At 31.8% G+C, this 72,089-nt stretch overlaps 1 protein-coding gene across 1 annotated transcript; it reads left to right on the top strand.

The window, feature by feature from the left end:
- Positions 1–14,029: 14,029 nt before the first annotated feature.
- LOC126886792 (putative glucosylceramidase 4) lies at positions 14,030–64,923 on the top strand. The gene is made up of 9 exons (XM_050653844.1): positions 14,030–14,213; positions 33,352–33,802; positions 38,756–38,927; positions 42,397–42,681; positions 47,315–47,425; positions 52,313–52,457; positions 57,681–57,754; positions 60,200–60,474; positions 64,744–64,923. The coding sequence occupies exons 1-9, from the start codon at positions 14,165–14,167 to the stop codon at positions 64,841–64,843; spliced, it is 1,662 nt and encodes a 553-aa protein (XP_050509801.1). The 5' UTR covers positions 14,030–14,164; the 3' UTR covers positions 64,844–64,923.
- The last annotated feature ends 7,166 nt before the right edge of the window (positions 64,924–72,089 follow it).

Below are 72,089 nucleotides of genomic sequence, written 5' to 3'. Positions count from 1 at the left end.
AAATATGAGATTTTATGTTCAATCATGATATTTTTTATTTTTTTTTGATGTTCGAAAAAAGGACAGTTTTTAGAGATCGATATATGCTTATCAGTTTTACAGTGTATGCAATACTTTTTTGTTTCATCACATGTATGTATGTCATTTTTAATTTGTCCACATTGTATACAGTATTCCTGTGTACCTTTACACTGTCTAGAAATATGTCCATATTTGAGGCATTTATAACATTGCGTCACTTTACCCAACAATTTTTCCACTTGGAAAAATACATAATTTATCACAACATAGTTTGGCAAACAATTGCCTTCAAAAGTAATTATAACATTACGTCTAGGGACGTATTCTGTATTTCCATCCTTTTCTACTTTTCTGTGCATTCTTTTAATATCAATAATTGGTGAACTAGAGCTCATATATTTTTTCAAATAGTCAATATTATATTTGGTATCAACATCGCGTATCAGTCCTTTGATTTCCAAGAGGTGATTTGGAATGTACGCTTTTAAATTATCGTCCTTTAAGTGACTATTATTGACTAAATTGTTTGCATCCAAAATAGATTTGAGGATTACTTTAACACGGTTTCTTCCTATACTTTTAATTTGCTTAATATTATTAATCTTTAATTTTTGATGTAAAATATCTGCAACAACCATTGGATGCAAACGGGAAATATTCTGATCATTGGTCTTCTCAACATAAACACAACAATTTTGAAAGTCGTAACTATTACAATTAATATTAAAAAGTTTTACCTCCCTTGTAGCAGAAGAATTTGTGGTGATAGTTCCTGTATCCATGTCTTGATTACTATCACTAATAACTTCAGCAGTATTTAGTTCGCACACTGGCGTCTTTTTTATATTCTCCCCCATCTGGGGAGAATATTTTCACTTTTGTATCACTATTCTACAATATGTAAATGTTTTTACCCACGATGAAATTTAAATGTTTTAATTGTCACAAAAACTGCGAGCTGAATGTCAATATTTAGGTACGTTTAACCATGGCCAAATTTTAAACTGTTCACACAAAAGTTAAACACCGTGAAAAGAAGCCTAGGCTGTTTAACCCATAGGACTGAAACTTCTTATCAATGATAATTAAAACCACTATAAAATTAATTTAAGTTAAACTACTAAAAAATTAATTTTTTCTGGAGCTATTTTAGATGCAACCGTATTTTGAAAAGGGTAGTTAAAATATGAAAAATGCGAAAATACGCATTTTCGAGGCTTAAAACTCACATTTAAATCAGTATTTTTGAGCTTGCCAGATACTTTGATTAAAGACTGAATATTCAGCTTCAAGATTCTGAAGAGTAGTCGCGTCTAACTTTAATTTATATCGTTGTTTTTGAATTGTTAAATATGCGTGTTTATCCGATTTTTTTGCCGGTGCGGCGCGCTCCAATACAAAAATCTCCGATTTTCCTCCGAAAAATATTTTTTCTACATTCTTTGTGATATTCTAAATAAAATAAGTTTCTTGCCATTTTTCTCAAAAGTTAATAGTTTTTAAGTTATAAGCGATTTAAAATCCGAAAAATGACAACAAAACGCATTTTCGGATTTTAAATCGTTTATAACTTTAAAACTATGAACTTTGAGAAAAATGCCAAGAAACTTATTTTATTTAGAATGTCACAAAGAATCTAGAAAAAATATTTTTTGGAGGAAAATAGGAGATTTTTGAAACGGAGCGCGCCGCACCGGCAAAAAAATCGGATAAACGCGCATATTTAACAATTAAAAAATAACGGTATAAATTAAAGTTAGACGCAATCACTCTTCAGAATCTGGAAGCTGAATATTTAGTCTTCAATTTAAGTATCTGGCAACCTCAAAAATACTAATCTGAATATGAGTTTTTAAGCCTCGAAAATGCTTATTTTCGCATTTTTCAGATTTTAAATCGCCTATAACTCGAAAACTATCCATTTCTGAGAAAATATACAAGATACCTTTCTTGTTCAGAATTACCCACAAAACTCAAAAATATATGTTCCGGAGCAAAAAAACGTGATCTTTTGTATTTGTTTAAAAAAATTGTTTAAACAATTTCTGCCCAAAAATTCCGCCCGGTACCCTTCAGATTTGTTTAAAGGGGACATTTTTGAATAGAAATCCACAAAGAAACCGAATCAGAAATTTTTCCAGACGGGAGCGGTCTCACTACATGGACTAAAACAAATTCAGTGATGCATAAAATTTAATAATTTTTTTTTATCAGTTTATGATAAAAGAATTGGCGTCTCGGGCCCGTTGGCATCTAAACATTCCGTATACGTATTTGGACCATAGGAGTTTTCTATTGGTTCGTTGCAGCACGCGGTAATATTTTAACCAATAGGCGGCGAGGTTCCAAATGCATATACGGAATGTTATTCTGTCCCAAATTCATATACGGAATGTTAAATATCGTACACCGAAAAAGATAAGTTTTTTTAGAGTCATTTAAAAGGAGATTGATTTTAAAATACTTGTTACTCTATTATTAAATAAAAATAAAACAATTATAGTATTTCGAATGTTATTTGGTGCGAAATTCATATGCAAAATGTTAATTATTCGTAGACCAAAAATGGGACTTTTTATTAATCAGTTAAAGGAGACTGATTTTAGAATACCTATTTTATTGATGTATTATTAAAGAAAAATAAAACAACGATTAGGTACCTATTTGGTGCGAAATTCATAAATGGGATGGTATAGATTTGATAGACATATTTCTTTATTTGACTAAGGTTTCGCTTTCTCAGAATTTTTAATGACTTGCACGTGTTGTTAATAGGTCTGGATCCCGCGTATGAAAAAAAAGTTGATTAATAGCAAGCTGAAAATTTGTTAATAGCGTAAGGGTGTCTAGTCGGATAAACTTTGATATATGGGAACACTGGAACTAGGGCAGTTTTAACTGTGGAACAGGTTAAAAATTTGGAACGGTCACACCACGAAAACGGCACATTTATTTTGTCCGACAGAACAGACTTAAACTCTCCGAACAGAGATTAAACTCTCATGAAAAAATCAGACTGCTATTTATCACCTGTCATAATTCCTGTCATTTGACATATTCTACATGTTCCACTCATTAAAACGCCCATTTGGTGATAAATAGCAGTCTGATTTTTGCATGAGAGTTTAATCTCGGTTTGAAGAGTTTTAAGTCTTTAAGTCAAAATTGGCCTAAGATGGTTGATTGAGGTTTTGGTAGGGTTTCACCATGTTCCCATAGGCTATATCCTTTAACATCGGCGTTTAGCCTGTTTAATATTATTTTTAAATAATGTAAATTGAATTTTAAATTCAACCATTGTTTGGTTCTGGGGCTATTTAGCAAGTATGCACATTCACTGATGATGGACCGATAGGTCTGAAAACGTTCTGAATTGGACATATTTTATTCAATCCATTGGGATTTTTTAAGTTTTAATAAATATACCAATTTACATAGAAGTGGTTTTACTTCGTGTTAGAGTTTTTTAACTATATGGTATACAGCCAACCTAGGGAACTTCCCTTTTAGTTTTAAGTCTATTCTGTCGGACAAAATAAATGTGCCGTTTTCGTGGTGTGACCGTTTCAAATTTTTAACCTGTTCCACAATTAAAACTGCCCCTGTTCCAGTGTTCCCATATATCAAAGTTTATCCGACTAGACACCCTTAAGCTATTAACAAATTTTCAGCTTGCTATTAATCAACTTTTTTTTCATACGCGGGATCCAGACCTATAAGTATGTTTAGATCTGTTTCAGCTATTCAATTCAATTCTGTTGAAGTTTAGGGCTGTGTGCTATCAGACGAAAATAAATGTTAACTTGGTTATAACGTTAGCGGTTGTGTTTTAAATATTATTTATTCTGGTTTGTATATTTATTTTGGTCTACGAATAATTAACATTCCGCATATGAATTTCGCACCAAATAATATTCGAAATACTATAATTGTTTTATTTTTATTTAATAATACAGTAACAAGTATTTTAAAATCAATCTCCTTTTAAAAGACTCTAAAAAAACTTATCTTTTTCGGTGTACGATATTTAACATTCCGTATATGAATTTGGGACCGACTAATATTCCGTATATGCATCTGGAACCTCGCCGCCTATTGGTTAAAATATTACCGCGTGCTGCAACGAACCAATAGAAAACTCCTATGGTACAAATACATATACGGAATGTTTAGATGCGGCCCGTTGGACCCACCTTGCCCGGATAAGGGTTAAAGAAGAACAAATTGGCAATATTAATATCACAAGAGAGTGAGAATAAATTGAAAGTAATTGTTGCAATTTTTCGGACACTTGTTGCCTAGAAATTGGAGCATTATTTTCTTATTTATTTCTACTATCGCATGATATTCGACAGATTATTTTTTAATACACCGATACAAAATTCAATTCTTTATAAATAAACATTTAGTGACATTTATCCCAATTAAGTGACACATTTTTCAACATGCCAAAGTGAACAACACAGTTTAGCAAATATTCGGAAGAGGATATCAATAAAATATTAGTTAAAATGATTTATAATTACAGTTTTATTCATGAAATAACCTTACCGAAGTACACTCGACCGCTTAAACTTGCCGATTTGTCTTGTCCTCGTGACAATTTGACATTAGGTGAAGAACTAAAAGTTTATTATGGTTCATTTTCTTTAATGTAGGTACAGTAGAGCGTCGATAATCCGAACCCTGGTAATCCGAACGATCGCTAATCCGAACGCAAAAAAAATTATAAAATATGATCACGGACCGAATTTTTGGATTTAATATGGCAATATGGGCAAATAGTCCATTCTTTCACGGTTTTTGCTCTAAATTTTGAAGAACCGCTTGGATTGACAAGAAATTTGGCATACGTATAGCTTACATGTCAAAGAAAAAAAGTGATATTGTGGCGATGTGTGCTTTTGCCCTGGGGGTGACTTTCACCCCCTCTTGAGGGTGAAAAAATATATGTCCAAGATAAGTCCGAAAATGGGTAAACTGACTAATTTTAAGTAACTTTTGTTCTATAGAGCTTTTTAGCCAAGTCAACACTTTTCGAGTTATTTGCGAGTGAATATGTTAATTTTTCAACAAAATAAACACATTTTTAGACGGTTTTTCGCAAATAACTCAAAAAGCAAGTATTTTGTGGAAAACTCGTTCTTAGCAAAAATATGGCTTATAAAAAAGTAAAAAAATGGTGTACGCGTTAGGTCTCTGGATCTCGTAGAACCAGAGTTATAGCCAATGAAAAATAGATTCATATTCACCAAATTTCAAATAGAACATTTCGACGTGAATTATCCAAAAAATTAAGCACTTTTTGGGGAAAACCCATTATAACTTTTTTAAAGTGCTTAAAAAAATCTTTATTTCTTTTTTTATAAAAAGTTTATAGTATTAAATTTAAGCCAGTTACGCTCAAAATAAAGTTGGTCCCTTTTGTTTTTGCAAAAAAAATCGGGAAGACCACCCCCTAATTAGCAACTTAAATGAAATTAATCGTTACTGCTCCACAAATTATTTTAATTATGTTGTGTTTATATGATCTGTAAGTTTCATCGATTCAAAGTGCTTATTTTAAAAAAAAATTGGTTTCAAAGTAAAATTTTTAAAAATTTAAATTTTGAAGAATATGCTATTTTTCAAAATAACTTAAAAATTGTTAGAGATACCAAAAATCTCTAAAAACAAAAAAAAGTCAGATTTGCTTTTTTGAATATCATGTACTTTTTGTTTTTCTGTTAGACAAAAACTGATTAAGATTTGGTGTTTCTAAATTTGCATACGTTCGTGATCAGTGACTCGTTTAACCCCTTTTAACTACAGCCCTTTCAATAATAAGGACTTTGAACCGATGAAACTTGCAGATTATATAAACAATATATATATACGAGTCAAGAAACTTGTGAAGTTGTAACGATTAAGTTCAGTTAATATACTAATTAGCAGGTGATTTTCTCGATTTTTTTACCAAAACCAAAAGGGACTAACTTTATTTTGAGCGTAACTTGTTTAATTTTGATGCTAGAAATTTTTTTTATAAAACAAAAATGAAACTTTTTTTAAACACTTTAAATAAGTTGTAATGAGTTTTCCCCGAAATGTGCTTCATTTTTGGTTATTTCACGTTAAAGTACTCCATTTGGAATTTGACGAATATGAACCTATTTTTCATTAGCTATAACTCTGCTTCTACTAGGTGTAGAGACGTGATATGTACACCATTTTTTAAAAATTTTTACAGGCTATCTTTTTGTTAAAAATGTTTTTTCGACAAAATACTTACTATTTGAGTTATTTGCGAAAAACCGTCTAAAACGTGGTTATTTTGTTGAAAAAATGAACATATTCACTGCCAAATAACTCTAAAAGTATTGACTTAGTGAAAAAACTCTATAGAACAAAAGTTACTTAAAAGTAACCAGTGTATCCATTTCCTGATTTTCTTTGGACGAACATTTTTTCACCCCCAAGAGGGGGTGAAAACCACCCCCAGGGCAAAAGCACATATCGGCACAATATCACTTTTTTTCTTTGACTTGTTAGCTATTGCCAAATTTCATGTCAATCCAAGAGGTTCTTTAAAATTTAGAGATTTTGTAATATTTTACCGTTGTGATACAGTAGCGCTCAACAGGTAGCCAAAACGCGTTCCAAGATTGCGGCTGTAATTTTGAATATTTTTCGAGATATTTGGCACACGTATTCGTAATATAATAAAGAATGGCGGTACAGAGCCCAATTTGAAAAATATATTAATATGTGGAAATTACTCTGTAATTAAATACAATATTAAAAAAACGAGCCTGTACCGCCTTTAAGAAGAACAAAAAAATACACTTTCTTCAAATAAACTTTTTTATCAGATGCCTAGATTTTGTGTCATTTTGGAACTACTAATGAAATAAAAAATTTTAGTAGTTCCAAAATGCCACAAAATCTAGGCATCGGATAAAAAAATTTATTTGAAGAAAGTGTATTTTTTTGTTCTTCTTAATGGCGGTACAAGCTCGTTTTTTTTGATATTGTATTTAATTACAGAGTAATTTCCACATATTAATATATTTTTCAAATTGGCTCTGTACCGCCATTCTTTATTATATTACGAATATGTGTGCCAAATATCTCTAAAAAATATTCAAAATTACAGCCGCAATCTTGGAACGCGTTTTCGCTACCTGTTGATCGCTACTGTTTCCTCTTAAAGGACGGACTAAAAATATGACCGCGGATTTTTGTTTTGTTTATGCAGAAATACATACAATATATTTGTTTATTATGCAGGTGTTTTATTCCTTGTAACTAAAACGTATGTACATAATATGTACTATATTTATGAGCTTTGTATGTATTTTGAACATATGTTCGATAATCCGAACAATTTGATAATCCGAACTACCCCTGTACCAATTAGTTCGGATTATCGACGCTCTACTGTAGAACGTTCCCAGTATAATAATAATCTGATTGTGTAGAATTAAACACGTGATAAAAAATCTTACTATACCTACGATTTAAATTAAAGTCATTAAAAAATAATCAAAAGAATAATTACAAAATTGTTATAAATTAATAATCAATGAAAAAAAAATGAAAAAAAATTATATTGTATGAGGAAAGCAAATAATTTTAAATCTTTCGATAAAATTTACAGAAACTAATATTGTTCGTTAAATAATTATTCAGGGTAAAACAAGACGAACTCATAATAAATCACTCTGTAGATACTTTATACTTATTGAAATACTTTCAAACAAATATAATTAGATCTAACTGTCACTTTCAGGTAATAAGACGATTAACTCCCCTTTGAAGAAAACTCATTTTTCAGACCCTTCTCTAAAGATTATCTCATTAAGAATCTTACACAGGACAAATGACTTGGTGATCACCAATTCTATTGCTCATTAATTTTCAAATTTATAATTTACGAGTATATTCCAGGAAGGAAAATTTGGAGATAAAGCCGGTAACGAATAAAACATGAAGTTTGTGCTTTTGGCATATTTTATATTAAGCAATTAGACTTCTTAAGGATTTCACCCAACGTGACTGAAAATAGAACCGGAAGTCGATATTTTGGTCTATTGATTATGTATTTTGGAAAGGAACTACAACGTTAACGGGGTTTTATTGTTTCATATAGTCAATGTCAAGTGCTACCATTTAACGGGGGGGGGGGTTCTGAGAAAGGGGTGAATTAGTCCCTAGGCACAGGGCGTATTAGGATGAGTTCTATGCACTTTTGGTACAAACACGTCTACAGGAAAATTGTTCAAGGTTAAATTTACTATCGAAACAGCACATTTTAAAGGCAAAAATATTTTTTTTACAAAAATATATTCAAAAGAAAAGCAAGAAAAAATCACGAAAGATGATATTTTTTTTTACCGCATAACTTTTTATACGGGGATATAGGTATAGGCATTGCTTCACAGAAAAAAAAACGTTGATCCTTCTTCTTTAAAATTACGTTCGGTATATCTCTCTATGAGTTACAGTTTCCAAATTATGATTTTTCAAAGTTCGCCACTCACTGCGATTTTGGCCCATTTTGCTTGTTACTTCTTAAACATTGTGCGGTAGCTTTTTTCTACTAGTCCAGGGCGCATCTATTTTGAGATGGACGTTGAGAGGTGACTCAAATTTTTTTGCAGAACTTGCTTGAAAATAAATCAAATAATAATATTTGAGTTATCCTCCCTCTCAAAAAGGTCCGGAACATTGGTTAAAAATTTTAAAAAATAGTCACCCTAGTTGCAAAATAGCAATAATTGCGAAAAAAACATACAAAAACAAGTATTCGCATTTTACGTTTTTCAACCAATCATGCTACACCTAGGACCTTCATATCTCACCCAGAAAAACTTTATGATACAGTAAAACAATACTGTAAATTTCTTTAAGATCGGTTTAATAGATTTTGCAAAATAAATTTTGCAATCCAGCTTTCGCAAAAAAAATTCATTTTTTCCAAATGTTGCAGGACTGAAAATAAAGCAGATACCAAGTTGAATTTTTTTTGCTTATAGAAGTGTACTGTACCTTTCATTTGAAATTTTCAAAATTAAAATCGATTAATTACTACGGCGTCAGAAAATTTTTGAAATAAACAATAATTTTAGATGCTACGCGCAGGACAGCAGTGTTCGATTCACACAAGTTGATTTCTAACAAAATTTCTTCCAATCTTTATATAATATATTATTTTCTTACTCTATATTTTGTTGTATTTTAATATTTTAATTCCACAAAAATCAAACTGATTTTATTGTTTGTGAAATATTGTTTAAACAATTGCATATGTTTAAAAATAATAAACTTTTTTAATAGTTAAAATATAGGAACAAAGAAAGTTTTTGCTAATTAAAGTGTTATTTCAAAGGATAGATTAGGTGTTTTTATTTTGCAATAAACAAATTTATTTATTTATATCGAAATGTAATAAAAATTAAAATGTATCAATCATTATCAAAGGTCATTGGAATGCCCAATCAGAGCAAACTATCCGCTGTCCTGCGCGTAGCACCAATAATTAATGTTTATTTAAAAAAATTCCTGACGCCGTGGTGTTAATCAATTTTAATTTTGCAAAATTGCAAATGAAAGGTACAGTACATTTCTATAAGCAAAACAATTTTCAACTTGATATCTGCTTTATTTTCAGTCCTGTAACATTTTGAAAAAATGAATTTTCTTTGCGAAAGCTGGATTGCAAAATTTATTTTGCAAAATCTATTGAACCGATCGTAATGAAATTTACAGTAATATTTTACTGTATCATAAAGTTTTTCTGGGTGAAATATGAAGGTCCTAAGTGTAGCATAAATGGTTGAAGAACGTAAAATACGAATACTTGTTTTTGTATGTTTTTTTCACAATTATTGCTATTTTGCAACAAATATGAAATTTTGTTAAATTTTTAACCAATTCTATATTGTAGGAAATTTAGTTACGCAACTTTTATGTTAGTACAACTTTTCTCGCAAATGAATACTTTTAAAGTTATAATCAAAAAACCAAGAAAAAAATCGAATTTTTTCTTAATTTTTTGACATTTTGATTATTTAAACAATGTTCCGGACATTTTTGAGAGGGAGGATAACTGAAATATTATTATTTGATTTATTTTCAAGCAATTTCTGCAAAAAAATTTGAGTCACCTCTCAACGTCCAAATGTACTAATATTTTTACAGATGGGCCCTGGTCTATACGTAGCTTTAGGTATATCCAATGTTACATTTAATAGGAAGAAACGCCAATTACCTTTAAAATGGTCAATCGTAGAAGTCCGTATGACTATTTTTAAGCAAAATATGATTGTTCAAAGTTTTATACTTTTAATGATTTTTAATATATTTTACGATTATTTTTAAATTTCTCATTAAAACTTTTTTTGTTGTATATTTAGGTATATATTATTGTGTTTCAATTTATCAATCAAAGATAGAATAAGAATTTTAATTTTTTTAATATAACGCGGGCACATAAATTTGATACACCCTGTATATTGATTTGTAAATATTTATTAGAAGTTAGCTATCACGCAAGGTGGTTTTTCCTTAATGAATCTCTCCATGAAGAATATTAAAAACATTTGTAAATAAAAGTGAAGTGAAAGTTATTTAGGAATATTATTTGAAACAGATTGTTTACGGGAAATGTAAAACTACAGATAGATGTAATTATTAGTTCTTAGAAAATTAAGGTAAAGAAAATTTGGAATTTTAATCTCTTTTTGTTTAACCCCGAGTAAATTTTGTAGAATTTCCCGAAAGTAATTTATTATGATGGTAGGAATATTTTTGGAAAGTATGAGTGGGTTTTCGAATGAAAAAAAGAATGGGAGAGAGAAATGTTTCTGATTGGCTTGGAAATTTGGAATGGGGAAAGTTTTGTTTTGAATATTGAGATAGTTTTGGAAAGAGGAATTCATTGTGTTACCGGCATCCAAAAGAGACAGTCAAAAGTTTTCGTGAGTAGTTCAGCAGCAAGTAATAGTGTTTTGTTTTGATAGTGAAGAAGTTTTGAAATCGAGAAGAAATATCTCTTTGATTATGTACAGTCCAAGAGAGTAAGTTACAAGAATTATCATTATAAAAATTACACCAAGTAAAAATGATACTTGGGTCTCAGGAGATTATTGTTGAGAGAAAGAGAGGAAAGAGTTTTGGAGTTTATTGAACGAGCACTGGCAGAAAAGAGGCCTGGCTTGTGTTTTGGAGAAATAGTTGCTGGTATCCTGCTGGATTGTTTGCTGAGAACGGAGAGCGCTTTGATTGGTAGCCTAACATAATCAACAAGGAGGAGCTGTTTGGGTCAAGAGGAGACATCATTGTGTGTGTATCAAAAAGGTCAGTCAATAACCTATGTGATAGATTTTCTTTATAATCAGAAGTTAAATTTTTTTACGTAAAAGCATATGCATTTAAGATTCCAACATTTCAAAAATTTAATAGGAAGTATAAGTAATTTTGAGAATACCAAATTTGTTTGTTTAGCTGGGTTTATTAATGGTATCAAGAACAAAGCGATAAATATTTGTTTGAATTAGATTAATTTACATGGTAAAAGTTTCTTTTGGACAGTTATGCCCACAGAATTTAATTGATAAATTTATAGAACATTGCTTTTGATAATAAAGGTAATTGTATGTTTTTATTTATGATTTTTCTATTTATTTCCTTTTCCTATTTTATCCCGATAAGGATCAACTAAGAGATACTGAAACCACGAGAGAAGATAAGTATAACATAAGATAATTTAGACATTTTTTTATTATAAAAAGGCACCCTGAGATTCTTTCTTAATTTTTATGTATGATTTGCGTTAATTAAATAATTGATCAAGTAAATAATAATTAATATAAAAGTAATAGAAAGCAGATCATAACAATACATTATACAACAAAAAAACTTGTTGTCTTTAATTTAAAATGGTGTATTGTAAAAAATTCTAGGACTATTTTTAAGATATGCTTTTTCAAAATGTGACATATACACATGCAATAGGTCCCACTAAGTTGGAACCATATTAGAAAACTTTTTTAATATTCACTTTATGAAAAAAAATATTCCTTATAAACTGCTCTGCATAGTCCAAAACCTAAGATGCAATTATTAGATATAAAATTTTATGAATAGTGTACGAGGTATGTTAAAAATATGAATTTCGCTTAAGAGAAAAGTATTGTCGAAGCGAAGATCGGTGGAATATGCGCATTTTATCAATGAAATTCGATATTTTTAAGATATTCCAGAAGCCGCTACAGATAAAATGTTGTAACGACCTATTAATCATTCATAAATACTCAACGGATATTAGTACAGTTAAAATAATTAAGACGATAACCGGACAACATTGATTTAATGAGTAAAATTTAGTTTTTTTTACTTTAATGACAAAAAAAGCAAGCCCATTAGCAGAACTCAATTAAAAATTATTTTGCACATCATATTTGAAACATTATTTGGTTGAAAAATCTCATTTTTGTTGGCAAAAAATATATTAATTTGTTTGGAATAAATTACAGTTGTGCTTATCTTAAAAAGGATATGTTACTATCAACATTCGCACAGTGTTGCCAAACTGAATTTTGTTATTTTGGGTGTAAATTTTTTCCACGGATCTCCGAGGGTACTATACATATTTCACAATAGCGAAACGTGTTATTATGAAAAGTTATCTGGAATTAAAAATTATGTTACAATATGCAATTATATTCTTCTAATTGAAAAAAAAAATAAAAAAAAATTTAAAATTTTTCTGAAATTACGGATACTTTTGTATATACTGGATATCTTGTTTAAAATACTTAGACCTAGAATATTTTGCAATACACCATTTTAAAGTAAAGAAAATAAGCTTTTTTATATTCTACAATGTATATACCTAAATGTACAAGAAAAAAGTCATGATAAGGAATTTAAAAAAAAATCATTAAAAATATCAAAAATCATTAAAAGTATAAAACCTGGAAAAAGCATAACTTGCTTAAAAAGTGCCGTATAACCTTAAACAATAGACCATTTTAAAGGTAATTTACTTCTCTTTGTACTAAATGTACCATTACATATACCCAGAAATGCTCAGAAAAAAGTTACAGAACAATGTTTGCGAAATAATGGGGAAAGTGGCCCAAAAATGCTGTGAGCAGCGAAATTTGAAAAATCGCATTTTGGAAACTATAAATCATCGAGACTTTTACTAAACTTCATATTAAAGAGGAAGGATGGAAGTTATTTTTCGTTTAAACGATGCTTATACCTATATCCCCGTGGAAAAAAGTTATGGGGCAAAAAACAAAATTGCTTTCTTTCGTGTTTCTTTCTTGCTTTTCTTTTGAATATATTTTGTTAAAAAAAATATTTTTGTCTTTAAAATTTGATATTTCGATAGCAAATTTAACCTGAAACAATTTTCCTGTAGACGTGTTTGTACCAAAAGTGCATAGAACTCCCCCTAATTCATCCTGTGCCTAGGGACTAATTCACCCCTTTCTCAAAAACGCACCCATTTAAATGGTAGCACTCTGCAGTTTTTTCAAATTTATTTATAGGCCCATTGACCATATGAGATAATAAAATACCGTTAACGTTGTAGTTCCTTTTAGCTCTCTTATTTTGAACATAATCAATAGCCTATTTGAACTATTCATGTACCTTTATGTCGATCGATATACGATTCGACTCATTTTGAGTCATTTTTGCGAAACTTCCGGTCATAACTTTTTAACCGGAAAAACCTCAAAACCGGAACTAAATATTCTAGCTCAACTGTTCAATACGTGTCGATTAATTTATCATTATCACTATTATCAGTAGTTAGACCAACCATCATGTAGAGCAGCGAGACATGGACATGCACGACTCATTTGGGTGTAATATTGTGTGTGAATGCTCTTATATGAATAAATACATACTTTTCAAAATAAATGGTGATAAGCAAATTTTTTATCAGAGAAAGTAAAAACTACTTTGCAAAACCCTACTTAATTTTAATGAAATTAGTCAGGTTTGACAAATTCATGGTTAAGGTCTTGAACAGATACGCAAAACTTTACAACTTAAATCACCTAAAACTGTTATCACGATATTTAACAAGCATATAAGTAAATTACCATGGTATGGTATAATAGATGTTAATAATATCCGTACCATGTACACCAGTGTGAAGGCTTTGTTATTGTTTCACGTGCTAATAAGGGGTATGAATAAATATTATTTTGGAGACCTTTACCGTGTATTAAGTATTTATTTTTAGCGGTTAAAAAATATGTTTTAGTACATTTCGATGATTTTCAATTATTTTTTATGTCAAGTATGTTACCGAAGCTTTTATGTTAATACTAATTAGTTTTTTTTTCTTTTTAATGTTTAGTTATATTAGGTGGGTTTTCTGTCTATCGTCTGCATCTTTTATATCTTATTTCCATTATTTTGAAGAGCTTCTTTTAACCTTCCGATGACAAACCTTTTTTTGTTACACAGATGACCAAAGGGGGTAAAACATGACCCCCAGTCAAAAATGACAATTGACAAAAAAATTAAGTTGTTTTAAGAAATAAAATAACGCATTCTTAATTTTAATGTTAGTATTGTATCATTAAATGATAAATAAACATTAGTCAAACATATTTTAATTACAACTGAACAATAACAGGAATCATCATTCTGAACATAGAACAAAAGAAATTTTAAAATATACACTAATTTGCGTCGCCACAGGTTTAACAAACAATTTTTTTTCAATATTGAAATGTTTCTTACAAACAGTTCAACATAATAGACGGTATTTACTTAAGGTACTATGTAGTATATAATAGTCTGGGCTGATTATCGGAGAATAGGCCATTTTTGGGAAAAGTTATTTACCAGCAATTTTATTTCTGGAATCGAATCTTATGATTGTATATATTAATAATATAGGTGTGCAAAGTCCGCAGATAGTGTGCTACTTTTTTTATAAACAAAATGGCGCCCGAAAATCGTGTTTTTTTCAATTTTTTCTCTATAACTCCAAAGATTTTAACTTTATACCAAAAACATTCAAATAAAAATTCACCGCAATTAAATTCTGCATCGAGACGTGTTTTTTACGATTTACTTTGACGAAAACTTTCCCCGGAAAAAGTGGGTTTTTTCCAACAAAATCTTTAATTTTCAACTAAACTTTTACATAAGTAATTGCTAATTAATAATTAAATAACTTGGTAATGTTAAAGCCCTTTTTGTATAGATTATAATTACAGAAGCCGATGGAAATTGAATGAACAGTTTAGCAACAATTAAATTGTTAATTAAAAATTTTCGGTCGCTATAATAACGACAATAATTATGATGCATAAGAATAACTATGATTTTTTCATAAAAAGACATCATACCTATTTAATGTATCTTACAGAATTGAAATTGGACTATTTAAGCGGCCTCGGGAATATTTTAAATTTATAAAGAATTTTTTGGCTTATAAACAAATAGAATATCTCGGGAAATATTAAACTAAATTAAATTGTAAAAACGGTATTCGAAAAACAGCGGCAGGACGCTTCTTTTAAAAGAAAAAATGTTTAATTATGATGAGCAGTTCCTGAGATACGATCGGTCAAAGTTGACTGGAATTTACGACAAAGATATAAATAATAGGATCATAATTTTTAAACCATCACCTTTTTATTTTTGTCCTCTTTCTCCACACCAATTTTCATATCCTTAAAGTACTTATAACATATATTATTATAATAAAAACTATCGATAATACGTGTGAAAATTGCCAAAAATAGCAAAATTCCAATCAAAAATTAGGTTGGAGAAAATGTAACCCTCAAAGTTCATAATCGGTATACGTTAAAAAAATGCATTTTCTCGGCTTTCCATGGAGCAATTTCCTTCATTCTTTTTTTGTTCCAAAGTAACTCGAGTAGAGCCATCGAACTAACGCATTATTAAATGTCAAACTTGCTTTTGTTTTGTTATAATAAATTAATTTATTTATTATGACACAAAATTTTAATTTGTTTAAATAAAAATTGTTTAAAGAATTATACAGCTTTCCAATGAGAATATTTATGTTTTTAACTTTAAAAGGTACACTTGTAGTAAGTTTATCTAAAAAAAAGCCTACAACTGGAAAGAATATGTAGTTTTCTGTTCTTATAAATAAATTAATCTATTATAACAAAACAAAAGAAGGTTTGACATTTACTAATGCGTTAGTTTGATGGCTCTACTCGAGTTATTAGGGAATAAAAAAAGAATGAAGGAAATTTCTCCATGGGAAGCCGAGAAAATGCATTTTTTTAACGTATACCGATTTTGAACTTTGAGGGTTTCATTTTCTCCAACCTAATTTTTGATTGGAATTTTGCTATTTTTGGCAATTTTCACACGTATTATCGATAGTTTTTATTATAATAACATATGTTATGAGCATTTTAAAGATATGAAAATTGGTGGGGAGAAAGAGAACAAAAATAAAAAGGTGATGGTTTGAAAATTATGATCCTATTGTTTATATCTTTGCCGTAAATTCCGGTCAACTTTGACCGGTTGTATCTCAGGAACCACTTAGCATAATTAAACGTTTTTCTTTTAAAAGAAGCACCCTACCGTTCTTTTTTGAATACCATTTTCATAATTTCATTTAGTTTAATATTTCCCGAGATATTCTATTTGTTTATAAGCCAAAAAATTGTTTACAATTTTAAAATATTCCTGAGGGCGCTTAAATACTCCAATTTTAATTCTGTAAAGTAGATTATATAGGTATAGTATCCTGTTATGAAAAAATCATAGTTATTCTTATGCACCATAATTATTGTCGATATTATAGCGACCGTAAATTTTTAATTAACAATTCAATTGTTGCTAAACTGTTCATTCAATTTCCATCGGCTTCTGGAATTGAAATCTATACGAAAAGGGCTTTTACATTACCAAGTTATTTAATTATTTATTAACAATTACTTATCTAAAATTTTAGTTGAAAATTAAAGATTTTGTTGGAAAAACCCGCTTTTTCCGGGGAAAGTTTTCTTCGAAGTGAATCGGGAAAAGCACGTCTCTATGCAGAATTTAATTTCGGTGAATTTTTATTTGAGTGTTTTTGGTGTAGATTTAAAATCTTTGGAGTTATAGAGCAAAAATTGAAAAAAACACGATTTTCGGGCGCCATTTTGTTTATAAAAAAAGTAGCACACTATCTGCGGACTTTGCATACCTATATTATTAATACATACAATATTAAGATTCGATTCCAGCAATAAGATTGCTGGTAAATAACTTTTCCTTGTATTTTGCTAATTAGCCCAGAGTATAAGTACACTTTAAGAAGACCAAAAATATGCATTTTTTCAAGATTTTTTTTCTCAGAACCTTTATTAAAAATGCACATAAAACTTTTTAAATATTAATATCTAACTCTAAAAGACTACAAAAAAATATATCTTTTTTCATTTATGCACGTACACTAATATTGAACAGGGCGCCAAAGTCGAGGCATCGAAAAAAAAATGGTTCTGATGGCGGACAGTTAATCTCAGGATTGGGATCTTTGAAACAAAAAAATCGTACGGCATTTGAAAAAGAAAGGTTTCTTACGTGACAATTTATCACCGTTAGTGAAAAATTTAAAAAAAAATATTTTACCGAAATTCGAAAAAATTTTGTAAAGAAATCGTCCGTTTTTCTTCAGTTTTTCATGGTTAAAAAATATTTATTTTTTATCTTTTGGTCAAATTGTGGTAAATTGCCACGTAAGGAACCTTTTTTTTTAGTACGATTTTTTTGTTTCAGATATCCCAATCCTGAGATTAACTGTCCGCCTCATGTGTTTTTCGAGACCTCGACTTTTGCGCTCTCTACAATATTAGAGTACGTGCATAAATGAACAAAGATATATTTTTTTGTACTCTCTAAGAGTTAAATATTAATATGTAAAAAGTTTTATGTTAATTTTTAATAAAGGTCCTGAAAAAAAAATCCTTGAAAAAATGATTATTTTTGGTCTTCCAAAGTGTACTAGTACCTTAATACAAAATTGGAACGTGGACGGCCAAGGGAGTTCATTTTTTACCCCGAATTTAAAATATATTTTTTTTCCGTAAAATATAGGGAATTTATTTTATTACAAAATATGAGGGTATCTAGAATAATATTAAAGTCAAATAAAAAAAATAGTCAGTTTAAAATTGAAAATATTTCTGAATTTATTAAATAAAAGCATACGTTGGGGTCAAAATTTACCCCCCTTGGTCATCCGAATGTTAATTCCACTTTTACCAATTTCTATAGTGTGATCATCTTTATCTGTGCACTATTGTGCTTCTTCCAGTTTTTTTTTAACGTAAGGGATCCGTTAATATGATTACGGATTAAGTCTTTAGATAATAGTTAAACATGTCCATTAGGGTGGGCCGAAAAAAATTTTTATTTTTTTTTTTAAGTTGTAATACCGCGGAAAACTTGCGAATTATAATTAGAAACAAAATAAAAAAAAAATTCAAAATCGGTTAATATCTTCCGGTCCCGCATTAGCCTTAAAGTTTGACTATTTTTAAAAAAAAAACTTCATTTTTCTTATTTTGTGAATTTTTTTTTTATATTTATTTTTTAACGTAATAGTTATTTATGCGTTGAGATAGACCCTAAGAACATTGTGTTTTAATTTGATTGTGATTACTGGATATCTTCCGGTCCCGCATAAGCTCCAAAATATGCCAAAATATTGGAAATTTACAGTTTTTACGAATTTTTTTTTTCTTATGTTTAATTAGTTTTAAATCGTTCCAGTTACGATATTTTTTTAAAAAACATTTCTGTTTGCTAAATAAGCCTAATTATAAAAGCAGAATTTTTTTAGTTATGACTGAGTGACATAATAGGGATTATAAATAACAACGAGCATAGAACCTTTCAACTTATATCTGTATTATTATAAAAAAAGTACAATATACAATTATTAGTTAATTGTCTGCATTATTGCCTCTATTTTGTAGCTGAAGAAGGTACTTTGAAATCTGATTTACTGGCGAAGTCTGGCATGGCTGATCGCGACAATAGAGTACTTCTGATAAATTCGTCTCTAGCTTTAGCGCCACAAACTCTGCCCGAAGCTTCCGTCACTAGTTTCACACAACGCTCAACTGCCTGTGTGTGAACTGGGAATTTCTTGTAATTAATGTTCCAGTTAAGGATGGAGTCACTGTTGATGTACGATTTTATCTCTTCATCACTGACCTTGGCCAACAGTGGGGGAGAAGATAAGTCGCAGTTCATCCAGTTGACAATATCTGAGTACTCTTGAGTATCAAAGTTGATTTTCGGCGGTGTGAATGTCCTTACTTTCTTCCTTTTTGAATCTATTTGCCTTGCCTTTAGAATTCGACGAAGTCCGAGCTGTCTTATCAGTTTATTGTCGTCCTCAATAATTGCCAACATCAAAATTTTCGGGGTGGGAAAAATAACCATTTCGCTCAATCACTCGGTTTATAACAGCAAGCAAAGGCTCGGGCAAATATCTAGTTGATTCAATTGCTTGGTAAACAAGCTTTGGACCATCTGTAAAGTTTTTGCTTTTTGGATAGCAAACCACATTGGCATATACGATTTCAAGATAAACAAAACTAGCTCTTGAAGTTCAGGTGAGGGGTTTCTTTACTTATGTAAAGTCGCAAAGTTCTATTTGCTTTGGTCAACCGCCTCGAGTGTGATAAGTGTCCGGGATCTCGTACAGATAAATCCCCTTTACATGTCTCAGATTTTATCGCAGTGGAGATATCAAGTAGGTACTGTTGATCCTTGCTGAGAACCTTTCTGTCTACCTCCGGTATCTGACAATCTATAGACTGGAAGTTAATTACCGGCAGTTTTTGACAGGCAACAAGTTTTTCACCGATTGGTCCTCTTGAAGTACTAGGCCCGGTTGTTTTGCCATCTAGATGTTCAAAGAGGTGCCGGAACGGCAGCTCATTAAAGTGGAGCAGGCAAATTGCCCATTGGACGGGCCTCCTTAAATATAATTCAATTCTTCGAATTATCCCAGTTTTCAACCCCTAAATTCCCTACAATAGGTTTGTTTGAATATAAACTATTACTATTACTTTTAAAAAACAATTAATTATCAAATTCCAAAAATACGAAAAAATGTTGAAATTTCAATATTTCGGCATATTTTAAAGCTTATGATAGTATGATAGTTATGATAATGATGACCGGAAGATATCCAGTAATCACAATCAAATTAAAACACAATGTTCTTAGGGTCTATCTCAACGCATAAATAACTATTACGTTAAAAAATAAATATAAAAAAATTTTTTCCACAAAATAAGAAAAATGAAGTTTTTTTAAAAAATAGTCAAACTTTAAGGCTAATGCGGGACCGGAAGATATTAACCGATTTTGAAATTTTTTTTTATTTTGTTTCTAATTATAATTCGCAAGTTTTCCGCGGTATTACAACTTAAAAAAAAATAAAAATTTTTTCGGCCCACCCTAATGTCCATTCCACCTTAGTTGTAGGATCACAATACCGTGTAATGTTGTGTCTATGTATGTTCTGATGTGTTTCATAATTTTTCACTGACTATGTTGTTCATTATTCTCTCATTGCCACGTGGGGAGTCTTTCAGAAATCCAGGTACTCCAGGTTCTTTGTTCCAAGTTTTTTTTTGTAACGTTTTCTTTATCTGTCTTACCTACTTCACTGCATAAGTAGAAGGATAATACTTTTAAACTAGAAGATAAAGTACATACGTAGAATCTCTTTTAAAATTATTGAAAGCCCTTTTGTGTTCGACTATACGTTTGTTTAAGTTCTACCAGATTGACCTATATAAGTTTTTGGGCAGTCACCACATAGCACACATAGTCCAAGTAATGAAGCTTAAAATAGGACAAAACCTCGCAATTTTTACAGAATGGATCAATTTGCTTGAAAATTTGACGATAAGTAGTGCATAGTCCAAGGATCAAAATCTATATGATGCTGAAAGGCGCTTTTACCATGGGGGTGGTTGTCACCCCATCTCGGGGGTGAAATTTCTTTATTATATTTTGACTGTAAAAGTTAGTAAAAACATTCATTCTAAGCAAAAAACGTTCTATACATTTTTTTTAAAATTAATAGTTTTCGATTTATTCGCTATCGAAAGTGTTAGTTTTATATCGAAAAAATCAATGTTGTTAATAAGTTTTCGGCTAATAACTCCAAAAGTTTTCGTTTTATCAAAACAACTTTACTTAACAAAAATGAACATTTTGAAACAGTTAACAAAACCGTTTCTTTTAGTTTTTTTAAGACCAATAGTAATCGAGCTATACATTATTAAATGTTAGCTCTTCTTCGTCAAATGCTAAATACTGCAGTTTCAAAGTCAAAAGACGGGAAAACTATGCATTTTTCGAGGATAACTTGTTGAAACTAATTTAAAGCATTTTAAAATATCTATCTCCAGAAATAAAAACAAAGTCTCTAGCTCCAAAATTAAGTGACGTATATTGAAAAGAGTGTTAGTCCCTACTTTTTTCAGCGAAAAAGTGATCCTAAGCAACCTCCTAATCACCACCGTAATTAAAATTAGTCATTAACCTTATTTGATCTTCTTTATTTTTATATTAATAATAGGTTCTAAAAGTTTGACAGGCTTAGAATGATTAGTTTAAAAAAAAATGGAGTTAGAAGCGAATAACGAATTTTTGCAGTTTGGAAAAAATGGACTTTTCTTCAGAATAGAAAGATTAGCATCAGAGATACGAAAAAATGTTTAAATATGAAATTGTAGCTTACTTAATTCTCAAAAAACTGGTTTGAAAAGTTTTTACTTCAGCAAAAATTGAGTGAGCTATTGATAATTAAAACTTATAATAACATGCAAAAACCACCTTTACCAACCCTTTCAAAGTCACCTCTTTTTGCGAGGATTTGAAAAAGAATTAATATTAATAGGCTTATATACCTTATAAAAACCTACAATATTCTTTTTTGCCAAACTTTCTAAGATAAAAAATAGAAAAGTTACGGTTCAAAAATCAATATATTTTTTTGAAAAAAAAAAAAACGAGAAATCCAATTGGAAGCATAATAATGTAAGTTAGCGATGTATTTAGTCATTGGCCTTATTCATTCTTCTTTATTTATGTATTATTAATAGATTCTAGAAGTTTGACTGACTTAGAAAAATTAGTTTTTAAAAAACTGGAGTTCAAAGCGAATAACGAATTTTTGTAGTTTGGTAAAAATGTCGATTTATTCAGAATAGAAAGATTAGCATCAGAGATACGAAAAAATGTTTAAATATGAAATTTTAGGTTATTTAATTCTCAAGAAATTGGTTTGAGAAAATTTTTTCTACGGCAAAAATTGAGTGAATCGTAAAATAGTATATTATTGAAAAACACTTATTTTTTCGAAATAAAACTAACACATTCGATAGCGAATAAATCGAAAACTATTCATTTTATCAAAAAAATGTATAGAACATTTTTTGCTTAAAATGAATGTTTTTATCAACTTTTGCCGTCAAAATATAATAAAAAATTTCCACCCACGGGATGGGGTGGCAACCACCCCCATGGTAAAAGCGCCTTTCGGCATGATATAGGTTTTGATACTAGGACTATCCACTACTTGTTCTCAAATTTTCAAGCAAATCGATCCATTCTGTAAAAATTGCGAGGTAAAAAGCTTCAGTTCCTGGACTAACATAGCACACAGCAGAATAATCTCTGCTTCTATCTTGCAAAAATGTAGAACCTTACCAGGCACTCAAATTTATCTGTTTTGTCCTTTGTTAAGTGTATAATATCTTATTTTAAGTTGCCACCTAATATTTACAATATTTCATATTAAATGACATTCGAGGATAATACCTTATTTTTATTGACAAAATGCCCCTAAAGATGCTCTAGATAACAAAAGTATACTGGGGCAAGATTAAATAAATGCAGTGCTCGATATCTGCATTTGACTTTGTAAAAAACAAATTATGCATTATTAAATTCGACAGAAAGAAAATAACAAAAATGCGATTAAATAATTGAAATTCACTTGTAGTTAATTTCTGACATAATAGTCGAGGCATTGAAGGATTGAAGTGTCGATTTTTTTGCAGTAAGACGGATTTTAATGCGGATTGGTGCGTTGGATTCGTGGGAATGTCAGGAAGTTTTGTGAACTATTTTAATGAATAAGAAATCTGAAATTGCATTTGTGCATAAGAAAAATGCATTTCAAAAGTGCATTTTGAAATAGGCAATTATTATAAATTTGCAACTCGGTAAATTTTCTTACTCGGGGTGTTTTTCGGGTCGCCGAAAACGAATATGAGGTCGGCGAGAGTGTGCAAACTACCTGGTGCCTGCAGATGGTGTAATAAACGTCTTCCTCTGGAGTATTATGGTAATTTGTTAAATAATTGGCCCAAACTTCTAACTCGGGGGGTTTTTGGGGTCGCTGAAAATGAATATGAGGTCGGTGAGAGTGTGCAAAGTACCTGGTGCCTACAGCGGGTGTAATAAACGTCTTCCTCTGGAGTATTATGGTAATTTATCATATAAATAGTTTAAACTCGTTACTCGGGGGTTTTTGAGGTAATCTATTTTCTTCGATGTAACTTTAGTAATCGAAAAGGGTGGTATTTTTATTATAAATAAACATAAATTTTTACCATATGGTTAAAACCATAAACCTCGGTTATACTACGCCATATAAATGTTGTTTTTTTATCATTTTGCCGATATTGTAATTTATTAATTTAAAATCTTAATTTTCTTAATTCTTGTAATTTAAACATATTGTAAACCTTACTTTTGTATCCGCGTCAATGGCCTGCTTTGCTGAGACACGTTAATTTAAATAAAAAAAATATTTTTTATACTTTATAATAAATTATTTAAATAACAGGAAAACAAAATAAAAAAAGTGTTCTGTTTTGCTTACAGTGTAACCGTTATATTAGTGTATACAAACGTGTGAGAGAGAAAGGCAATAAATCCTACATGAAATTAGTCAAGAATATATCAATACTGCCAACATAATTTTAAGCGCCAAATATAAAAAAATGGAGATCCTGAACAAAATAATCATGTTTTTTTTTATAATATCCTATGAAATTAGAATTTAGTCGTTGCGATATTTATTTTCAGTGACCCCAAAAACCCCCGAGTAACAAGTTTGGGCCAATTATTTAACAAATTACCATAATAGTCCAGAGGAAAACGTTTATTACACCTGCTGCAGGCACCAGGTAGTTTGCACACTCTCGTCGACCTCATATTCATTTTCAGCGACCCCAAAAACCCTCCGAGTAATGAGTTTAAGCCAATTATATGATAAATTACCACAATAATCCAGAGGAAGACGTTTATTACACCCGCTGCAGGCACCAGGTAGATTGCACACTCTCGCCGACCTGATATTCATTTTCAGCGACCCCAAAACCCCCGAGAAAGAAAATTTACCGAGTTGCAAATTTATAATAATTGCCTATTTCAAAATGCACTTTTAAAATGCATTTTTCTTATGCACAAATGCAATTTCATATTTCTTATTCATTACATTAGTTCACAAAATTTCCTGACATTCTCACGAATCCAACGCACCAAACTGCATTAAAATCCGTCTTACTGCGCCAAAAATCGACAGTAAGGCCTTTTTTTGTGCTTCAATGCCTCGACTATAATTATTAAAAGCTCCTTTTTTTAACTAACCAAACCGACCAAAACGCTGAAATAATCTAAATATTTAGCAGAATTATAAACGACTATGTAAATGCTGGAAATTTACCGCAAGCAGTAAACAAAGCGAAGTGATTTAAATGTTAGGTACAGCTTTCAGTTCCGCACAACCTGAAAATAAACCATTTACCAAAAGTACACCGCAAGATTTCAACGTATTCGAAATATCAATAATTGCTTCACATTAATGCCAACACAAACAAATCTGGAAATCCGATCGATTTTGTTTAGACATTGTGTCTATTAAAACATACTACAACGGACTTTAGAAGAGATCTAATAATAAAACAATAAAAAACTTTTCAACAACAAACCAGAGTAGGCAAATCAAAATGAAAATCGTCGGCACGGTATAAGATAATATATACTTCTTAGCCTCACATCATAGCTCAAAATAGAGCCTAACAGCAAAGTCCATCTCCTTCTCCATTTCTTACCATATTCATCGATCAAGCTTTGAAAACATGGTATAGAAAATGTGGAACAATGGGTATACCAGTACAAGAGAATATACAGGGTTTTTGGTAAATAATGGACCATAGCTTAACCTTAGATCCATCATCATTCTCTTTGCCTTATCCCTATGCGGGGTCGGCTTCCCTAATTGCATTTCTCCATACAATTCTATCTTGAGTCATATAAATATTAATCCCCTTTACCAACATATCCTGCCTAATCGTCTCCCTCCACGTCTTCTTTGGTCTTCCTCTCCTACTCTATTCCTCTCCTACTAGACTTCCCCTAATATACTCATTTCTAATTTTATCCTTTTTTGTCACTCCACTCATCGATCTAAGCATTCTCATTTCCGCCACATTCATTCGTTGTTCCTCTTTCTTCTTCACTGCCCAACATTCAGTTCCGTACATCATAGCCAGTCTTATGGCTGTTTTATAGAATTTTCCCTTCAACTTCATTGGAATTTTTCTGTCACACAGCACACCACTCGCTTCCTTCCACTTCATCCATCCAGCTCTAATTCTACTGCATGTATCTCCATCTATTTCTCCATTACTCTGTAATACCGATCCCAGGTACTTAAAACTATTGCTTTTTACAATCAGTTCACCATCCAAAGATACCATGTTATTTGTAGTAACTCCATCTTTAAATGAACATTGCAAATAATCTGTCTTTGTCCTACTAAGTTTTAAACCTTTTTTCTCCAGAGCTTGTCTCTACTGTTCCAGTTTTTGTTCTAAGTTTCTTTTACTATTTCCTACTAACACGACATCATCAGCATACATTAATGGAATGGTACCCTCTAGTTTCGCTGTTATCTGGTCCAAAACTAATGAGAATAAATACGGACTAAGCACCGAGTCCTGGTGCAATCCTACTTTCACATGAAATTTATCAGTCTCTCCCACACCTGTCCTAACACAAGTCGTTACTCCCTCATACATATCCCTCACAATCTTTACATATTCACCAGGGACACCTTTCTCATTTAGTGCCCACCACAGAATCTCTCGAGGAACTCTATCATATGCTTCCTCAAGATCAATGAATACCATATGAAAGTTTGTTTCTTTACTCATATATTTTTCCATCAACTGCCTTATAATGAAAATTGCATCTGTTGTTGATCTGCCCTGCATAAAGCCAAACTGATTGTCGGATATTTCGGTCTCTTCACGTATCCGTCTATCAATTACTCTTTCCCATATTTTCATGGTGTGGCTAAGCAGTTTTAAAGCGATGTAGTTTGTACATTGTTGTATATCTCCCTTGTTTTTGTAGACAGGTACTAGTATACTACTTCTCCATTCGTCTGGTATTTGTCCAACTTCCATAATTATATTAAATAAACCTGCTAGCCACCTTATTCCTGTCTCTCCCAATGCTCTCCATACTTTCCCAGGAATATCATCTGGTCCTACCGTTTTCCTTTCTTTATTTTTTGAAGAGCTTGAGCCACTTCCTCGTTTGTTATTTTGGTGACCATTGCTGCTACTGTATCCGTTGACACTACAGGCTGTCTGTCAAATTCTTCATTTAATAAGCTCTGAAAGTACTTTCTCCATCTCTTTTTGACATCCTTTTCGTAAACTAGTATTTTATTATTTTCATCTAGGATACATCTAATCTGATTAAAATATTTTGCTTTCTTTGCTCTCTGTTTGGCTATTTTATATATCTTCGTTTCGCCTTCCCTGGTATCAAGTTGATCGTATAGGCTTGAATACGCTTCTGCTTTGGCTTTTTCTACTGCTACTTTTGCTTCCTTTTTCGCCACCACGTAGTTTTGAAGATCTGTGTCGGATCTGGTTTCTTGCCACTTTTTATATAATGTTCGCTTCTCTTTCATTTTTCCTTGTACTTCGTTTGACCACCACCAAGTATCTTTATCCTCAAACTTTTTCCTGAGTTTTCCCAAGTATTTTAATAGCGGTCTCTCTAATAATGTTGGAAATTTTTCTCCAAATTGTGTTAGGGCTTCCTTTCATGTTCCAATATATTTGTTCTACTATTCTTTCCCTGAATAGACCTTCTTTCTTATCTTTTAGCATCCACCACTTGATTTTTTGTGGTCCTCTCCGATATTTTGGTTTAGTTTCGCTTTTTACTTCGATGTCCAGAAAAGCAGCTTATGTTGTTGGCTGACTGTCTCACTAACTATTACCTTGCAGTCCTTGCATTCACGTATATCTTCTTTCCTTATCATGATAGTCTATTTGGGATTGATGTTGTCCATAGCTTAACCTTAGATTCCTGAGGTTATAGTAGGTCGATTTAAGCTTACTTACCTTAGTACAAAAGTTGATAACCGAAATACAGGGTGTCAAAGTTAAACTTTTATTTTATTTATTTTAGAATATTTCCTGACAGGCATGGGACAACAACACGAAATTTGGTAACTGGTGCTGGTACTGTACACCCTACTAAATTATGTTAAATAATCGTTTGTGGTTAATATCAGAGGCGTACGACAGGAGAAAGTAAATGGTTGACCCTTCCCAATTTCTACGCCACTGGCGGAATTGCTATTCTAGTGCCAATACTTTCTATGTAAAAAACATACTTTTAATTCGTAACGTAAAAGCCATTGGTTTTCGACATATTTGAAGCTAAAAACGAAGGAGCATAATAATACATTAATCACAATAAGTGTGCCTTTTCATTTTTAACTCAAATATCTCGAAAACTAATGACTTTATCGTTACGAATGAAAAGTGTATTATGTATTTGCATAGAAAGTATTGCAGAATCTAAAAATGATGCTAAAATAGCAGTTTCCTCAGTGGCGTAGAATTTGGGTAGGGTCAACCATTCACTTTCCCCTGTCGTACACCTCTGATATTTACTACAAACGATTATTTAACATAATTTAGTAGGGTGTACAGTGTACACTTTCTGCCAAGTACCATCAGGATATGTCAAAAAATTTATTCGCGGTGTGCAAGTACTTGGAGGGGATACGAGAAACGATCGTGCGCGAAAAGCGGAGAAATATTGTAACTTTGTTAAATCAATTCATTGTCAATTGATATTTTCAAATTGACGTATACCTCGTCCAATTTACTTACCGTTGCACGTCATCAGCGCCATAGCCTGTGACACGATACCAACACGAACTATCTAGGCGGTAGGTGCGTTCCCCTTTAGAATCACTTTGATTCCAAAAAAGAACACACCCACCGCCTAAATATTTCGTGTTGGTATCGTGTTACAGGCTATGGCGCGGATGACGTGCAACGGTAAGTAAATTGGACGAGGTTTTTGTCGAGGAAATGAAGCATTTTGACTCGCAATTTTTTCGTCCAGCATCGATTTACTTGAAATTTTCACAGAAGGTAGGAAATAGTTCAAGGACCATTTTCTATATCATGCCGCTGTACGCTAAAACCTTGGAGTGGTTGCCACCCCATCTCGGGGGCGAGAATTTTTTATTAAATTTTAACCATGTAAATCGATGTCAAAAGTGATTCTAAGAAAAAAATGTTCTTTACATTTTTTTCGTAAAACTAATATTTTTCGAGTTATTCGCGGTTGAAGGTAACAGTTTTTCGATGAAAAAATCGACTTTTTTAGAGGGTTTTTTGAGAATACCTCGAAAATATGCATTTAATCAAAAAAAAACTGTGGACACCAAAATTGTATCTTTTAGCAACACAAACCAAATTCTTTTTCTATAATATCTTTAAGACCAATACAAACCGAGATACGGCATGTTAAAAGTTAGCTTTTTTCGTCAAATGCATAATTTGAAATATTGAAAGTGAAATAACGAAGAAACTTTGCATTTTTCGAGGAAAACATAAATAATCCTTTTTAAAATATACGGCTAGGCCTTTCAAAAAATAATAATGAAAAGTTTCGAACCTAAAAATTAAGCGACTTATGATCAAAAAAAGTCGGTACCTGCTTTTCTCTATGAAAAAATCGGTGAAAACATCCCCCTAACTATCCTCCTAATTAAAAATTGGTCTTCGCCTTTCTGTAATTCATTTTATATTTGTATTATCAATACACCCAAGAGCCAAGTTTGACCTATTTCAAAGGCCTAAATTTATAAAAATTGGAGTTTAAAGAAAATAAATTTGTTGGAACTTACCATTTTTCACTTTTTACTTCAAAATATCTCCGAAAATACTGGAGATACGAAAAAAATGACAAAATACTAAATTATAGCTTTTCTAATAGGTAAAATTCCCTTGTACATTGATTTTCATTACAGTGAAAAGTTTATAGCTGTTTAAAACCTCTATTTACGAGCAAACACCCTCTTATTCGAGCCATTTAAACCCACCCTAATTAAAGACTAAAGGATCTTACGCAATTTAGTTTACACAGTCTTATAACTCTTCAAAAATCCTACAAAGTTATTTTTAAAAAAAATTTTTATCGATCAAAATGAAGGAGCTATGTTTATAAAACGAATTTTTTTTTCGAAAAATTCGGATAGTCCTCTTATGGATAATTTTCAAAGTATGTATAATACCTCAGAACCGGTTCGTATACTGGAAGATGACTAAAAAACTATTTGTGTTTGTATTTTTACATATTTGTAAATTCGTATTTTTGTGTAAATAAATGTTATTGTAATTCTTTAATTCTACTTTTTTTTTCTGTATAGATCTATTAAAATATCTACTTATAAAATTTTAATGTTATTAAGGGTGTTTTTAAGGGTTTAAATATTATGATATTATATCCTAAAGTATAAAGCAATCATTATTTAACCAATCAAAACCAAATTTTACCCATATTAAAGTTTACAATGTTTTTATATAATTTTTGAAAATAAGGGGTAGTTTACATCCGTAAAAATAATCAACGCCCTTAAACATGATACAGAATATGAAGTACAGGGTGAGATAATCCTAATCCCAAATTTTTATGGAAATCGATGCAAGCCGAAATTATTCTTTTTGGATAAGTAATTTTTTATATATAGCTCCAACAAGGGTGGTTCTAAGGGTTGAAATAATATGATAGTATATTTTAAAGCATAAAACATTCATTATGTAACTAATAAGAACCAAATGTTGACAATATTAAAGTTTAAAATGTTATTTTATAATTTTTTACAATTAGGGGTAGTTTTCACCCTTAAAAAACCAAAAGCATACAACGGCTCAATATAGAAAATGAACTAGAGGGTGTAATGAGCCTAATCCCAAATTTTTGTACAAATCGATGCTGGACGAAAAAATTGCGAGGTTTTGCCATTTTTTCAGCTTCATTTCCTCGACTAGTATATTTTCATATCTACTGTCAATGAAGAAGGAAAATTATGTATTGCTCCACAATATTGATATGATATGCAATTATTATATAAAGGTAAATTTAATTAATTCTATTTTGCTTGCAGTACTGCATTTTAATAACTAATTTTATTTACTACATACAATTATTGTTTACGTTTTAATAATCTTATTTTTATTATTTTTTTGGACTATGGCCTTGACAATTATCCAGTAACCAGGACTAATATAATTGGCCAATATAATTAAAAGTGCGAATAATGTTGCTGAGCGTAGAAACCAGGTGCCGCTTTGCTGAACTTGCACGGTCCCAATAATACCGGGCACACATAGTTCTTAAAGTTTTAAATAAGGAATAAATAATTTAAAAAAAATTATACTTTTAAATAATTATCTATATGTGTGCTTCTAACCTGTACTCGTCTGTTTGCAAAAAAAAAACAATTTTTATTTTATTGACAGCAAAAAAGCAGCAACACTTTTGAACGGTTTTGCCACTAATAACTTTAATATCTGGCTCGAAGGACCATGTCTAATTTTCGTTGCTCAGTGGAGGATGCTCTTCAGATTATTGAAACACCAATAGCACTTTAGAGAATTTATTTGTTAAGTCAGACACTAGGGTAGTTACCCCGGGAGAACGTTGATGTACTGAGGCATTCGTTATTACTTATTTCGTCGAGCAGTATGTTAAATACCAAGCATCCATTATTCGTATCCGATATTTGACAGTATATTTTTATTACCTTGTATATCACATCAACCAATTTGTTATCATATTTAAACACGTGCGGGATATTTCATTTGTTTAATTGTTGCAATTTATAAACAATATTTTGGCAATGGACATAATTTTAGCTGACTAATTAAAAACCTTTGCTATTTTTGTCGTGTGGGCTATAACCCAATTCATGTTGCCAACAAGAGATAATACATTTTAGAATCATTCTCAAGAATCACTTCAATCAGGCCAGAGGTACCTTTAACTTCATTCACTAAGTATCAATATGTAGCAACAAATAGAGTCTTCAACTAACTCGCTTACAAGCCGTAATCAGTACTCAACGTTCTCCCGGGGTAACTACCCTAGTGTCTGTCTTTACAAATAAATTCTCTAAAGTGCTATTGGTGTTTCAATAATCTGAAGAGCATCCTCCACTGAGCCACGAAAATTAGACACCGGACTTGCGCAGATTTCAGACGGTTGTCAAAATTAACGGACTTTTCATTACCACCATTTTCATAATTTTAGCAAAACTTAGCAAACCAAACGGACCTGACGAAATCCCTACAGAACTGCTGAAGCTTTTGAATGATAAATCCGTAACCATAATATTGCATATATTCAATACAATATACAGTACTGGTATAATACCGCAAGAATGGTTGCTGTCTACGTTTGTCACCATACCGAAGAAAACTAAGGCAATGCAATGTTCAGATCATCGAACAATCTCCTTGATGAGTCACCTGCTTAAAATATTTCTTGGAGTCATCCACAACGGAATCTATCAAAAACTAGACATCGATATTAACGATACACAGATGGGATTCAGAAAAGGATTAGGTACAAGGGATGCTCTCTTTGCCTTGAACGTTCTAACACAGAGATGCCTAGATGTTAACCAAGAGGTACCCGCCTGCTTTATAGACTTTGAAAAGGCCTCTGACAAAGTACGCCACAGTAAACTCAAAGAAATCCTGGAGAGTAAGAACATTGACACCAGAGACATACAAATAATATTAAATCTGTACTGGAATCAGCGAGCTAATATAAAAATAGAAGAACAAACATCGGACGAAATAGAAATACGTAGAGGAGTACGAAAGGGTTGTATATTGTCACCGCTCTTATTTAATATCTACAGCGAACAAATATGCCAAGAAGCTCTCTCATATGCAAACGAAGGGATAATAGTCAATGGAGAAGTTATCAATAACATTCGATATGCTGACGATACTGTGATAATGGCAAGAACAGCGGAAGATCTACAACATTTAGTTGAAACTATGAATGAGATATGTAATAACTACGGCATAAGGATGAACGTCAAAAAAACCAAATATATGACCTTCAGTAAGAATCCAATAAATGACACTAGTATCACAATAAACGGTACCCAACTTGAAAAAGTAAACGAATACAAATACTTGGGAACCCTTATCAATGAAACAGGTGACCAAAATCACGAGATAAAAAGACGTATTGAAATTGCCAGGTCTACTTTTATAAAAATAAAAAAATTATTTTGTAATCGTGATATTAGTATTCATCTACGAACTAGAATGTTAAAATGCTATGTATTCAGTACTTTGCTCTACGGTGTTGAGTCATGGACTATTAAACAGAGGAATATTAAAAATCTTGAAAGCTTTGAGATGTGGTGCTACCGCCGTATACTACGAATAAGTTGGGTGGATAAAATTACAAATGAAGAAGTAATACGCAGAATAAATAACGAGCCAGAAGCTCTACAGAGTATAAAAAAGAGAAAACTTGAATACTTAGGCCACCTGATGAGAGGACAAAAGTACACATTCCTACAAAATATAATGCAAGGAAAAATCCAAGGACGAAGAAATCCAGGCCGTAGAAGAATGTCCTGGATGAGAAATTTGAGAGAGTGGTTTGGCTGTACCACTAACGAATTGTTCAAAACAGCAGTAAATAAAATTAGAATCGCCCTAATGATATCCAATCTCCGATAGGAGAGGCACTCAAAGAAGAAGAAGCAAACCATATTGAAAGAAAACAAAGCATACATAGCTTTTGGATAATACTGACCGATGCCGATTAAAAGTATAAAATTGAATATTTTGGACTTCTTCACAGTAAGCTAACGATATGCGTATATGGTACAATATTAAGTATAACCTTTAAAACACTGTAAATTTTTAGGAGTACCATTTGTTGTATCCCGGAATTGTGTGCCCAAAGAGCTTGAACCGGATAAGATCGTCTGCGTTTGCACCGACACTTACTGTGATGTTCTTGAACCAGTAGAAAAACTTCCTCCAACCGAGTACGCCGTATATACATCTAATAGAGATGGGGAAAGGTTCTCCAAAAAGATCAGTTATTTTACACGACCAATCGTATTTACAAATTGCACCGTACCTAATTCCGATAGAGCATGCGAACATAATGTTCATGTTGACTATGTTCTTTGTTCTCAAAATCAAAAGAAAAATGTGCAGGAGAGTATTGACGCTAAAAAAGCTGAGAAAAAGATTTACATTAATCCAGAAACTCGATATCAAGAAATTTTTGGTTTCGGAGGAGCTTTTACGGATTCGACAGGAATAAATATCAAGAATATGAGTCCTGAACTTCAAGACTATGTAATTAGGTAAATATGTGAAACTTTTGTATCTTTTTACCAGAATTATAAAATTTTAAATATGAAATATTTATTGCTGTTTAATATTTTTTTAAAGACGTTTAAAGAGTTTGTGTACTGACTGAATATTTTAGGTAGGTAATAAATTTCTGATTTTTTAGCTATAATATTTTAAACAGCAATTTTTCAATATTTATGCTATACTATTTGGCCTCTTATGCTGTATGTTGTTAGACTTAACCACTCTCCTAATAGTGCAGTCACTGAAGGTGAATATGGGCTATTACCTCCGATTTCGTTGAACCTCCATCGATTTGCATGAAAATTGGTGAGTGGTTAGAGGATATCTCAAGGAACAAAGGTGACATGGTACCAACTTGCACTTTTACCCTGAGGGTGGATGCTACCCCTTCTCGGGGGTGAAAATTATTTTGTTGAAAATAACCCCATAATTCGATAGACAAACAAATTACAACCAATATTTGTTATATAAAGTTATTAAACTAAATCAAAATTTTTTGAGTTATTAAAGATCAAAAATTTTTCATAAGAAAAATGCATGTTTTTAACCGATTTTTCATCAATAACTCAAAAACTATAAGTTTTTACAAAAAAGGTATTATCACCAAAATTGAAGCCAATAAAAAATAAAATAAACCCCTTAGTAGAAAAACCTTTTAGTGTTAACTAAAAGTGAGTTATAGGTAATTGAATGTATATTTTCTTCGGAGAGTAAAAAAATCTAAGTATTTAACCCGGCACCTGCCACGTGGCTTTGGAAGGCGCCAACTGCCACGTGGGGTGCTCACAGCACCCCTTAAAAATCTTCTGTGATCTACTTGTTTGAAAAACAAAATAATGTGTTGAGTAACACAAGAATATAAAAAACATGTTTTATTGACATATTAGCCACTAATATGTTATAAAAGTTGAAAAATAAAATGAAAAAGTGTCATAAGCAAATTAGCAAGTACCAAGCCATAATAAATGAAGTCAAGTAAAATATCTAAAAAAAATTAAGATTTAGTGAGTATATAGTTTACATTAATAATTTAAATCATTTATTTCAATAACACATGTAAATTTGACCTGTTTATCAAAAATACAAAAAAATTTAAAACTTAAAGTGCCAGATGATGACACCCCAATTCGATTTTAGCGCTATAAGTTCACAATGACACTAAATAACCAATTCAAACACTAACACCTCTATGCTATATAATATTATAGAAAGCTACTATGACGCACAGCTCCGTTACCAAACTTGAAATACCAAATATTTGATAAAAATGTGTTATGGGGTGCTAGTAGCACCCCACGTGGAAGGTGCCGGGTTAAGCTTAAAAAACGGGAAAATTATGCATTTTATAACATAAACTTATAGTAGGGTATAGTTAGACCCAAACGCAGACATCAAAAGTGAAAGTTATCCTCCAACACCAAATTGTTCTATATGGTCCACATAATGTTCAGAAAAAAGTCACACCATTTTGAGCGTCGGATTTGGGGGGCGAGGGGGAGAAATCGGTAAATTCGTAGTTTTTTAAGTTTTTCGCCAATATTTCTAAAACTATGCGGTTTAGCATGAACAACCTTCTATACAAAATTGTTCTACATTAAATTTGAAATAAAAAAGGCCTTATGCATAACCCTTCTAAAATGAACGGTTCCAAAGGTACAGAGGTAGTATAGTATAATTGGTCCAAAAAAAGGCCTAACCCAGACATCCAAAGTAAAAGTTTTCCTTCAACACCAAATTGTTCTATATGGTCCACATATTGTTCAGTAAAAAGTTACACCATTTTGAGCGTCCGGTTTGGGGGGAGATGGGGGAGAAGTCGGTAAATTAGTAGTTTTTTTACGTTTTTCGTCAATATTTCTAAAACTATGCTTTAGCGTAAGGAATGTTCTATAGAAAAATGTTCTACATAAAATTTAAAACAGAAAAGGTTCTATACATAATTGTTATAAAATCAACGGTTCCAGAGTTACGAAGGTTGAAATGTGTTGGTATTCGATACTTTTTATATTTACCGATTTCTCCCCCTCTCCCCCCCCCAAACCCGACGCTCAAAACGCTGTGACTTTTTTCTGGACATTATGTGGACAATATAGAACAATTTGGTGTTGAAGGATAACTTTCACTTTGGATGTCTGGGTTAAGCCATCTTTTGGATCAACTATAGTATACTATTATTAAAAATTTGTAAAAGCACTTAAAAATATCTATCAAATGAGCCCCCGAACATGTTGTTAGCATTAAAATTTATGCCGCAAAATTTTTTCAAAATTTATCTGTTAAAATTTTTCCAAATAATTTTATTTTTTTTTTTAATAACTCCTAGTCCTGTCGCCAGGGGGGGGGGGGTACAACGGCCTCTTTAATTCAGATGGACTTACCCAAGTTTTTTTTATGTATTTTGATCCGTAGAACACAAATTTTTTGGGTAACAGTTGATCCGGATGTCGATAAGATTGTTATAAACAAAGAACTTGAGGAATTACATAACAGCGATTTTTCGAAAAACAAAACATTTTTTTTGTATTTTTTGGGTGATTCTCAGCAACAATGGTCTTACAAGTTTTTTCGTAGGATGTATAGTTTTTGAGATAAACGCGGTTGAACTTCCAAAAAATCGAAAAAGTGCAATTTTTGAACCCAAATAACTTTTGATTAAAAAATAAAATGGCAATTATGCTTACTGCGTTTGAAAGTTCAAGTCAAATTCTATCGGTTTTGATTACTTTCATTGCTAAAAATTACCTTTTTTGTTGTTAAACAAAGCCATAAACACATAGTGTTTCCCGTGCACAATGCATGTGTTTTAATGTACGTAATCTACGTAGAAATTGTCTGTATGCGGCCTATTCGTTGGATTTCAAATGAGAAATGCATTGAAAACATCATTCAATCACTATGTGTTTATAGCTTTGTTTAACAACAAAAAAGTTAATTTTTAGCAATGAAAGTAATCAAAACCGATAGAATTTGACTTGAACTTTCATATGCAGTAAGCAGAATTGCTATTTAATTTTTCAATCAAAAGTTATTCGGGTTCAAAAATTGCAATTTTTCGATTTTTTGAAAGTTCAACCGCGTTTATGACCAAAAGTATGCATCCTACGAAAAAACTTGTAAAAACATTTTTTGCTTAGAATGGCCCAAAAAATACAAAAAAATGCTTTGTTTTGCGAAAAATCGCTGTTATGTGATTCCTCAAGTTCTTTGTTTATAACAATCTTATCGACATCCGGATCGACTGTTACCCAAAAAATTCGTGTCCTACGGGTCAAAATACATAAAAAAAACTTGGGTAAGTCCATCTGAATTCACGAGGCCGTTGTACCCCCACTGACGACAGGACTATCCGTTCATTTTAACGACATCAGATTCATCTAAAAACCATTGGAAAGCTAATTCCAATGGCTATTTAACTGCGTTGAATTTAATTTTTTAAACCCCTTACTTTTTTTAAAATAAAAGGTTAAATGGTCCTGGTTGCATGGTTCTCACAGCAAAATTTAAGATGTAAACGTTTTTATCTCGGTTATTTTTTACCCTATAGAAATAGTAAAACAGGTAAAATATTTGGCACTGAAAAAACTAAAATTTGCTTATTTTTAATTTTTTACGTATATTGAGTATTTTTGGAGTTATTATCAAAAGATTATGAAAATGACGATAATTTTAAAAATTATGATTTTTTTAAATAATTATATCTTTTTTTCAAAAATATGCAATCTAAACCGGTCAAAATTATTGAAATCATTACTTATGCTAATGTAAATAAATTCTTGTAAGGATTACTATAAATTTTAATTTGTGTGGAAATGGCGTATGCTTTATTTTTCACTTTTTCCTAAAAAATTCGAAGGGGTTCTCTTATTTTCATAATAACTTGCTTAATTTTGACGCTATTAGCTTGTTCTGAAGCTCATTTGATATTTGATAGGTATTCCGAAGTAATTTGGCAAGTTCTTAGCAGGTATATTTTATACATTGCATCGTTTTTCCGTTATTTAAGCTTGAATACTTAGATTTGAGTACTCATCGAAAAAAATATACATTCAATTGGCAATAACTCACTTTGAACTAACATTAGTTTAGTCCTTTAAGTGAGTTGTGTATTCAGTTTTTTATTATCTTCAATTTCAGTCATAATAACTTTTTTGTAAAAGCTTATAGTTTTTAAGTTATACGTGAAAAACCTCCTTAAAACATGCATCTTTTTACGAAAAAATAAAATCTTGGGTCTTTAATAACTCAAAAAGTGTTGATTTATATTAATAAATTTATATAACAAATTTTGCTTATAATTTGCCCCTTTATAGATTTATCGTATTATTTTTAATAAAATAATTTTCACCCCCAAGGACGGGTGGCATCCACCCCCAGGATAAAAGCGCAAGTTGGCATCATATTACCTTTGTCCCTTGAGGTATCGTCTAGTTACTCACCAATTTTCATGAACATCGATTGAGGTTCAACGAAATCGGAGGTGAAAACCTTCAGTGACTGCACTATAAATGTTTTTCTTTATATTTTATATACTCTTTCATTAAGTTTTGTAGTAGTGAGTAAACAGTTACTCTTAAAACATGCCAAGTTGTTCAAAAAAATTCCTATTTGAGGGTTTCATTATTTTTAAATCTTTATAAATTCAGCAAAACAGTTATGTGTGTATCTTCTAGACACTAGAAAATATTTCTAGCTTTGTGTGTTTTACACATTTCGTAGCGGTTTTGCAAAAAAAATAAAACAATAATTTTAAATTGTTTTCGTTCGTGGCCACGAAAGTGGAGGACACCTTTGTACGCCAACCAGTTGAGTGGAAAACGGACTTGAAACATGCTTTTAAGAAGCGTAAGGAGAACACTTGAATATCTTTATTATACTACCACAATAGTTAAACTCTTGATAGAATACATAAAACGTCATTTCTGACCAATTTTTGTTTTTAGGTCATATTTTTCAGATGAAGGTCTAGAATACAATTTGGGAAGAGTACCAATGGGTGGTACTGATTTTTCTGATCACTACTACTCTTACATGGACAGTGATGAAGAGGATTTAAATTGCATAGATCCCAAGTTAAGACAAATGCAGCTTGCTCCAGAAGATTTTGAGTATAAGGTACGTTATAGCTCAAGTATATAATTTATTTTATTATTGCATTTATTTGAAATCTACTATCTTCATTATTATCATTCATCATCATTAATGGTGCTACAGCCCTATGAAAGAGCCTCGACCTTCCCAAGTCTATTACGCCAGTCAGTCCTATCCATTATCCATTGCTAACCGTTGCCAGTTTGCTGCGCCTATTTTTCTCCCATCCTCATCTACACCATCCTACCATCTGAGTTTTGGCCTACCTCTATTTCTGCTTCCCACAGGTTGTGACATAAAGATTCTTCTAGGAGGGTTGCTCTGCTGTGATCTTGCTAGATGTCCTGCCCATCTTAGTCTTCCTATTCTTATAAGAGATACTACGTCTTACCACCAAATTTTTGTTTATATCTGTGGTATACCTCGTAGTTGTACCTCCTCCTCCAAACACCATTTTCACAGATACCACAGAATATTCCTCTCAGGATCCTTCGTTCAAATATAAGCATAAGGTTTTCATCTGCCTTGGAGATGGTCCATGCCTCTGATCCATATGTCAACACTGGTTGTATAAGAGTTTTGTATATGGTTATTTTTGTTTTCTGGCTTAAGTTTCTGCTTCTAATATATCTACTCAGTCAAAAAGAGCATTTGTTTGCTAGGAGTATCCTTCGCTTGATTACTTTCGTCATGACGTTCTCCTTGGTGATCAGGGAGCCTAAGTATGTGAATTTGTCCACCACTTCAAAGGTAGAGTTATCAACCGTGAATTGGTGACCGCTGTTTCTGGTGTTGATGGCATGGCTTTATACAATTTTTTTCTTAGAACACTATCATAGGCCAATTTAAAATCTATTAAATGATGGTATGTGCCGATATTGAATTCATTCGTTTTTTTTTCAGTATTTGGCTTAGCACAAACATCTGGTCTGTTGTTGATCGACCAGGCCTAAAACCACTTTGATATTCTCCAAGAAGATCCTCTGAATGTGCACTTAGGCGACTATATAAGATACTCGAAAATGTTTTGTAGGCTTTATTAAGGCGGGTTTTCCCCTATAGTTTCTACATTCCAATTGATCACACTTTTTGTGTAGTGGGCAAACAATTCCAATACACCACTCTTCCGGGATTTGTTCCTCATTCCAGACTCTCAGTAGTATTATACATATTTGTTTAGCCATAGTAGCACCCCCATATTTAATAAGTTTCGCGGGTGTACCAACACTTCCTGGAGATTTATTATTTTTTAGATATTTTAATGTAATTTTGCATTATCATCACTATCTTTACTCTAACAAGAGCTAGTCTGAAGAGATCTACAGAACTGGATTTAAACCAGTCCCTTAAATCCTTCAACCATAACACTCTCCTTCTTCCTATACTCCTTCCTCCTCTTTTCTTTTCCTGTGTTATCATTATTAGCATTTTATATCTCTGTCCCCTCATTATTAATTTGTCCCAGATATTGCAATTTATTTTTATTTTGTTTATTCTTTGACCATTTCTCGCAATAGTTCCATGTTCGTTTTCTTCTGTGTCCGTGTTATTCTAAACATCCCTCTGAAACACCGCATTTCAAATGACTGTAGCTTATATTTATGTGTTCTTGCTTGCATGTACAGTTCCCAAGCGCATATTGAAGTATCGAAACATGTAGCATTTCAGTGTCACCTTCAGGGAGGCATAATTTTTCCGTTGCTCCTCTGACATCTGCTTTCAGCTTCTACAATACTTTTACTAAGGACCTCGTTTCCTTTTCTCAAATCTGAGATTCAACTCCGGTTATTTTACCACATCAGCTTTTTTATTTTTTCTATTATATTACCATCTACAGTCTTCTAATTTCATCGTTTCTGACATCGTCTAGCCTTGAAATCTGGGCTCTTCATCTCCAGGATTCCATTTCTAGGGATAAAAATCTACCTGTATCTATTATCTGTCCCATATTTCTGACCCATATGCGTATATTACCTACCTATACTTTTAACAATGGTTTTGTAAATACTTTTTTGTATAATTGTAACCTGTAAAAAAACAGGAAGAAGTAAAGAAGAAGAAAGAAGTAATATATGTATGAATCATAAGTACACTCACCGGCAGCGAAAACGGGCACCCCAAAAAATGGGTCATTTTTAATGTCTTGTATTTCCTAAACCTGATGTCCGATTTAAGTAATTTTTTTAATGTGTTATAGCCTTATTCTTTATCAATATCGCTGTAATAATATTGTTGCTAGACAGGTACATTGTCACTGTATACAGGGTGTACGAATAAAACTGTGTTTTTTTCTCAAACTTTGGAACACCCTGTGGAATGTTCTAGCTTTTATAAAATACTAAAATTAAAACCCAACTATAGCCACAGATTTTCTTAACATTCTGTTTTTTTATTCATTCGCTTATGTTGGATAATAAAAAAGTTACGCACTTTAACAACTACCCCTGTTTTTCGTCAATACAGGGTGTTTTTCAATAAGTACGGCAAGCTTTAAGGGGTAATTCTGCATGATAAAATAGTGACAGTTTGCTTTATAAACTTATGCCCGCAAATACTTCGTTTCTGAGATAGGGGGTGTTGAAATTGTTCTTACAAACTGACGATTTATTTATTGCTCTAAAACGGTTTGTGTTATGCAAATGAAATTTGGTATATTTTAAGAGCTAGTTATTGCGCATTTTTTGGCATACAATTGAGAATTTTATATTCACCATTGGCGTGCATACGGGATATATCTAAAAATTTTATACCCGTATGCACGCTAATGGTGAATATAAAATTCTTAATTCTTAAACTACCTCTTAAAATCCACCAAATTTCATTTGCACATCACAAACCGTTTTAGAGAAATAAATAAATCGTCAGTTTGTAAGAACAATTTCAACACCCCCTATCTCGGAAACGAAGCATTTGCGGGCATACGTTTATAAAGCAAACTGTCATTATTTTATCATGCAGAATTACCCCTTAAAGTTTGCCGTACTTATTTAAAAACACCCTGTATTAACGAAAAACAGGGGTAGTTGTTAAAGTGCTTAACTTTTTTATTATCCAACATAAGCGAATGAATCAAAAAACAGAATGTTAAGAAAACCTGAGGCTGGTTTGGGTTTGAGCTGAGTTTGGTTATAATTTCAGTATTTTATAAAAGCTAGAACATTCCACAGGGTGTTCCAAAGTTTGAGAAAAAAACCAGTTTGATTCGTACACCCTGTATACAATGACAATGTACCTGTGTAGCAACAATATTATTACAGCGATATTGATAAAGAATAAGGCTATAACATATTAAAAAAATTACTTAAATCGGACATCAGTTTTAGGAAATACAAGACATTAAAAATGACCCATTTTTTGGGGTGCCCGTTTTCTCTGCCGGTGAGTGTATAATTTGATATGTATTTTTAAATTGTCTTAAATTTTAAAGTGCCATATAAAACTCAATAACAGGCTACAAATTTAGCTAATCCTGCTATGTTTTACACTATTCTAGATTCCAATCATACAAGAAGCCCTTAACATTGCCAAAGACCTTAAGCTCATTACTTCTACTTGGACCATACCGAAAGCATTTAAAGAAAGTAACTTGTATCGAGGAACCATGGGCTTTGTTATAGATGAACTCTATCAGCTTCTGGCTGATTATTATGTAAAATTTTTGGATCTATATTCAAAGTATGGAATTAGTTTTTGGGGTATCTCTACAGGAAATAAACCCTTCTTAGCTATGGCTGAAATTGTTGGTGTTCCAGCTGTTTTTTGGTTTCCGGATGATTTGGTAAAAACATTTAATTTTTATTAAAAAAATGAATAACCATTTTCAATTTCGTTGCAACACGAAACTATAGCCGCACTATATTCTAGTTCAATCAGAGAGTGCAGCAAGCACCTGTACCGGTTTCCAAACTTATTAGTCTCTCATCAGGAGGCACATATGCTGCTCTCTCTGACCCAACCAGGACAAACCCCGGCGTGCAGCCAGGGATTGCAACGAACGAAATGGCAGGGATGCTCTAGCGGCAACTGCTAGCAAAAGACTAAGTTTTCTATCTAATAGCATATAAAATAATATTAAAAATATTACTCTACATCCCACCAGATTGAAGACAATGGGAACCTTCTCTGGTTACACCTCCGAGGCTTCTAAAATTTGCAAGCCATAACGGAGGCTGCGACTAAAGAAGATGAGGGAATTTTACAATTTATAATTTACGTCCCCTCTGCTCAGCGCGGTAAAGTTCCAACGAGAATGGAGTACGAAGGGAGAGTTTAATGAAAGGGTAACAAATCAATTGGATGTTCTGTCCGGCAAAATACATGGGACGTTTTCGTAATCTGACGTTCCAAATTTTTAACCTGTTTCACAATTAAAACTTCTCCTGTTCCAGTGTTCCCATACATCAAAGATTGTCCGACTAGACACCGTTAAGCTATTAACAAATTTTCAGTTTGATATTAATCAACTTTTCTTTGGTACCTGGGATCCAGGTCTATTATTGTTGATACTTACTTTACTAAAATTAAACGAGCCATTGTTTCACTCATATTTGAAAAGGAGAGGAAAATGCGAAAAGAAAAAAAATGTCATTACCTGCTGAAAGGTGCATCCACTGCGGCAGAAGAAATAACAGTAAACCTCATTTTTCCTGCTACAAAAACAATGCATTTATGTGCTTAGAAATGCAGGAAACTACAATCAAATTATAAGGTTTTATTTTCTTTTTGGGCAATTTATTTCAATTGTGTTGAGTTGACAATTTTAAGTGTGTTTGTTTTGTTAGGTTGTTTTGTTTAATTAATATATTATACATAGTGAGTCTGTAATTTGGAATAAATTCAATTGTTCAAATACTGATTTTTTTTTGAAAAATACTCAGAAATGTCTATTAGTATTTCAAATCTAAATTTTTTACATACAATAATAATTAAATTTTCTTAAATGGCAACACGCTTATTTTGATAGCTGTTTAGATAGGGCGTGTAAAGTTATACATAACTGAAAAATATCAAATTTTTATTTCCTACTATTAACAAGATAATAAAAAATAAAATTATGTCTATAATTTGGAATAAATTTAATAGTTAAAATACGAATTGTTCTTTTAATGCTCAGACCTGTCGATTAGTATTTCAAATCGAAATTTTTTACATACAACAGCGTTTCTCATCCTTTTACCCTTTGCGACCCAATCTTCCATAATTATTTTCACCGCGCCCCCCCTCGTTCAACAATTTTGACAAAAAACAGTAAAATCTTACTTTTTAGTATTGAGTGCTATTTATGATTATAACTCCTATTCAGTGTTCATTTGTATTTTATTTTTTATTTTGTCAGAATTTTGTTTTGCTTTGATTTTAGTAAATTAGTTAATGATGGTGTATTTTTTATATACTCACGCCCCCCCCCCCCATTACTAAAAGCGCGCCCCCATAGGGGGACGCGCCCCACAGGTTGAGAATCGCTGACATACAATAATAATGTATACAGAGCGTTCCAATTTAGAGATTTAATATTATGTTTTATTAGCTTGTAAATCGTAGAGAATAAAAATTTGATATTTAGTTATGTTTAACTTTACACACTCTATCAAATAGGTATCAAAATGACAGTGTTGCCATTGAAGAAAATCAACGATGACGTCATATTCAGGGTACCCTGTATACATTATTATTGTATGGTTCTTTTCATGAGCATTTTTCAGTGCGTCACAAATGATAGAAAAAAAGGTTAGTCCGTGATAAATACACATTTATGACATTTATTCTAACATTTATTCTGACATTTCAGTTAAATCTGACAGTTGTCACATTTTATTTGCAATTTGGTATAAAAACTAAGCAATTGTGTTTATTGCATTTATAAAATGGTATTTTCTTTGGTTTGTATACTCGTATAAATTGTACAGAATAAATTTATACAGAATAATATAATATTATTTAATATTATATCATTAGCGCCATCTATTGACAACTAGATTAAATGTTATAAATGTCACCGACGAAATGTAATCAGCGACGTGCCTTTTTTTCTGTCACATACAATTTAATGCCTTGGAAAGAAATCGAAAAACTGTGACGCACTGAAAAATGCTCATGAAAAGAACCATATGTAAAAAATTACGATTTGAAATACTAACGGAGAGGTCTGAGCATTTTTCAAAAAAACAATTAGTATTTGAACTATTGAATTTATTCCAAATTACAGACATAACTTTTTTATTTTTATTATCTTGTAAATGGTAGGGAATAAATATTTAATATTTTGCAGTTATGTATATTGCCCGGTTATATTTATTTGAGAAAAAAGGGATAAGCAGCACTATGACCGGTAAAGAACAGGATAGTACCGACCTACATGAAACATAATATGGTATATTTTATAAGAAATTGACTCTATAAATTTGAATTGTTATAAACAAAGCTTAATTTTGTAAGTTTAAACTACTTTAATAATATTTCTGCAATGCATTTTCTATAAAATGTTCAAACAATATTTGGTTTGTATACAAAAACTAATTAATAATTGAGCGAACGGTAGGTAGTGAAAGATAAAAAATATACATTTAAATAATTTATAAAACCTTGAAGTAAAAATTAAAAGTTTATCTAGTCAACACTTACTTACATTATTATTTTCTCTTAAGAACTGATTTTCAAAGATATAGATATTGCAACAATAAGTGAAGTGTTCATAATAAGGCCACGTTTTTCTTAAAAGATTGAAGCAGTAGTTTGGTGTTGAACATAATATGCCGATAATCCCTACACCTGATTATGTAAGAAAATATTCCGGGTAAGCTCAATATTGAGAGAAAGTTGTCTTGGTATTACACTTTGTCACTTTCTTCCTCTAAATCACCGTTTTCCATATTGATAATAATTTTATTTAGAACAGGAATTTTTTTAAGATATTCTTTTTCGATATTTTTTAAGTGCTATTGCTTTCTTCCAGTTATCCTCAGAGATATTTTTAAATTCAGAATCTATCAGTTTCACGACATTGTTATAACATTTTGGACTTACATTATTTTTGTCTCACATTATATTTCAGTTGAGACCATAACAACTCTATTGGATTTAAAACGCAGTAATATGGTGGTAGTCTTAAAGTTGTATGTCCATTTTTACTTGCTGCATCATCAATAATATATTCCTTTACAAATAATTTTGTATTAAGTACCTCTACTAATTGGTCTTTAGTGTACCAATCTTCAAAATATAAATCTTGTGATAATAAAAATCTTGCAATTCATCCTTTCTAGAGTATTTTTTCGGAATTTTTTTAAGTTGTCTAGAATGATATGATGCATTATCTAAAACAATAACACTGTTGTCTGCTAAATTTGGTAATAAGTTATTTTTAAACCACGATTCGAAAAGTTCACCCGTAATATCTTGATGATAGTCTAAACATGGTCCAAACAACTGTCTTTAATGTCTTTTGCATTTAATAGTAAGCCATCGGTTACCCAACCATCTTCCCCTCCACAATGTAAAATGCATATTCGTTTGCCCCTGGAAGCTAGTACATTAACTTTGCACTTTACATTGTCATTACTCCAACATTTGCCAATTGTTGCGTTATCAGTCTTGTTATCGGTCGTTCAGAATTTCCTGGAAATGTAAAAACTTTTAGCACAGCAGAGCTGTGACAAGAACCCGACAATCTAGTAAGAGGAGTCATTGATAGGTATAAAAAGGAGCTTACATCGGCAACTTTTAGCAGCAGCGTAAATAAAAACATTATTGTGATTAAAGATAAAAGCATTATTTTGATTAAATAGACCTAACAGTTATAATTATTTAAATAAATATATTATTTATAATTGTACCTAATGAAATTATATTTTACATTACTTATTTTTGCGTTTTTCTGAATACTATCCTGTAAAAAGGCAAAATATTAAAGAGGAACTATTAAAACAGATGTCATTTGATCTAAGCACATGGATATTTTGTTCGGTATACCCTTAAAGGATGGAAATTTTTACATTACCCTCTGGTATACCACTTGTACACCAATTGGTCTATCTCTTTAAATTTCTCATTTATCTGTAACCGCGCTATAACTTTACACACCCTATCAAAACAGCTATCAAAATGACAGTGTTGCCATTTAATAAAATCAAAGATGACGTCTTATCTCTAAGTTGGGACAACCTCTACTCGTATACATTATAATTGTATGTAAAAAATTTCGATTTGAAATACTAATCGACAGGTGTGAGAATTTTTCAAGAAAACAATTAGTATTAGAGCTATTGAATTTATTCCAAATTACAGACTTACTCTGTATAACATTTTTTCATAACCATTCAGACCCTATTCATGTTTTTCTTAAACCTATGTTAAGTTCTTCTTATTTATAATATACTATGATTGATGTAGAAATTATTGGATTTCAATTTTAGAGTCTTTGGATAAGAGAGAATTTGGGACCTACAATAAGAAAATCTGCCTTTAAAAATATTAAAATGTTGACTTTGGATGATCAAAGACCACTTTTGCAAATTTTACCTAAGGTAGGATATATGTATACTTCGTCTAATTTACTTACCGTTGCACGTCATCCGCGTAATAGCCTGTGACGTCACATGATACCAACACGAAATATTTAGGCGGTAGGTATGTTCTGTTTTAGAATCATTTTGCCTAGTACACAGGAATTACAGCCACTAGACATATTTTATTATATACGCGTAGAAATAATATTTGAATATTTCTATTAATGTTTACCTAAAGAAAAACACAATAATATGTTTCATTTAATTTGTATAAATGGATTATAAAGCGTTTTTATGAAGCACATTTGCTCGGAACACACTGTAACTGTAATCGAACGAAGGTGACATTTTAGAATAAATTGGTAACATTTATTTGACAGTTGCGGTGATTACACTTCATATTTGTTTATATTCTTTACTGTAAGTATTTGTTTTATTATATTTACTGTTTTTATTATTTACTTTAACGTAAGATGAGAACTTAATTCTTGTTTTCTAATTCTAAAGTTTTTATTTATTTACATTGAATATTAATTTGTTTTGTTGTATAATCCATGTTTACAATAATTATATGATCTATTTGATTTAAAATGGATTCAGGATTTTTTTATACTTTGGCAACTATGTCAACTTAGATCTCTGGTAGATAATGACGTGCAACGGTGAGGAAATTAGACGGACTGTACATATTACAGGATTTTACCACTTAAACAAATTTTATTAGATCATATTTTATTAAAATTATATTCCTAAACTAAGAGTTATATATCTGAGTATATCTTTTTATTTAATTTTCATACATTTTACTCCTCTAAAAGAAAAAATGAACCTGGTTAAGTCCAAACTAAATATGACGGAACCTTATTAATGTCTTGAAAACATATTACGGTACACAAAAATAAATGATCATGTTGTGAGAATCATTACTTTATACGGAGAGACGAAAGCAAAAATACGAGTAAAACAGCCAAAATCTAAAGAGATACCTATAAAAAGACGAATACGACTTGGATGTATATTATCCCTTCTCCATTTTGATATGCACTCAGAAGAAATATCTAAAGAGGCAATAGAATACACCAATGAAAGTATATTAATTAACGGAACACTAGTGAATAATAGTGATGTTGAAAAAGTGACTATTCGTTACAAAGTACCCGTTAATCACGAATACCGAAAATAACGATTAATATACAGAGAGGAAAATCGTTACTTTGATTACTTTGATTACTCTGATCTGATTACTTCGTTACTTCGTAACAATCGTATCAGAGCGAGTACTTATTTGAGTATTATATCTACAATCGGTTGATATATGAATCGGACCGGTATTCCACGAGTGTTCGGTATTAGTACAGTTAACTAAAATTTTATCTATAAAGGGCGAAGGCTATGAAGAGCTTTACAGGATTATACAGGGCGCTGAGAATTAGCTGAAACAGAGGGAGGTAATTCATTTAACAAAGCATGCACCCAGAAACAGATGTCTATACGATAAAATACGATTTGTCGAGGTAGATAATTCACAGATGTTCGTTCCTTTAAAAATAAAAATGTAACACATTAGATTTTAATAATAAATAAGCACTATTCTTATCAGGCCTAGAAAAAAATACCTAGCTTAGATTGGCCGAAAAAAACGTAGAAATGATAATATTTCTAGACTATGATCATCAACTTTAATTTTACATGTAGCTATGGCATTGTTTTTATTAAACCACGGCATTTAACACTAAAAACACAGGAATAAATCTGTTTTTAAATATAGTAGGTACCTAGAGACTTGCAACATTTTGCATTGTATTTAGGATTAGGATGACGTCTGGAAAAAAGTCTACAATAGAAAAATAGGTGGAAATGCATTATTACATTTTAAAGTGTATAAAACGCATCGAAAAATGCATAAACATGTTATAATCAGTATATGAAGGGCCAGATTTTCTTATTTCAGGGTATTTGGGGTCACTGAACACGAACACGAACAGAGAACCGACCTTCGAAGCACCTGGGTGCCCAGGGTTACTGCTAAGATACGTCATCTTGAGTTTCGAGGGTTTGTTTTGGGCACTTAATTGATGCAAACAGATTACTCGAGATTATTCATATTGTGGAGCAGCAATGACAGAACAATTTACGACATTAATTAACAAAATCATAAAACACAATAAAATACCGGAAGAATAGAGAACAAGCGAACTAATTCTCCTATTTAAAAAGGAGATAAAAAGCAGCTAGAAAACTACAGAGGTATCAACTTATTAAATACTACCCTCATGTCAAAACCTACAACCAAATTTTTACAAGAATTAATGAATCAGAGTTTAGCAGATGAACAACTGGGTTTTCGTACTGGAGGATCGTGTAACGATGCAATATTCGTCATAAAGCAAATTACTTAGAAATCACTAGAGTACAATATAGCAGCATTTTTAATGTCTGACTTGAAGAAAGCATTTGACAGAATAGAAAATTTCCCTTAGATATCATAAAAACTATTAGAAAAATCTACCACAAAAACAAAATGGAGGTCAGAATAGATGGACAACTTACAGAAACTATAGATATAGGCAGCGGAATAATACAGGGAGACTCATTGAGTCCTATGCTCTTCAATTTAATCGTGGATGAATGTTTATGTACTTTTGGATGCATTTTATACTGCACGTATGCATTTCCACCCATTTGTCTATTGAAAACTTTTTCCTGTTTCACGATTTCCCTAAAAATCATTTACTTTTTCCTAAATACCTTGGTCTATGTGTATTTTATTGTTATGATCCAAATATCTAAAATAATATCTGCCCGGGCCAAAAAATTAGTAGGATTTATAAAAAAAAAATCATTTTTAATTATTAATTAGTCTGGACAAAATTATGTCGGGCACCCCTTGTTTTTAATAATTTTTAACAAAATAGATTACATATAATTTAATTTCTATCCATTAAATAGGTCGGTGAAGGTCGTTGTTATATCGGATCTTATACGAATTATTGAGAAATGCAATTCTCGATATGATTACCTGTACTCAAATACAAAAGTAATCATAGTAATGAAAATATCCTACTAATACAAAATATGAACTGCGAAATGCGATTCTCCATATGATTACCGGTACTCAAATACAAAGTAATCAAAGTAACGAATGCTATAAATGATTACTTTATACTGTTGTTCTGAATCGATTTCCTTGTGACATTTTTATGATGATAACTATTTATATGGGAAATAAGCCACAACTAAATTGAAAAAAATAATTTTATTAACGTTTCGACGCCCAAATCGGGTGTCGTTGTCAAAATACAAAATACTACTCGTAGTACTATTTTGTATTTTGACAAAGACACCCGATTTGGGCGTTGAAACGTAAAAAAAATAATTTCATTAACGTTTCGACGCCCAAATCGGGTGTCGTTGTCAAAATACAAAATACTACCGGTACTCAAATACAAAAGTAATCAAAGTAACGAATGCTGTAAATGATTACTTTATACTGTTTTTCTGAATCTATTTCCTTGTGACATTTTTATGATGATAACTATTTATATGGGAAATAAGCCACAACTAAATTGAAAAAAATAATTTTGTTAACGTTTCGACGCTCAAATCGGGTGTCGTTGTCAAAATACAAAATACTACTCGTAGTACTATTTTGTATTTTGACAAAGACACCCGATTTGGGCGTTGAAACGTAAAAAAAATAATTTCATTAACGTTTCGACGCCCAAATCGGGTGTCGTTGTCAAAATACAAAATACTACCGGTACTCAAATACAAAAGTATAAAAGTAATTCTGAATCTATTTCCTTGTGACATTTTTATGATGATAACTATTTATATGGGAAATAAGCCACAACTAAATTGAAAAAAATAATTTTATTAACGTTTCGACGCCCAGATCGGGTGACGTTGTCAAAATACAAAATACTACTATTTAATTGTGGCTTATTTCCCATATAAATAGTTAATCATGACTTTATACAAAAGTAACGATTGGTAACGATTACTCGAAAGTAACTATAATCAACATCACTAGTGAATAATCTTAGCTATGCAGACGACGCCGACGCTATACTCCTTGCGGGTGGTAGAAAAGGCATAAAAATTTTGGTTGATCGGACAACGCATACGCAACACTGCGGCAGGTATGGAATGGCTCTAAACATAAGAAAAAACAAAAATTGATATTCATCAACACATTGAAATGATAGTCAGTAACAACAAGATCTAAGACGAAATACGCTACGTTAGAGAAAAAGCTTTAGAAAAAGTACCCAGATAAAATTAGTTGGAATGTGAACTAAATGAACAATGAACTGCAGCCTCGAAATAAAACGACGCATAAAGATTGCCAGAAGCGCTTTCAATAAGATGAAAGTAATATTATGCAATGGAAAATTGGAAGTAGGTCTTAGAACTACAGTATTGAGATGCTTTCTATTCTATATTTTTTTTGTATGGAGCCGAAGCCTGAACATTTATGAAGCAACTTAAAAAAAGACGCTTTGAGATATGGTTTTATCGAAAAATGTGAAAAAATCCATTAACTGAACACGTAACAAATACGGAAATATTAAGAAAAATAAAAAAAGAAAAAGAAATTCTCTACATCATGAAGAAAAGAAAAATGAGCTACTTTGGTGACATACTAAGAAATGGAAACCATACCACATCATACTAGGCAAAAGAAAGTGGAGGCCATACTAATTGAAAACTGCAGTGGAGCTGAAAAACAACCCTACAACTCTTCTGAATCGCTTCAAACAAAGTAAAATGAGTTGTGATGGTCACAAATGTCGTTAAAGGATAAAAGGTACCCAGAAAAAGAAGAAGATGCAGTACTAATGACACATCATTGATAATATTTTTGAAAATTACGGATTACTTTTAATCGATTTTTATTTTTAGGTTTTAGCACACTATAAAACTCTAGATTATATAGACGGAATTGCACTTCAGTCTTATTTTGACTATGCTAATAATACTTATTTATTAGACAGAACCCATACACTATATCCACACAAATTTATGCTTTCAACTGAGGCTGCTGTAGGTAAGTAGTCTGAGAATTTGACTTGTTCGTCAACTTGCCGTACTCCGCTATTTTTGGTTTATTAACCGTGTTGACTTCTTCTTTTAGTATTGGCAAACAAAACTCGTTACATTCTTTTAGCACTGGTAAACAAAACCTGTTACTTGATAGATTTGCTACACATTTTTCTTCGTTAAGTAAGAGGAATCAGTGTGAACGGTCAAGAAATAGAAAGAGTAAAAAAATACACCTACATTGGTACGAACATCAATGAAAATTGGGACCATTCCCTATAAATCAAATGTAGGATGGAGAAAGTAAGATCTGCATTTCAAAAAATGGCTTCGCTATTCAAATGTCTTTTTCTTCTTCTTGCAGTTCCTTCTCCTATCGGAGATTGGCTATCATTACAGCTATCCGTACCTTATTGGCGGCTGCTCTGAAAAGATCTACTGAGCTGCAACTATACCACTCTCTTAAGTATCTCAGCCAGGAAATTCTTCTTCTACCTATGGATCTGTTCCCCTTAATTCTGCCCTGCATTATGAGTAAAGCGCGAATTTATAGGCAACAAAAATTGAAGAAAAAGGCGCCTATATAGGCAAAGATTTTTATTAAAAAGGGCATTACTATTAACATTTAGGCAAAATATAGGCAATAAAGGAATATACCTTATTATTTATAACCACCTAAAATTTTATCATTAATAGAAACAACTAAATATTTTTCAATATTTTCGGTCTTAAAACTATGTCTTCGATCATTTAAAATTAATTTGTACATTGAAAACGAACGTTCGACATCGACATATGTAATTGGAGCATATTTCAGAGCGGATAATAAATCTGGCATAATTTGTAATTCCTCGGAAAATGTCCCATTCAAAACTTTAGCAACATTAGATAAAAAGGAAAAACCTTCATTCTTGTCGAAAACATATTTCATTTTTTTAAAATTAATTGACCGTTACTTCCAGGTGCCAATTTAATTTTCTTCTTTAAATTATCTATTAATTTTACTGACTCACATAAATTTATCTCTTGTTTTTCTAATAAGGTAATTGTGGTAACTATTAATTTATAATTGTCATTGATATAAGCGTGTTCTTGTTTCAATTTGGGATTTTTTAATATTTTTTTTGCTTCTCGAATGGCTTCGGAAATATCATCATCAAATTCTGACATACTAATTCTATTTCATTGCAGTGTTCAAAGTAAAAAAAAACTGCTTCGAGCCAGGTTCCCCACCTTGTAATTACTGGTTTAGGTGGCAAAAGGACACCGGGAAGTCTTTCTTTATATATTTGCACCCTCAACGGAGCCTTTACAAAAACTTTTTTCATAAAATTTATAAAATTATTTACCAACGGAAACAGATTTCTTATTTCTTCAGCAATTCTATTGACCCCGTAGGCTACACAAGTGCAATGAATTAAATTAGGATAAAAAATCTTTAAATTAACAGCAGCTTTTAACATATATGCCGCAGCATCTGAAAGCATTAAAACTATTTTATTCACTGGTATAGGGTTGGGTAAAAAGAGGTTTGTTAAACTATCTTGTATAAATCGACTTATTGTTAAATTGTTTGTTTTTTCCAATTCTTTAACGGCAACTAAATAAGGTTTTCTCGCAAAGTTTTTGTTCAAAATTCCAATCATTAAATTAGCTATATACCTGCCGCATACATCTGTCGTTTCATCCACGATAATATACAAAAAATTGCCCTCTAACTCCCGCTTAATTTTTGAAATACATTCCACATAACATTTTTCCACAGTATGTTTTCTCAATGTACTCTCGTCCGGTAAGGATTTATTAAGATATTTTTCGAAAAAGCATTTAAAACTAGGGTTATTAACTTTATATAGAGGAATGTTGGATGCAATCATCATCTGGCATAAATCAAATTTACATGCGTCTTCCTCCTTTTTTTTTGAACTGCTTAAACTATCCCGCAGAGATATTTGGGCTAACTTAGAGGAATTTAATTTTTCCAAATTACGTTTATGAAGTGGGGTTCTACAATGCAGGTCAATAAAGTACTTTTTTCTACTTGAAATCTAAGAATTAAAAAAAATAATTAGAATTCTAAAACCGCTTTAGAATTTAGTTATGTTGTGGGACGAGAAAAAAAGAGAAAAAATAAAACTTACCGATTTGCCGCATGGTTTACAAAATGCTCCATCTCCTTCTAGAGAAATTTCCGAATAAGGTGCGATCCATAGCCTTAATTTAGATGTCATCTTTTCACACAAATATCTAAAACGTTTTAAAACGTCTTCTTTGCTTTTCGGTATACGCAACAAAACTTAACTAGGATATAGCAATTTGTGACTAAACTCTGATACAGTAACCGACTGTACAACTGATAATAAACTAATAAAGCTTACGGATTTCCAAATAGTTAACCCTCAAGTCTCGATCAGGTACATTTTCCTAGAAATCTGTTATCTAAACAAACCATTGATATTTTATTATTGACCCAAAATTTTATTATAGAATGGTTTAGTAATAGAATAATATCATGGGTAGTACCATGAAATTTTAAAAAAGGCACAAATAGGCGGAATTTACGAAAAAAGGCAAAAAGTGCAAAAAACAATTATAATAGGCAAAATAGGCAAAAAAGGCATTTTGCCTATAATCCGAGCTTTAATTATGAGCCTTAATATCTCATATTTCGCACTTCTAGTAATGTGACCCAAATATTCCAGCTTTCTTGTTTTGATGTTCTTTATCACCTCGCAATCCTTTTGCAGCCTTCTTAACACTTCTGCATTCGTAACTCGTTGGATCCATGGTATTTTTAAAATCCGTCTATAGCACCATATCTCAAATGCTTCCAACTTCTTTATGTTGTCTACTTTTAATGTCCAGCTTTCCCTTCCATACAACAAAGTCGAGAACACGTAGCATCTTAAGGCTCTTATTCTCAGCTCGAGGTAGGTCCCGATTAACAAACATTTTTTTCATTTTTGTAAATGCTTTTCTTGCAATTTCGATGCGTTTCCTGATTTCTTTACCTTGATCGTTGTGTTCTGTTACCCAGGTTCCCGATATTTGTAGTTATTCACTCTTTCTATTCAAATGTCATGATTTATCAATACTCATAAAAATCAGATTACCATGATGATATTTCTTTCCTATAATGTTGTACGGAGTTGAGCTGTGGACTCTCACAGACGCCACCTGCAAGAAAATTGAGGCTTTCGAAATGTGGCTTTATCTTCGAATCCTGAAGATACCTCATACCGACCACGTTACTAATCAGGGTGTTTTGTTGAGAATGCAAAAAGAAAAAGATCTGTCTTCTTCTTCTTTTTCTTCTTAAAGTCCGTCTCCTATCGGAGGTTAGAAATCATCACAGCTATTCTTATTTTACTGGCGGCCGCCCTAAATAGGTCGATGGAACTGCAGCCGAACCATTCCCTCAGATTTCTTAACCAAGATATTCTGCGCCTACCGATACTTCTCTTACCCCTGATTTTACCCTGGATGATCAGTCTCAGCAGCGAGTATTTGTCACCTCTCATAACATGGCCAAAGTATTCAAGCTTTCTTCTTTTAACAGTAAGTACAACTTCACATCCTTTTCCGATCCGACGTAAAATTTCGGCATTCGTCACGTGGTCCACCCAAGATACACGTAGCATTCTACGGTAACAGCACATCTCAAAAGCTTCAATGTTTTTAATGCTGCCCATCTTCATGGTCCATGACTCAACTCCATATAATAAAGTGGAGAAGATATAACACCGCAGCATACGCACTCTTAGATCAAGATTTATGTCACGACTACAGAGAAATATTTTCATCTTGTTAAATGCTGATCTAGCTATTTCTATTCTTCAAACCGGAAAACAGGTGTATATTCTCAAAGAAATTAAAAGTGTGTAAAAAAATTTTAATAATCAGCTTTACTTTCAACACATAACGTGCCATCATCAGAGCTTCCTAAAAGTACATTTAAGATAAGAGATTTTTTATAAACAAAAGATTGAAAAAACTTACGTCCTCTTATAAATCCTTCATAGAAGAGCAATTGTTAAAATTCACATGATAAATCATGGATACTGGGCAAAAGCCACAGATATCGGGTATAAAACCCTTAAAATTAAAAGTTTATCACATCTAAATCCTTTTTTAGTTTAAAATTACAACATGGCTGCATCGCAAAATTTTTTTTACACACTTTCAATTTCTTTGAGAACATACACGTGTTTGCCGGTTTGACCTATTTAGAAGTGTGTACAAGTCATACAGTCTGTTTCAATTTCTATTCTTGCTCTTATTTCTTTTGTTTGATCGCCTGTATGATCCAGGCAAGCTCCAAGGTATTTATAGGAGGATACTCTTTCTATAACGGTGTTATTGACAACCAAATCATTCCTGGCGTGTGGATCTTTTGTTATTACCATCCATTTAGTTTTTCTGAGGTTTAATGTAAGTCCGTAGTTGTTGCAGTAGTGGTTAATGCGTTCCATCAGTCGTTGCAGGTCTGCAAGATTGTCTGCAAATATCACTGTGTCGTCAGCGTATCTCACATTATTGATTGTATTTCCGTTGATCATTACACCACAACTAACCTCCGACAGAGCTTCTTTAAACATGACTTCGCTATAAAAATTAAACAAAAGAGGAGACAGAATACACCCCTGTCTTACTTCTCTACATATTTTGATCTCCTTAGTCATTTCATCATCGACCTTGACTTGTGTTGTTTGATTCCAATACAAATTAGTTATTATTCTAATATCTCTTTCTTCAATGTTCGTTTCGATTAGAAGTTGTCTTAATCGGTCGTGTCGGACTCTATCGAAGGCCTTCTCAAAGTCTATAAAGCAGGCGTATACAAGAGATCTGTAGACCACAATAAAAACAACCAAGATCGAATACCTCTGTCACATCATGAGGAACAGCGAAAAATATGAACTGCTGCATCTAATCTTGCAGGGAAAAATACAACGAAAACGGGGACCAGGAAAGCGAAGAATTTCTTGTCTAAAAAATTTACGTACGTGGTTTAACACAACAACCACAAATATTTTCAGAGCAGCAGTGTGCAAGGTACAGATTGCCATCATGGTCGTCAGTATCCGAAACGGATAGGCACTACAAAAAGAGTAGGATGAGAGCTGCCTCTTCTCATCCTACTTTACCAAGAAAAATGTGCAGCAAATCCATCAGCAGAATGAATTACTCCATAAAATTAGTTTTTTTATCTATTTAAATATTATTTTAGGTTCGAAATACACCGGAGCAGCAACAATGGGGGACTGGGCCAACGGTGAACTTTATGCTACAGATATTATTCAAGTAAGGATTATCCAAAATATTAAAAATTCGAAAACAAAATTTTAATTTGGTTGTTGATATATCTAGGCATATTATTATCTATTTTGCTGTTTCATCTTTCTTTCTTTCTTCCTTTACTTGCAGGCTCTCATCAGCCGTCTAAGCTTTACCGTTTTCGTGTATTTGACTATTTTATTTAGTTTTTCTTTAACTCCTGAGCTGGTTTTACCTGAACTAAAGCTTTAGAGCGATTTGAGTTCTGATCTCAAGATCATTTATCTTTCTTTTAATCATCCTTATTTATACCCACTTCTGGTTAGGTAGGAATGGATACATTCGAATGCGCTTCTTTAAGTTTAGATGTCTTTGGCTTCTTTCGAGTTCCTGTAGATTTTGGTACTACAAATGGGTCTTTTTGAAGTGCGTTGTCGATTTCTGGAGAGGCAACTTGATTTATAGAGCGTTTTAAATGAGTTTCTTTGTTTTCGGTTACTTCTGCATTTTCGTTTGGTAATTTTGACTCAGTACGTTGTGAAAAGGTGCTTTGGTGTGATGATGTGGTTGGAGCTTGATTAGATTGCAACGTTTCATGTTCGTTAGTCGTGCTGGTCAGGGTTTGCGTAGGAATCGAAACTTGGTGGAGTTTCGCAGATATATTTGTAGGTGCGGGCTGGCTGCTGCCACGTGTCTTGGTTTTTTGCATTTGAAGCAGATGTTTCTATCTTGAGAAAAGAATATTGTGTACTTTGTGTTTTCGAGTGTCATTGTTATGGCGCTTGGGATGGTTAAATTGTGAGGGCTAACATATACTTGCCGTCGAAAGCTAAGGATATGGTCGATTTTTAGCAATTCTTTTTCAAGAACACGGTGTAGAATGGTCGGGCATACATTTGACATGACAATCCTTTCGGCAGGTGTTATAAGTTGTCTAGCCTTTAGAATTTCTCCTCGGATAGCGATTTGGCCATCGTTATATAAATACTCATCTAGGATATTTCTGTTTGCAAGTTGGAAAGGCGGAAGGCGAAAATGATATTTTTAGGTTGAATAATGTTACCAAGAGGGATTAGGTAGTCATGAAGTGAAGTATTTTTGATTGCACTAAAGACTAGTGCTTGTTCTTTTGAAGGAAATTTAAATTTATTTGTAACTGCTGAGCAGCTTTTCGGTGAAATTTTGTTGTGTTAAGATTGTTGATCCATACTTGCTTCGGTGGAGATTATTTTAGTAGAACAGGTATCACCCGCAAGAGTGAGTGCGGCCCTGTCCCCCTATTTGGAACCGACTACAGTTCTTGTCAATGTACAAACCGCAATAAGATTGTATATGGACCGCGTTATGTAATAGCGGATTAAGCGCCAAAATGTAGTTTTGAGATAAATCGGTTTAAAGATTTTAAATTTGTTTTTGGTACTATTTCTAAAATATAGTACTGACATGTTTCATATTTAATATATTAATGCAAATGTAAATAGACTTTTACATGTGTTTAAAATTTTTTAAAAATAATTTATATTTTAAAAGTTATTCGATCAAATGTCGCTTAATTCGTTAATGATTTTTTAAGATATGCATGAGTTAAGATCCGAATACCGGATTAAGAGACATATTTGGCGCTTAATCTGATGTTACCTTACAAAGGATGTCTTTTAATTCGATATCTTTAACGTTAGTAAATATGTTATGTTTTGTAATAAAGAATTAACCGACTATTCGTGGCGCTTGATTCGTTATTACACTTACAAAGATGCGGATTTTTGTTTATGACAATGGATTATGTACCATTATTGGCGTTTAGTTCGATATTACAAATCCTAGTGTGGGATTTTTTTTAAGAAAATAAAAAATGTCGCTTAATACAGGCATTTAAAAACAGCTTTTTTTTAAATTTTTTTACAAAAAACATATTTTTATACATAGATTTGCACCCTAGCTGCAAGATGGCACTATTATCTCGATTTTGGACTTTTGGCGGTTAATCCGTTATTACATAACGCGGTCCATATGTGTTTAAAATGTTACTAGTATATACAATTGTATATTATAATACAATAAAATATTTATTATTTCAAAAAAATTACGTGAAATGTAGATAATATACCGTATATCACTTACTGCCTTTTAAACTTGCATGTGCCACTTTCACAAAAAACTTAACTTATATATAAATAAACTTTTATTTATATTTACTTATTGAAACGATAAATTTTCTGCTAATTGCTTTTTGATAACTACCTAGCTTGTCTTTGATACATAATGCTACGAAGGTTCAAACTCTTCTCCAATTTGAATAATTGTAACTGTAAAAAATGGTGGTTTCCACGTTATCAAGACATAATCATAATTTAATCAACCAAATTATTTTACTTTGACGTTACGAATTATACCGTTACGATTTTTCGGTGTTACGAACTGTTGCGTTACTGTCTTGTCACGATATTAGGTATAATATTATCGTGTTTTAAGGACTTTAACCACTGGGTAACTGGATGGATAGACTATAACATGGTGCTTGATACTGAAGGAGGTCCAACTTTATCCGATCCATTAATCGCACCGATTACGTCCAATGTAACGGAGTTCTACAAGGAGCCGCAATACTATGTTTTAGCCCACTTCTCTAAATTTATTACGAGAGGTTCAGTTAGAATATATTCTTCTCAGTGCGACGCTGACAATTTGGTTCAACAGACTGCTTTTCAAAGACCAGATGATGGTATAGTAGTAGTCATTTTAAATAGGTTAGTACGTTTTCTTTCTTATAATTTTTAAATTCACCTCTTTACGTTATGCTAAGGCAGACTCTAGTAAGAGTATTAAAATGAACATCATATATGTATATTAACATAATTAGGAATGCTGACAACACAATCATACATGAAGATACTTAACATAAAAATAACCTTTAATTTCTTTTAACCTTCGGAGTACGAAGACTGGGTCAAGCGTGACCCAAAATTCACTTATTTCTTAATATTTTGTGAAATAATATTTTTACAAATCCGATTGATCGTAAGTTCTCCTTATTTGTTTCAATCTATGTTTTCTTTTATCAGCCGTGAACAAGCAAAAATACAGTTTTTCCTCTACGTAACATCTATGATGCCGGGTCAGTCCTGACCCGGTCTTCGGATTTCGAAGAATATTTTCAATATGTTTGTAGGTACACGTAAATCGCAGCCGTCTCTGTTTACGGGTATACGTATTCAAATATACAGTGGGTGATCATATTATTAGAGCCACCTCAGAAAATATTACTTTTGTTTCATAATGGTATGTAAGTTTTTTCTTTATACGGTCCACGTTGCCTTTGCAACTTAAGAAATGGATGCTACGTTTCTGTTGGAATGATTAGTATTTAATATTAAGCTTTTATTTCTGCTATTTTCCTTGGTGAGATGTCTTTGGATTTCCAATGATCTTCTGGTACCACTAGTGTAACGAACGCGCAATTTTTACTAAATTCACAAAATATAATATAGGACTGTCAGAATATCACTAGAGAGCAATGGAAGCTCACAAAGTTTATTATAACTCTAAACACCAAGAATACAAAATAATAGACACACGAGTTGCAAGCTAGGCTGGGCAGCACTGACGAACAATGGCATCTGAGTCACGCGTTGCCACACATGCGTGTTGCCACTATTGCCAGACTATTTATTGCACTTTCATAAAGTGTAACAAGACAGCCAAATGGAAACAAATGCATTAATACAACTCAATTGTATACCCTTCCTCTAAAACATTGAATTTTACTAGATGGTTCTAATAATATGATCACCCACTGCATCGCCGGAGCAAATTTACCTATGCCCGTTTTCTGTAAGGTATTAAAATCTGGCCGCCGGAGCGAACTAGTATATGCCCATGGGGAACAATCTTAAAAAATTTAAATACAAAAATTTAGGATTATAATTGTTATGTTTGTTTGTTTTTTGTTGAATTAAAGATACTGTTTAATAATACTGACTATTTAAAACATCCTTATAAATAAAATGAGAATGGGTCACGCTTGACCCATCATCGTAATCTAAGTAAGTCAAACAATCTTCGTACTCCGAAGGTTAAATGATCTAACCCTCAAAAGTGAAACTTCGGATTTACAAATATATATCAAGAAGCCTAAAACCATGGTTATAGGAAGACATAATTACCCAAACGCAAAGATGTACGTAGATGGAGAACTTCTTATTCTTTAAGTGCCGTTTCCTAATCGGAGGTTGGGTATCATCATCACTATCTTTACTCTATCTACCGAAGAGTCTATCTACCGCTGCTTTGAAGAGTTCGATAGAATTGCATTTAAACCAGTCCCTTAAATTCTTCAACCAAGACACTCTCCTTCTTCCTATACTCCTTCCGCCTCTTATTATCAGTCTTAGCATTTCATATCGCTGTCCCCTCATTACGTGTTTCAGATATTGTAACTGGTTCTCTATCTGGTATCCCAGATAAAGAATAAATCAAGAAAATTAAGTAATTTTATCTTTACAGTTGCCTTCCAAATATTTATCTATTTTCCCTGCGAGTTTTGCCAATAATTTGTCCTGATCTACATATTAGGCTATTGATTATGTTTAAAATAAGACAGCTAAAAGGAACTACAACGTTAACGGGATTTCATTATCTCATATGGTCAATGGACCCCTAAATTTGAAAAAACCGTGGAATGCTACCACTTAAATGGGTGCGTTTTTGAGAAAAGGGTGAATTTGTCCCTAGGCACAGGGTGAACTAGGGTGAGTTCTATTCACTTTTGGTACAAACACGTCTACAGGAAAATTGTTCCAGGTTAAATTTACTATCGAAATATCACATTTTAAAGTCATAAGTATTTTTTTACAAAAATATCTACAAAAGAAAAGCAAGAAAAAAAACACGAAAGAAATCAATTTTGTTTTTTGCCCCATAACTTTTTTCCACAAGGATATAGGTATAGGCATTGCTTCAGCTAAAAATAACTACCCTCCTTCCTCTTTAAAATATCGCGTTGAGTAGAAGTCCATAGGATCTACAGTTTCCGAAATAGGATTTTTCTAAGTTGGCCGCTCGCTGCATTTTTAACCCATTTTCCCCATTATTTCGCAAACATTTTTTTGTAACTTTTTTTTCTTCGCACTTCTAGGTATATGCAATGGTATATTTGAGAAAGAGAAGTCTATCGTATAAGGTTGTACGACTATTTTTAAGCAAATTATGCTTTTTCCAGTTTTTATACATTTAATGATTTTTGATATTTTTTATGATTATTTTTTAAATTTCTCATTTTGGCATTTTTTCTTGTACATTTAGGTATATGCATTGTGGAATGAAAAAAACTAATTTTCCTTACTTCAAAATGGTGTATTGCAAAAAACCCTAGGGCTATTTTTAAACAAGATATTCGTACGATATCCAAGGGTATCTGTAATTTAAGAAAAATTTTAAAATTTTTAATTTTTTTTTAATTAGAAGAATATAAATACATATTATAACATAATTTTTAATTTCAAATAATTTTTCTTAATAACATTTTTCGATATTGTGAAATATAAAGGTGCTTTACTCTTGAGTGAAATTCATATTTTTTAACATGCCTCGCACATTATTGATAAAATTTTATGCCTGATGGTTGCATCTTAGGTGTTAGACTATACAGAGTAATTTATAAAGAACACTTTTTTTTCCTAAAGTTAATAATAAAAAAGTTTTCCATATGGTTTCAACTTAGTGGCACATATTGCAGGTATATGTCACATTTTGAAAAAGCATATCTTGTTTAAAAATTGTCCTAGAATTTTTTACAATACACCATTTTAAAGTACAGAAAGTAAGATTTTTTTGTTGGTCAATGTGTATACCTCAATATAGGTACAATAAAAAAAGTTATAATGAGAAATTTAAAAATAATCATAAAATATATCAAAAATTGTTAGAAGTATAAAACCTAGAAAAACCTTATCTTGCTTAAAAATAGTCAGAGACTTCTATTACAGACCATTTTAAAGGAAATTTATTGTTCTTTCTATTAAATGTAACATTGCATATATCTGTTAAAGCTGCGTAGAAAAAAGTTACAGAACAATGTTTGCGAAGTAGCAAGCAAAATGGCCCAAAGTCGCTGTGAGTGGCGAAATTTTAAAACTCATATTTTGGAAACTATAAACTATAGAGACTTCTACCAAACGTCATTTTAAAGGGAAAGGATGGAAGTTTTTTTTTCTTTAAAGCAATGCCTATACCTGTATCCCCGTGGAAAAAAAGTTATGGGGAAAAATAAAATTGCTGTCTTTCGGATTTTTTTCTTGCTTTTCTTTTGAATATATTTTTGTAAAAAAAAATATTTTGGACTTTAAAATGTGATATTTTGATAGTAAATTTAACGTGGAACAATCTTCCTGTACACGTGTTTGTACCAAACGTGCATAGAACTCATCCTAATTCGCACTGTGCCTAGGGACTAATTCACCCCTTTCTCCAAAACGCACCCCTTTAAATGGTAGTACTCCACGGTTTTTATCATATTAAGAGGTCCATTGACTATATAAAACAATAAAACCCTGTTAACGTTGTAGTTCCTTTCTAAAATACATAATCAATAGCCTATATGGAGAGAGAGAGAAATCAGCAGCTTAATTTTGGTATAAAGTGACTAAAAGAGAGGTAAAATTACTCCTGTAACACATGGTCATTGCGGAGGCTAAACGTGGGTGCTACAAACGAAAGACAGAACAAAGTTGCAGACTTAATTCCTCTAAAAATGTGGACGTATGGAAAACTGCTATGCGTAAGCTGGAACAGCAGAATAACGAAGGACGCAATTCAGAGAATGAAAAAAAAAACCTAGTGTATCCTAAAAACTTTATATTTGAAATATATGTTTAACCAACTCTCACGGTGTCAAGCCTTAAACACTGCTACAATGGCCCAATCAAATAAAATTGTGTTGTATTGGAACCTTATTTATTTTATTTACTAAACCCTGTTGTAGGTACTACTTGGTTTTATTAATTTTTGTATACTTTTAGGAATGATTTTCCGGTGAAGAGGACTCTGATCAACTGTGGCAAGTCAGATATTAAATTAAGTTTAAGTGCCAGATCAATAACAACTGTGGTATATTGGTAAAACTCATATGATTTTTAAGTGAAAATATAATATGATTTTAATAAAATTTTTCTGAAATAAACATAAAACTTTTTAGCCTCTTTATTAATATTACTATGTTAATATTATTTGTGCCGACGAAGAATTGTTCGTATTTTCTGGGCGACTACGAACTCCCCACACTACTTAGATTTTAATGGGTTCAGTTTTATAGTAGGATTAAAAGCGACTACGAACTGCCCCACGCTACCTAGGTACTTAGATAATATTTTTGTGAACATATATAGTTTTTATATTACTTTATTGTATTCAAAAAGGAACCCAATTCCCAAAGCATGAGCGAAAATTTTAAATGATTAATTAATGAAACTATAAAAATATAATCAAATAAAGTTTATTTCTAAATCTACATTAACTTATATACAGCGTGTCTACTTAAGTTGGAAACATATGGGAAACTTTTTTATTATTAATTTTACGAAAAAAAGTTATTCTTTATAAAAAGTTCTGCATGCTCTAAAACCTAAGATACAATCATCATGTATCAAATTTTGTCAATATTATACAAGGTCTGTCAAAAAATATGAATTTCGTTCAAGGGAAAAGTACCTTTATTTCTCTGAATATCGAAAATTCTTATTATGAAAAGTTGTTTGGAATTTAAAACCTAGATCAAATATCCAATTACATGCTTCCAATTGAAAAAAAAATATTCCAAATTTTTCTCAAATTTATAGGTCTGGATCCCGCGTATGAAAAAAAGTTGATTAATAGCAAGCTGAAAATTTGTTAATAGCTTAAGAGTGTCTAGTCGGACAAACTTTGATATATGGGAACACTGGAACAGGGGAAGTTTTAATTGTGGAACAGGTTAAAAATTTGGAACGGTCAGATCACGAAAAAGGCACATTTATTTTGTCCGACAGAACAGACTTAAACTCTCCGATCAGAGATTAAACTCTCATGCAAAAAATCAGACTGCTATTTATCACCAAATGGGCGTTTTAATGAGTGGAACATGTAGAATATGTCAAATGACAGGAATTATGACAGGTGATAAATAGCAGTCTGATTTTTGCATGAGAGTTTAATCTTTGTTCGGAGAGTTTAAGTCTATTCTGTCGGACAAAATAAATGTGCCATTTTCGTGGTCTGACCGTTCCAAATTTTTAACCTGTTCCACAATTAAAACTGCCCCTGTTCCAGTGTTCCCGTACGTCAAAGTTTATCCGACTAGACACCCTTAAGCTATTGACAAATTTTCAGCTTGTTATTAATCAACTTTTTTGTCATACGCGGGATCCAGACCTATTATGGATACTTCGTTTTTATTTATTAGGTACCCATATTATAACTCTTTTATTATTAATTTTACGAAAAAAAGTTATTCTTCATAAAAAGTTCTGCATGGTCTAAAACCTAAGATGCAACCATCAGATATCACACTTTGTTAATTTTATACGAGGTATGTCAAAAAATATGAATTTCACTCAGGAGTAAAGTACCTTTATTTTTCACAATGTTGAAAATTGTTATTAAAAAAGTTGTTTAGAATTAAAAATTATGTTTCAATATGTAACTACATCCTTCTAATTCAAATATTGTGAAATATAAAGGTACTATACTCATGAGCGAAATTCATATTTTTTGACACACCTCGTATAAAATTAATAAAAGTTGATATATCATAGTTGCATCTTAGATTTTAAACCATGCAAAGCTTTTTATGAAGAATAACTTTTTTTCGTAAAATGAATAATAAAAGAGTTATCATATTAATTTGTAATAAATAAAAATGACGTTGGGTATTCATAAAGAGAAAAATTTGTAAAATATTTTTTTTTTCAATTAGAAGCATGTAATTACATGATCTTGGTTTTTAATTGCAAACAACTTTTCATAATAAGAATTTTCGATATTCAGAGAAATAAAGGTACTTTACCCTTGAACGAAATTCATATTTTTTGACATACCTCGTACAATATTGATAAAATTTGATATATGATGATTGCATCTTGGGTTTTAGAGCACGCAGAACTTTTTATGAAGAATAACTTTTTTCGTAAAATTAAGAATAAAAAAGTTTCCCATATGTTTCCAACTTAAGTAGACACGCTGTATAATAACAAAAACTACAGCTAAACAATAACAATGCTTAATTCTAGTGTCTGATTAGTGATTAAAATAAGTAAGAGTGAACACTATACTTTAGATTTTAAAAGTTAGCTGCATAAAAATCGCAAACTGACTTAATGAAATCTAATTTAGTAATGTTTTGATTAACGTAATATTCATTTAGCCTATTTTCAATAAAATCAACTTTTCTTTTTGCCGTTTTATCAAGCTTTTTTTCGAATCTATGTGCAGTTATAATTTTCACATATACTTCTGTTTGAAAATTTAACAAAATATCTGTAAATTTAAATATGTCAGGATGTGATTTATAAAACATTCGTTAAATTTCGAGTGAAATGATCCACATTCGTTTGTAGTAAATATAAGAGATGATGAATTTGAAGCCCACATGTAACGTGAAAATGTTGAATCTTCCGTTAAATAATTATCAACTGGGTAATCACAAAATTGCAAAACTCTGTCATCTTCTGGCATAATATTAAAAAGTTCATCAGAAAAAAAGTCACCAACATCATTTGGATCTAAATAAGGAATACCGAAAAACAATTTAAAATATTTTCTAATAACAGTTTGATTTTTATATTCCGAGGACAAATCTAAATTTTGAATTTTTCGGTACCAATTTTGTATTAAATGAAATTTGCAACAAAAAATAATAATGTCGGGCCACACTAACTTGGCTGCATTTTGAATTGCTATTTCAAAATCAGAAATTATTCGCTTCGGTTTAAAATTTAAATTCAAATCTATACATATTGGTATTAATGTATCAAAAGTACTTTTGTACGATTGCTGTGATTTATTTGGTAATAAACAAAATACTAGAAAAACATCAAAACCATTTTTGTAGCCATGTATAGTAACATCTGACAAAATTATTTAGAACAATATTGAAAAGTTCCATCTACATTATAATAATATCGTATGGCATTTTTGCCGGGGAGATCCTTTCGGACAGTTCCGGCGCCATTTACATCTTTAACCCTGTTTCAAGTAACTAGTGCCGATGTACACCAGCCCAGGGGGACCGACGGCTTAACCTGCTCTCCGAGGCACGGTGAGACGGCTCGTGTCATTATTGGAAAAGAAAATAGTTTGTCTTTGGCAGGGCTCGAACCCACGTGCACTGGCGTATGAGGCCGGCGGTATTGCCGTTACTCCACGGCAGCTCACTCCATCTACATACAAAGAATCTACATTACACAAAAAGTAAAGATTTGTGAAACAACTAAAAATTGCGGAATTATTTTTCGTAGATAATAAAAAGTTTTCACCTGTACTTGTTTTTAAATTTAAGTTCACTAACACTTGTAGAACTTCTTCCTGTGACTTGGGCAATGATGGTGTGGATTTTCGTCTTGCAGCATAGATATTTCTTCGAAGGCAAGAAATGTCTTTCGTCGTCAGCGGCAAATTGCTGAAATTTTGCTTCCTCAATTCCTTGTGGACAATTTTTAAGGTCTTTCACATATATCTTCTACAGCTTTCCTCTTTGTAGAATTACTAAGAATTTGCCGGTCAACGTGGATATCTGGAGCATGAATATGCTCCACCGATGCTTTTTCAAGAATAACGTAATTTTCATCACCTTCCTTTGTGTACACTTTTTGTTGACACTATTTTTTTATGCATCGTCATCTAACTTTTCCATCTTTGGAGACATGGGCCTTTGAATATTTATATTCATTAATTATTAATAAAAGTGCTCCTCTTTGACTAAACATAGTCGTTGGATTCGCCATTTAAAAGTTAAAAACTAACGGACAAAACCGGACACTATACCGTAATACTTGCAACTGAAGTGAATAACTGAAAATATTTATATTCTTACTTTCAACTATAATCAAATTTAGAATTTCCGGTTCTAACTATCTATCTATCTATTAACCTTGCGACATCCAATATTGGACATAGGCCTCCCCTTCGCTCCTCCATCTTTCTCTATCCTGAGCCATGTGCATCCATTTTGAGCCTGCTTGGTGTTTTAGGTCATCTACCCATCTCATCTGTGGTCTTCCTCTCTTTCGTTTATATGTCCATGGTCTCCACTCTGTAATAATTTTATTCCATCTTTCGTCTTTTTGTCTAATCGTATGACCGGCGAATTTCCATTTTAGTTTAGCTGTTTGACGAGTAGCATCTTTAACTTTTGTGATATTTCTTACCCAGGAATTCCTTTTTCTATCTGACAGCCTTACGTTGATCATTTGTCTTTCCATTGCCCTTTGTGTTTTCGCAATTCTGTCCATATTCGCTTTTGTGAACGTCCATGTTTTACATCCATATGTAAGGACCAGAAGAATACATTGGTCGTAGATTTTTGTTTTTTAGATATTGAGGGTATTTTTTATTCTTCAATATGAAGCTGAGCTTATCAAACGAGGCCCACGCTAACTTCGTCCGTCTCTTTATTTCTGCTGTTTGGTTGTCTTTATTTAATTTTATTATTTGTCCCAAGTATATGTATTCATTCACTTCCTCTATTTGGTTTTGTTTAACTACGATTCTTAACTCATCCTATTGATTTGTTATCACTTTTGTTTTGCTGTAGTTCACATTTAATCCAACTTTACTGGCTTCGTGGTCTAGTTGTTGTATCATTATTTGTAGTTGTTCCTTGTCTGTAGCGATAATGATGATATCCTTAGCGTATCTTAGGTGATTTAAGTATTGGCCGTTCATGATGATTCCATATTCTTCCCATTGTAATCTCTTGAAAATGTCTTCTAGAGCTTGGTTGAATAGCTTCGGCGAAATCGTATCTCCCTGTCTAACGCCCCTTTTGATAGGTATGGGGTGTGTATTCTGTTCAACTTGGATCGTAGTTGTGGCCTTACTATTTATATTTGAAATTATTTCCGGTTATTAAGATTTAATCCCCAACTTTCTCGGCGATGGGGCAGCAGGTACTTGGGATTAATGGGCCCAGGTAGTTCGTGGGGCAGTTAGATAACGCCGTATTTTCTGGCCTAACACCATCAGAAATGAAGATATGGTACACGTGACTAAACATATGACGGTAGAAAATAAAGTCCAGAAAGTGGTGTTGAACCGGTCACACACTCCAAAAAAATAGTTTCAGAATTGCAAAGACTATCCTCGAGTGATATCCCCACGAAAAAAGAAAGGGAGGTCGCCCAGCATAAACTTAGAGAATGTCAATCATGGGCGAGATATGAGATCAAGGAAACTCTTGGAATGAGGTGAAGACCTTAGCGTAAAATAGAACTAGATGGTGCGTTTTCACTTAAGAACCTCTGTAGGTTGTCATCCAATTTCAGTGTGAGAATGATAATATGATATCAGCTGAATCGAAACAACAACTAACAACTATGATGTCTCTAACTCGAGAATTTTACTGTCGTTGCATTTGGTTGTCTTTTTAAAGACATATCACATGCTATAATTTTTTATGACGGATATTCTTGAGTTGGGGTTAATTTCATGTAATCGAATGAACTATCTTTCAGTAAGTCGTCCCAGGAACGCAACTCATAAATATTGGCAATATCATTTTAAAGTCTTCTACTTTAAAATGTATAATATATGTCTGAATTGCCAATATAAATGAGTGAGATTAAATAAATTATTAGAAGAATTTTTTTGCTTAGCAACAACACTTTTGTTTATTTTAGTAATATTTTGTAAACTAACAACTATAGTAATACCTACATGAAAGTAAAGAAGAAAATACTTAGATACTGTTGAAATAAAAACCCAGCTCAGTGGAAAAAATACGTGAAAATTATTGAAAAATTTTCATGGAAATATGTCCCAAGTTAGTATCTTTTAGGACTAACAATGAGAATATTTTTTTTTGTAAAAATGGTATAGTTTTAATATTTTAAATAAAAGGAGGTATCTTTAGCCACGTAATTACTAATGATAGTAAAGTCGACTTCATTGTATTTACAAAGAGACGCTTATTGAATTTCTCTGCAGGTGAGTACCGATCTCAAAAGGATAGAAATTTACAAAATCCACGAGGAAAATAAACTTCCTGTAGCTGGCTGTATACCATAAATCACAAAAATACCAGGTTTTTGTAGAAGGTATATTTTAAAATACCCTAAATAAGGGTCACAATACAAAACGTTTTCGGATTAAGAAATCCATCATCAGTGTTTAAAAGCCAAAAATTAAGTATAACCTAATTAATTGAGATTAAAGTTGAAAAATTGACAGAGGTTTTAAAACACAAGAGGCCATACTTACAAAAACTTAGTTTCATTAAGCTGCTCTAGTCTCATTTTCAGTCAGATACAAAAAACAGTATTTCTATAATTATCATATTACTTTTTCTATCTTTATCCAATTTATGTTGGGCCGACTTCTAAACAAGTTATCAGTCATCAAACAATGATCCTTCAATTAATACTCTTAGAATTGTACACATATGTACATATTACATACAATTTTGTGTTCCCAAACGTCTATACGAATAAGGCTTTTCTCATTATTTGTCTAATTTTATTGATTTCATACCACTAATACAACATCTATTGGTATTGTTGACTGCATAATTTCTGGTAACGTAAACATTTTATTTTCCTATTTGAATACTTAATTTATGGATTATTTCAAGGAAAATTTTTTTTTCATCTTTATTCGAACAACTTTAACTCCAACATATTATGTAAATTTGATACTTTTTTTATCTTAAATATTAAAATAACCTTTAAATGTTGTGGCTGAAGTAATGATATAGCTAGGTTACATTGACAGTTCTTAATGTAATTTTGGGTTGCTCTTGAATTCAGTTGTCATTTGGCCATTGAAATCCAATATGTGAGGTTTTCTCCAAAAAAATTCCAACCACGTGGGAAGAGTCCTGTGTTGAACTGAGTAACATCCAGGCATATCTTTGACATCACATGAATTTTATATAAATATATAAAACAAATAAATCGTTTACATTTAAAGGGTTTTTACCCAATATATTTTGGTGGCTCAGGCATGCAATTTTTGTAAGTATGGCCTCTTGTTTTTTAAAACCTCTCTGAATTTTTTAACGTTTATCTCAATTAATTAGGTTATACTTAAATTTAGGGCTTGTGATCCTATTTTAGGGTATTTTAAAATATACCTTTTACAAAAACCTGGTATTTTTTTTTGATAAAAATTTTTCAAA

Source organism: Diabrotica virgifera, chromosome 6 (assembly GCF_917563875.1).
Source record: "Diabrotica virgifera virgifera chromosome 6, PGI_DIABVI_V3a".
NCBI lineage: Eukaryota > Metazoa > Arthropoda > Insecta > Coleoptera > Chrysomelidae > Diabrotica > Diabrotica virgifera.
The sequence above is the reverse complement of the archived record's forward strand: the minus strand, read 5'-3'. Positions and strand labels throughout refer to the sequence as shown.

Coding starts and splice junctions, on each gene's coding strand:
- LOC126886792 (XM_050653844.1), top strand. CDS start 14,165: ATGTACACCAGTGTGAAGGCTTTGTTATTGTTTCACGTGCTAATAAGG. Junction 33,803..38,755: donor CTTCAAGACTATGTAATTAG/GTAAATATGTGA, acceptor TTTTGTTTTTAG/GTCATATTTTTCAGATGAAG. Junction 42,682..47,314: donor TTTGGTTTCCGGATGATTTG/GTAAAAACATTT, acceptor TTTCAATTTTAG/AGTCTTTGGATAAGAGAGAA.